Raw genomic sequence first — 72,089 nt, 5'->3', positions numbered from 1 at the left:
CCCCCGGGTGGTGGGGCCGGACTGTCGACCCAAAGGGCGGCAGCCGGCGGGACCCACCGGTCGGCGGGCCCCAACGGCCGGCAGAGAAACCGGCGAGCGCAGACGCTGACGACTGGGACCCGCGCCCAGCCGGATTACAATTGTACCCCCGGGAGGTAGGCCTATATAAACCCCCCGGGGCACCCATGCAAAGGGTTGGCTTCTTAGAGTTACACACACATCATATAGAGAGGGAAGTGAGAGCTAGCCTTGCTCTTCTTCTCCCTTGAACTCGACAGCTCTAGGAGCATTTGTAGCTACCCTTTCTGATCTAGTGATCATACGGAGACCCCGCAGAGCAGGACTAGGGGTGTTATCTCCACGGAGAGCCCCGAACCTGGGTAAGATTCGCCGGCGTGCATGTCTTCGCCTCATCCCGTTTCCAGGCACCGGCGACGTCTTACTGGCTCCCACCATGATAAGCCACCCGTTGGCATATGTCGCACCTACCATCCGACACACGGAGCCGGCCTCGGCCCTCCCTCGCCGCCCCGAGCAGCCGCAGGCGGCCGACAATGGCGCCGCCGGCCCCGGCCCTCCCTCGCCGCATCGAACAGCCGGAGGCGGCCGGCCCCGGCCCTCCCTTGCCGCCCCGAGCAGCCACAGGAGGCCCGCCATGGCGCCGCCGGCCCCGGCCCTCCCCTCGCCGCCCCGAGCAGTGGCAGGAGGCCCGCCATGGAACCGCCGGCCCCGGCCCTCCCTCGCCGTCCCGAGCATCCGCAGGTGGCCCGCCATGGCGCTGCTGGCCCCGGCCCTTCCCCAAAGCCCGAGCAGCAGCACGCGGCCGGCCATGGCACAGCCGGCCCCGGCCCTCCCCCTTCGCGCTGTGCAGCCTCACGCGGCGGGCCCTGCTCCCCGGCGCCGCCGGCCTCGACCCCTTCCCCCCTTTGCCCCGGCCATCGTCGCCCCGAGCAGCTGCACGCCGCCGTCCCCGTCCCTCGGCGCCGCAACCTTTTCCATCTCCCTCCAAGAATGCAATTGCCCCGACCACCGCACTTAATTTGTGGCTGTTAGTAATTGTTATTAATTGCTAGGTGTGTGTAACTGCAAAAATTTGATGCTCACTGCCTATTCGTGTAGTTGCATTGATGTTTCACGGGCTCCACATTTTGTTTCTAATTTTTCTACATTGTGCCACGAATTTATGTTTGAAAAGTGGGTCAGTTGTGCAAAACTACGGCTGTGATGGGTTTGCTAGCGCTGGTGCTTTAGTTTTTTTAATCATGAAAAAGCAATTTGCCGTCTGTGATGATTCCGGATGATGGCAAACATGGAGTTTGGCTGACAGCAGAGACGCTGTTCTTTGCCGTCTGTTATTTGTTTTACTAACGGCAAAATCTCTTTGCCGTCTGCCCGATAAAAAGCAGACGGCAAAGTACTATTTGCCGACTTTGGGTTTGCCGACTACGTTTGCCGTCAGCAGCTGACGGCAAAATCTTTGCCGTCTGTATTCCTGCCTTTGCCGTTTGTCCTTGCCTGACGGCAAACTTACTGATTCCTGTAGTGTGTGGCGAGTTTTTGCCAAGTCAGCTCCTTACAATCAGTCCCCACCTTTTAAGAAGGTGCTCAAATGGACCAAATCGGCTGATCAGTGTTTTCTGCAAATGAATTTACGCCACACACAGTGAATTTTGCAAAAAAACAAGCTAAGGGACCAGTTAGTTTTTTTTGAAAACGTTTCAACGTCGGAGACAATCGTCCCCACTGCTAGCACCTGTAACATGTTAACCATCTATGTTCCCCCTCTATCTTAATAGAGAAGATATGCAATGCTCTTGCATGTTCTTGAAAAAAAAATCTTGTTGTGATTATTTGGTATCACTGCTTTGGTAGTATATAGGAGATTTTTCTTGGGATATTCGTAACATCATGCCTCAATCGGTCAAAGGAAGGAGCATATGTACCAAACGCAAGCAGGTTATCCATGGATGCACCCAAGGCAAACTTTTTCGGCTCCATTTTTTTGTGGGTAATTTTTGCATGCATGATCAAATGAAAGTAGGATAAGCACGTAATCCCTCTGTTTTTATTTAATTCGCATTGGTCAAACTTTCTAAATTTTGATCAAGTTTACAGAAAAGAAAATTTACATCCACAATATCAAGTCAATACCATTTAGAATCATCATTCAATATATTTTCATACCATATATATTTTTTATTGTAAAAGTTTAGATTGTTTACAATTAACTTGGTCCAATTTTATAAAGTTCACTTAGCTCAAAGCTAATATGCGGAGTAAATAGAAATAGAGGGAGTAGAAAATATATTAGGTTGCTGCATTTCAATATTCAATACAAATTCAGAACAGTAGTGGTGGTAGTAGCTATTGGATGATCAACACAATACTGTGGCCCTCTTTTAATCTAGGCTTGGATACTACGGACGAACTATGAACTATAGGTTTATTGGAACTTCAGAGATTCAGCAACGCAAACTTGGATAGAAGCTCATTGACAATGATGTCTGACTCCATGTCTGCACATAAGAAATCGGCCAACTTCTCTTCACAGACCGATTTGAGCTTTTCGAGATCATATCTTTCCGTAGCTTCAGACTAGCCACAATGGGTAGTAACATAGAGTAATAACATGCATATGTTACTACTCTATGTTACTACCTCCACAATGGGTAGTAACATAGAGGTAGTAACATGCAAAGCTTCATTTATTAGGTTATAGACTCATATCGCATTGGGACATGTGATGTTACAGTAACTAGCTAAGTTACTACAACTACCTCTCTCCTCATTAACTCATTGCCACGTAAGCAAATTTGCTGAGTTGGACTCGATGTTACTGCTGAAGTTACTCCCACTGTGGCTAGTCTCAAGGAACTCCAGCAGTCGGGTTGCATATGTTTCAACGTCATCATCATCTGCTTCCATGAAGTCAGGTACTGCATCGGTGTAGATGAAGGTAAGTAAGCCCCTAAAGACGTCTGCTTTGATGCCACTTATCTTGACAACACTCGATTCATTCATGGCACTAGAGAGTTGTGCCCTGAATACGGTCGATCGGGCCACAAGCAGGCACCGATGCGCAGCAAATTCCTCGCCGCCAACCTCAAACGTAATGTCAGCACACTCCTAGCTCAGGAGGAGATTGGCAAGGTGGCTTTGCAAGTCAGGCGTTGGCAATTTTGTGAACGGACGGGCGTCGGAGCAGGCGCTCTGCCCCTTGGTGTTCGCGCCCGGCTTGCACACAACAAGGTCACACCGGAGGATGAAGCTGTCGTCCTTGAGATGTCTTGATCTTTCAAAATCTTCCATTTTCATGAATTCATACTGGCCATCAAGACGTTCATCCAAATAAACTGGTTGGCTTTGGCGGATGTGCTTTGGCACCCGCAACTTGGGCTGGTCAATGAAACTGAAAACATACTGAACGTTAACGCTTGGCTCGATATCGTCGTCAAGGGTAAGGACAAGCGATATATATTCTTCATCTTCAAAACCATTTGGGTGGTAGTGAATGGTCCAGCGACGGCCTCCAACAATAAAAGGATGAGACTCGATCCACTCGTCCTTGGGAGTTTTCTCCTTGGTGCGCGAGTAGCCTTGGACAACGAGCAAGTGGTACCCGCTGTCCGTGCCGGCGTCGACGACCGATTCAGTGGCGGCGCACAATTTGCCGTCGGCGATGAGAGATGCGCCATCGAAAGCCATGCCCGACATAGCTCGAATAGTAGAGCTGCGAGAAACATTAATAGGATATATGAGATGTGGTGCAACATTGGTTGACATCGTGTGGAAAGAACGATGAGCGAAATCTACATGTACTTACTGATCGAACGAGGGAGGATTTGTTGACCACTAGCACACGCGCAAGGCAAATTTTTGCCTAGGGCACTTGGCCCTCAATTTATTTCTGTCAAGCAAATTCACGGTGCAATCTCACGCCATACAGTGCATGTATATATAGACGCTCGGACAGGGCCGGCCCTGAAGTTTCGGAGGCCCTAGGGCGAACTCAATAAATGGGCCCAGTGGTCGAAGTGTTTTCGTTTTAGATTCCATACATTGATATAAAAAAATATTTTAAAGCCATAATAAGCAATGATAAAAAATTCAGGTGGATAATATTTGGTAACAATGTTGTACTTTTATGTTCTAGATCAAATATATATCAATAAGTTACATAGCACAATAAAAAACAAATGCCTTTAATAATCATGAGAAATGACTCCCTGCATTTTTTTATTCAAAAATCATCAATGATAGTGTCAAGATTAATGATAGTTAATTTATCTGCTCCTTTACTGTGTTTCTTCTCACAACTAGACAAGTATATTTCAGGCAACATGTTTGCCAAAAAAAGGATCGAGGGCGTTGCTGGAGACTGGATTAAATTAGCAGCAACAATCTCCAGCTATATATATATAAAGGCCAACAAATGTTGTTTTTACAGGAATAAAAAATACTCCAGTTTGAGTTTGAGGACTAAAATAATTCACACAAAAAATACCTCGGTTGGTCTGCCTTCCTTGCCCTACTGTGCTAGAAGCCGGCAGCCAGTGCGATGGAGTAACTCGGTGCTGATCTGCTCCATTCTCCAGCAAAAGCAAAGACAAAGTAATCACCATGGGGCCTTGCGGTTTTGATCACACATGCGTACGTATATAGTAGGTCGCTAGATTGGATCGAAGAAATTGAAGAGCCGACCAAACAAACCGCCACGGCGCCGCGCAATCAAGTCTTTTTTTAGGATCCGGCGCCGCGCAATCACGTGAGTTGCGTATTAGGCTTTTGGGCTTCTCCTAGACATATCATATACGGGCCTCGTCGGCCTTTTTGTTTCGCATCAATATTGGGCCTACGTTATATGGTTGTATCCTTTTATATGTGCTGGTGTCGGGGCCCCTAGTTTGGCTGGGCCCCGGGCCGTCGCCCCTGCTGCCCTGGCCCAGGGCCGGCCCTGCGCTCGGAGCCCTGGGTAGCAATCGTAGCCGGACACTTACCAAAATAGACTAGGACTCGATTACAAAACCAACACGGCCGGACTACTTCCTAATCTAGCATAACTTTTCTAATCTGATCATCTGGCAAAGACCGATCACGTCAAGACCTATATACAGACTCCTACACGTGCACCTAATCAGGCCATGATGCCATGATCAGCATGAGCTGACTTGACTCCCAAGAAAGAGAAACAGACCAAGGCTAAACTGATGAGAATTAAAATAAAACAACAGTTGGGTTAATTAACAACTTAACATAGGCATGGGGCATGTGAATTTGGAGAGCGGCACGTATAAATCTGACACCAAATAGTACATCCGAAGAAGATGAATGTACTCTGAAAGAAGTGCATTTTTTTAATGTACTCTGAACGGCACTCCTCCTGAGTCCTGACACCACATGAGGAACATAGTGGAGTGGCCAACACGGCCCGTGAACACATGACACTGATTACCTACTTAGAATGAGCTGAGTGTCTCGCTTTGTAGTTGGCTTCCATAGAGTATTGTAAATAATCACTAGTAGAAAAAGAGGCTTCCATACGCCCCCATTAGTCTCTAAAATAATCGAACCGCGACAAAAGGGGTCTTTAGTCGCGGTTCGGGAGGAGACCCGCGACCAACTATCTGGGCCCAGCGCGCTCGGTCGACAGCTGGCGGACGGGAGGGGCTTTAGTCCCGGTTGGCCTGGCCAACCGGGACTAAAGGTCCTCAGGCTGGCCCAAAGGCCTTTAGTCGTGGTTGGCCAGGCCAACCGGGACTAAAGGCCCATCCCTATATATAGGACTCAGCTCACTTCACTTAGCCACAATTCAGAAGGGGGTGGTGGGTTTGCTTTTGGTTCCTCCTATGCACACAAGGTGTTCGATGAAATGCCTGAGAGCATGAAACAAACATGATATGAAGTGTCCGAGCCACACTTGAGCTTTCTCATTTATTTTTCCTCCGCGATCGCGGTTAGCAACTTGAACCTTTCATGTGTCATTGATAAAATATGCATGTGTGTAGTTCATTGTTTAATTTGTATTATTTCTAGCTAGTTAGTTTAACAAATGCATGATGGTTAATTATATACTTTAGATAATAATAATGCGGATGAATCGACAATGGATGTACGGTCCCCGACTCTCCGGCGAGTTCACTACGGGTTTGAAAGATTTCCTCGCAGTGGCAAATGCGAACAAGCAGCAAGGTTTTATTATCTGTCCATGTGTTGTCTGTAAGAATCAGAAGGGTTACTCCTCCTCAAGAGACGTTCACATGCACCTGCTTCGGCACGGTTTCATGCGAAGCTATAATTGTTGGACCAAGCATGGAGAAAGAGGGGTTAGAATGGAAGAAGATGAAGAAGGGGATGATATCGATGACAACTATCATGATCATTTCGTTGATACTTTCATGGAGGATGATGCTGAAGGTGGGGAAGGGTTAGGTGAAGGTGAAGAAGAGGCACATGATGAGCCCGCTGATGATCTTGATCGGACCATTGCTGATGCACGGAGACGCTGCGAAACTGACAAGGAGAGGGAGAATTTGGATCGCATGTTAGAGGATCACAAAAAGTCGTTGTATCCAGAATGCGATAATAGTCTGAAAAAGCTGGGCTGCACACTGGATTTGCTAAAATGGAAGGCACAGGAAGGTGTAGCTGACTCATCATTTGAAAATTTGCTGAAAATGTTGAAGAATATGTTTCCGAAGAATAACGAGTTGCCCGCCAGTACGTATGAAGCAAAGAAGGTTGTCTGCCCTCTAGGTTTAGAGGTTCTGAAGATACATGCATGCATTAACGACTGCATCCTCTACCGCGGTGAATACGAGAATTTGAATGAATGCCCTGTATGCACTGCATTGCGTTATAAGATCAGAGGCGATGACCCTGGTGACGATGTTGAGGGCGAGAAACCCAGGAAGAGGGTTCCCGCCAAGGTGATGTGGTATGCTCCTATAATACCACGGTTGAAACGTCTGTTCAGGAACAAAAAGCATGCCAAGTCGTTGCGATGGCACAAAGAGGACCGTAAGTCCGACGGGGAGTTGAGACACACCGCTGATGGACCGCAATGGAGAAAGATCGACAGAGTGTTCAAAGATTTTGCAGCTGACGCAAGGAACATAAGATTTGGTCTAAGTACTGATGGCATGAATCCTTTTGGCGAGCAGAGCTCCAGCCATAGCACATGGCCCGTGACTCTATGCATCTACAACCTTCCTCCTTGGTTGTGCATGAAGCGGAAGTTCATTATGATGCCAGTGCTCATCCAAGGTCCAAAGCAACCCGGGAACGACATCGATGTGTACCTAAGGCCATTAGTTGATGAACTTTTACAGTTGTGGGGCAGACCTGGTGTACGTGTCTGGGATGAGCACAAAGAAGAGGAATTTGACCTACGAGCGTTGCTTTTTGTAACCATCAACGATTGGCCTGCTCTCAGTAACCTTTCGGGACAGACAAATAAGGGATACAATGCATGCACGCACTGCTTACATGAGACTGAAAGTGTACGTTTGGGTAATTGTAAGAAGAACGTGTACCTGGGTCATCGTCGATTTCTTCCCCGAAATCATAACGTAAGAAAGAAAGGCAAGCATTTCAACGGCAAGGCAGATCACCGGCCGAAGCCTGCGGAACGTACTGGTGCTGAGATATTTGATATGGTCAAGGATTTGAAAGTCATCTTTGGAAAGGGTCCTGGCGGACAATCAGTTCCGCGGGGAGTTGACGGGCACGCACCCATGTGGAAGAAGAAATCTATATTTTGGGAGCTAGAATATTGGAAAGTCCTAGATGTCCGCTCTGCAATCGACGTGATGCATGTTACGAAGAATATTTGCGTGAACCTGCTAAGCTTCTTGGGCGTGTATGGGAAGACAAATGATACAAAGGAAGCACGGCAGGACCAGCAACTTTTGAAAGACCCAGATGACCGGCATCCGGAATGGTTTCAAGGTCGTGCCAGCTACGCTCTTACCAAAGAAGAGAAGGTCATTTTTTTGAATGCCTGAGCAGTATGAAGGTCCCGTCTGGCTTCTCGTCGAATATAAAGGGAATAATAAACATGGCGGACAAAAAGTTCCTAAACCTGAAGTCTCACGATTGCCACGTGATTATGACGCAATTGCTTCCGATTGCTTTGAGGGGGCTCCTACCGGAAAATGTTCGAGTAGCCATTGTGAAGCTATGTGCATTCCTCAATGCAATCTCTCAGAAGGTAATCAATCCAGAAGATCTACCACGATTACAGAACGATGTGGTCCAATGCCTTGTCAGTTTCGAGTTGGTGTTCCCACCATCCTTCTTCGATATTATGACGCACCTCCTGCTCCACCTAGTCGAAGAGATTTCCATTCTCGGTCCTGTATTTCTACACAATATGTTCCCCTTTGAGAGGTTCATGGGAGTATTAAAGAAATATGTTCGTAACCGTGCTAGGCCAGAAGGAAGCATCGTCAAGGGCTATGGAAATGAGGAGGTAATTGAGTTCTGTATTGACTATGTTCCTGACCTTAAGCCGATTGGTATTCCTCAATCGCGGCACGAGGGGAGACTACGTGGAAAAGGCACGATCGGAAGGAAATCAACGATATGTATGGACGGTCAATCTATGACTGAAGCACACCACACAGTTCTGCAAAATTCCAGCTTGGTGGCTCCGTACTTCGAGCAACACAAGAATATTTTACGCTCGGACAACCCGGGGAAGCCTGAATCCTAGATTAGAAAGGCCCACATGGAGACTTTCGGCAGTTGGTTGCGAAAACATTTAATGAATGACAATGATGTTGGACATCAGCTGTACATGTTGGCCAAGACACCATCTTCGACTATAACGACTTTCCAAGGGTACGAGATAAATGGGAATACATTTTACACCATCGCCCAAGATAAAAAGAGCACCAACCAAAACAGTGGTGTCCGCTTTGATGCAGCAACCGAGAATGGGCAAAAGGTCACATATTATGGTTACATAGAGGAGATATGGGAACTTGACTATGGACCCTCCTTTAAGGTCCCTTTGTTCCGGTGCAAATGGTTCAAGCTAACAGGAGGTGGGGTAAAGGTGGACGAGCAATACAGAATGACAATGGTGGATTTCAACAATCTTGGTTACCTTGACGAACCATTCGTCCTTGCCAAAGATGTCGCTCAGGTTTTTTATTTGAAGGACATGAGTAGCAAACCGAGGAAACGGAAAGATAAGAAAACGATTAGTACATCATGCGATGATCCAAAGCGCCACATTGTTCTTTCAGGGAAAAGAAACATCGTGGGAGTGGAGGACAAGACAGACATGTCAGAAGATTATAATATGTTTGGCGAAATTCCGCCCTTCAAAGTGAACACTGACCCAAGCATTAAGTTAAATGATGAGGATGCTCCATGGATACGGCACAATCGTAAGCAAGCAGGGACACAAAGGAAGAATTGATGTGTAATAATTTATTGTACCAAACTTTGTTGAATGGATCATGTGAATTAAAACGTACGATGGCGAATCCGGATGATTTGTATTTGGTCGATGAACTGAATGATGTATCAAACCTTTTGTCAAACCTTCAAGGGATCAAGGATGTAGAACAAAACAATCGGTCTGAATTTTTAAAATGAATTAGTTTTATTTTTCTGGATTTTTTATATATTATTTGTATTTTTAAGATTTTAAAATGAATTAGTTTTATTTTTTTTGAATTTTTTGATATATTATTTGTATTTTTAAGATTTTAAAATGACTTAGTTTTATTTTTCTGAATTTTTTGATATATTATTTGTATTTTTAAGATTTTCAAATGAATTAGTTTTATTTTTTTGAATTTTTTGATATATTATTTGTATTTTAAGATTTTAAAATGAATTAGTTTTATTTTATTGAATTTTTTGATATATTATTTCTATTTTTAAGATTTTAAAATGAATTAGTTTTATTTTTCTGAATTTTTTGATATATTATTTGTATTTTTAAGATTTTAAAATGAATTAGTTTTATTTTTCTGAATTTTTTGATATATTATTTGTATTTTAAAATGAAAAAGGACCTTTAGTCGCGGTTCGTGACACGAACCGCGACTAAAGGCTCTTTCCGCGCGGGAACGAAAGCGGCGCGAATGAACCTTTAGTCGCGGTTGGGGACACCAACCGCGACTAAAGGGGTACCTTTAGTCGCGGTTGGTGTCCCCAACCGGGACTAAAGGGTACCTTTAGTCGCGGTTGGTGTCCCCAACCGGGACTAATGCTCTGTCTATATATACAGCACTTGGTAAATTTTCCCCCACCTCCCATTCTCCTCTCGACGCCGACGCCCTGCCCCGACGCCGACGCCCTGCCCCGACGCCGATCGACGCCGACGCCCTGCCCCGACGCCGACGCCCTGCCCCCAGTGAGCTCCGACGCCCTGCACTGCCGCCGCCGCCCCTGCCCTGCCCTGCGCGCCGCCACCACCGCTGCCCCTGCCCCTGCGCGCCGCCGCCGCCGCCGCCGCCCTTGCCCTGCACTGCCGCCGCCGCCCCTGCCCTGCCCTGCGCGCCGCCGCCACCGCTGCCCCTGCCCCTGCGCGCTGCCGCCGCCGCCACCGCTGCCCCTGCCCCTGCCCCTGCCGCCGCCGCCATGGGAAGAAGAAAAGGAAGAAGAAAAGGAAAAAGAAAAGGAAGAAGAAAAGGAAAAACAAAATAAGAAAAGGAAAAAGAAAAGGAAGAAGAAAAGGAAAAAGAAAATAAGAAAAGGAAAAACAAAATAAGAAAAGGAAAAAAGAAAATAAGAAAAGGAAAAAGAAAAGGAAGAAGAAAAGGAAAAAGAAAATAAGAAAAGGAAAAACAAAATAAGAAAAGGAAAAAGAAAAGGAAGAAGAAAAGGAAAAGGAAAATAAGAAAAGGAAAAAGAAAAGGAAGAAGAAAAGGAAAAACAAAATAAGAAATGGAAAAAGAAAAGGAAGAAGAAAAGGAAAAAGAAAAGGAAGAAGAAAAGGAAAAACAAAATAAGAAAAGGAAAAAGAAAAGGAAAAAGAAAAGGAAGAAGAAAAGGAAAAACAAAATAAGAAAAGGAAAAAGAAAAGGAAGAAGAAAAGGAAAAAGAAAAGGAAGAAGAAAAGGAAAAAGAAAAGGAAGAAGAAAAGGAAAAAGAAAAGGAAGAAGAAAAGGAAAAACAAAATAAGAAAAGGAAAAACAAAAGGAAAAACAAAATACTTGGCAGTGCTCAAACAAAAACTTCTATGCAAATTAGTGCTCAATAATCTTATTTTTTAATTCCTCCTCCTCTATGTCCCCTTAATCTTATTTTTTAATTCCTTTATACTTAATTAATTTTTACTACATGCAGGAGTGACATATGGCGGACGATAGAGCCGAGCCGCTTAGGGATCCGGAGGCTGAACGTTATTTAATGGGCATCATAAACAACGAGATTCCTTATGCGCCGGGCTCAGAATATGAGCAAGAAGAGGATGTAGTCTCTTCTTTTCTGAACCTTGACGGTGGAACAGACATTGTCGGTGATCAAGAAGGTGAAGGAACGGACATTGTCGACGGAGGTCAACCGTCAACAAACGACGATCTCGAATTGCAAGTAGCAACCACCTCCGGCGAGGTATATATATACATTGAGCCTCTCGTGATACAAACTTACTGAAATGTGAATACATATGTATTAACGCGCGCGACTCTCTTTCTTTTTTTAGCCCTCGGCCGGATCGAGTACGACAAAGCGTGGCAAATCCAAGGCGATGAAAACAGGAGAAACATATGCCATTGATTTTGTCAGTGAAACCGGCAAGCCCCTACAGCACACCTCAAAGTTTATCAACAAATGCGGAGTCGTTGTTAGAGACAACGTCCCGATCACCGTCCAGGAATGGAAGGAGCCAAAGAAGGCACGTCTTGGTTTCAGTTTTGTCGACAAGAGAACGAAAAAAGGATTGCTGAAGAAAGCTTATGGAACATTTCATTCTACCTCCGGAATACAACAAAGTCGATGAATTCGGTAACGAGGTTCCGGGTGGACGTGAGAGGAGGAGGCTAGTTAAAGAGTTCGCTCTTCAGAAGATGGGCGAAGCATTCCGGAACTTCAAGAAAAATTTAACCCGTGACTATGTCAACAAGGGCAAGACTCCGGATTTCAATGGACAACATGAGAAACTGAAAGATGATTGGCCAGAATTTGTGAGGCAAAAGAAATCGGAGCATTTCAAGGAAATATCGAAAAAATAAGGATAATGCGAGTAAGAAAAAGTTCCATCATATTATGGGGCCAGGAGGATACCGCCTTTCGGAGCCTAAGTGGCAGAAGATGGAGGAGGACCTGAGGGTGCGAGGAATCCCTCTAGGTACAGAGGGATGGGACCCAAGGGCCAAAAGCTGGTGGTACGGGCATGGGGGATCGCTAGACCCGGAGACAGGGGTGTGTGTTCACCGGAAGAAAAAGTTTGCTCCCACCCAAGCCCTTATTGACGCAAGGACCCAAGCTCAAGAGGGCTTGATCAAGTTCAACAGAGAGAAAGACGCACTGACAACAGCCCTCGGGAATGATGAACACGGAGGACGTGTATGAGGCAAAGGCAGAATTCCGTGGAAAGTAGGGTTTTCCCAGGACAATGACCCGTACTGTTACAGAAGCCGTAAGAGAAAGACGGACCGGGATGCAGATCTTTTGGCGAAGTTTGCATCGGAACTCCATGAGTTGAAGCAGACCGTGCATGAACTAGTAAAAGAAAAATCGGCTGCAGGGCTGCATGAAGATCATGAAGCGGATCGCGGAAGCCAGCAGCGGAGAAGCAGCGTGGCTTCCACGGATGCCCCGCCTAGTGCTAATGCACCGATGATCGAGATTCGTGCACCGGAGCCTCACTACCCCGTGGATGATGTAAAGGAGATGAAAGAATGTGATCTGCATTATCCCGTGGGGAACGTTTCCACGAAGGTAGCTACCGGCAGTGCTTTACCCTGTACACCTGGAGCACTCCACCACAACAACCCCATTGCATATGGCTATGCTCGTGTCACGGTGGAAGACATAGTCCAAGAGTTTGAGGACCTGGAGATTGACAAAGCTACACCCGAAGGGGAGAGAAGACTTGGAGATGTCAAGCGCCAGATCATTCTATGGAAAAAGAAGTACATAGTGTTTTCAGGCGAGGCGCCAAGGCTAACAAGTCCACCCCCCTCCGATGGTGGTGGTGGTGGTCGTGGTGGTTCACCTACACCTCCTTCACGCCATTCGACGCCGTCCCCCGATCCACAACCTCCGGCGGGTAAGCAGCCGCCGCCCCCCAATCCTCCTCCGGCGGGTACGACGCCCCCAATCCACCTCCGGCGAAGAAGCAGAAGCGGGCGGACAGCAAGGAAACCCGCTCCTGGACTATTAACCCGGACCCTTATGTACCTAAGACCACAAGGGTACCGGAGCCATCACTGAAGCCTCTCCTCCCAAGGCCTTGGGAACTTAGTGAAGCTGAAACCAAATTGGCCGCGTCTGCTCATTATGAGAAATGGAAGGCGGATACGAAGGCGAAAAAAGAGCCTGAGCCCAAGCAAGTATTCAGTGAGAAGCAAAAGAAGTGGGCTAAGGATTTTTTGACGACACCGTCCCAAGCCGAGCTGAATATGCCTGACGACTATGGACATGAACTTCGTAGGCAAGCAAAATTGAAGGAGGAGAAAGAAGAAAGTAAAAAAAGCGGGAAACAAGTTGACCAGCTCGGGATGCAGAATAAACAATCGATCCCCCCGCTCATAGTGAAAGCCGGTCCGGAAGAGGACCCCGAGATCATAGCAGCTGCGGCAGCACTTGGATTGACTGTAGCGAGTGCCATGAAACAAGCGTCCGAGATGGGTTTGACTCTTCGTGCCTTCTTAGGCCTTGAGGATGCGCCAGTATGTGAGATAGCATTACAATATGTGCGGAATGGGCCTCTCGTCGAGCCTGCGCGGCAAAAGAGTCTACCACCACAAATGCGAAATCTGCTACGTTGGTACAAGCAATTCATAACATGGGCCGACAAAGAATATGTTTATGCGGATGTTACAGAGGAGCATCACACCAAACGGTACTCTGTACAAGTTCATATGAGTGAATTGTTCTAGCTGTTCAATCTGCGCGAGCTCGACAAATCTATGCTGAGTTGCTACGTTCTGTAAGTGATTTATTTCTACCTCATCTCGTTCTTCATTGCCTGCACTATATATATTGTCCTAACTATATTGTTGCGTACGCTATTATGCAGATTGAAGATTTGGGAATGCAAAATAAGAAACATCCATGATGTTGGGTTCATTGACCCACATATCGTTAATGGACATGTGTTACAAAATCACCCCGAAGACGTGGAGAAAGACATGTACAAGTTTCTTAGAAAGCATCAACTCAAAAGTCATATTCTATTTCCTTACCATTTTGGGTGAGTGTTTCTCTCTTGGGCCCATTCTCTTATGTTTACTCCATGCATGGTATGTCTAATCGATGAGTTATGCATGACTGTGCATGTAACGTGTCCGCAGGTTCCACTGGATTCTGCTAAATATTGAACTTCACACCTCCAGAGTTCTAATCATGGACTCTATGGATTCGGATCCAAAGCGTTGGGCCGACATGAGAAAAATGCTGCAAAAGTAATTATTTACAATCATTTGAGCTCTATATCGATCGGTCTCTTTCGTTCATTTCCTAATATCAAGTAACTAATAACTCCCTTGTTCATTTAATTTTCTTTGCCCTGTAGGGTTTGGAGACGGTTCTCAGAAGAAATTGTCGGTGAATTCAAACATGAGCTAGATTTTAGAAGGTTAGTTAATGTGGATAAGCAGCCACCGGGGACCAATCTATGTGGATACTATGTTTGTGAGAACATCCGGAGACACACCTCTGAGCGGAAGGCATCGGATAGCGTGCGGAAGGCGACGGATAACTAGCGGAGGAGGCTTAGTCCAGAAGCTCGCTTCCGACCAATTCAAGATGAATTAGCAGGATTTTTCATGAGGGAAGTCATCAATCCTAAAGGAGAACACTATACCGAGGACGAAGAAATTTATATGCATACCCGAGATTGAAACTTGTTCGAAGTTGTATATGGTCATCCATCCTAATTGTGTATGGAAACTTGTTCGAAGTTGTATATGGTCACCCGAGATTGAATATATATTATATATTCCTCTTGAATTCTTCTTGTTTGAAATTTCATATGCATGTATATAGTAGCGTAGAATATGTGTACTGAAACTTCATCAAAATTGAAATAAAACACAAAATAAAATATAAAAGAAATAAAACACTACAAATTAAAAAGAAACCAGGTTTAGGGGGGCTAAAACCCTAAACCTGCGGAGGAGGCCTTTAGTCCCGGTTAGCCACGAGAACCGGGACTAAAGGTCCTCCGCCCCGACGGACTCCTGGCGCCCACGTGGACGGGCCTTTAGTCGCGGTTCGTAAGAGGTGCGACTAAAGGGGGGGGGCTTTAGTCGTGCATATTTAGTCCCGGTTGCACAGCCGGGATTAATGGCCTTTGCGAACCGGGACTAAAGGCCTATTCTCTACCAGTGAATACATCACATTGAGTATCACATAACCACCACCGATGGCTTTCAAATAGCTATTAGACGACGGTGGATACAATATTATCACCCTCTTATATAGGTTTGGAACTTGGAGATAAGCTCCTTGAGAACAGAGGGGCTGCAGGTCCTGATTATTTTCTCCAATCCACCAGCCGTGAAAACTGTGTGCAAACTTGTGTGAGTTTCGATGAAGTCCCAGCAGGCTGCCTTCAACCAGGGGCAGCTTCTCCGCTCAGCCACGACAATAATGTCTACCACCGTGTCTGCGCGGATCATATCACCCAACTTCTCTTCGCAGATCGACTTCAACCATTGGAGATCATATCTTTCTGCAGCTTCAAGGAGCTGCAGTAGCCAGTCTTCTTCCGTTTCATCCTCTTTTGTATCATTTGTCTTATCGGCAATCTCAAATTTGGGCATTTCTTCAGTGTAGATGAAAGTTAGCAAGCCCTGAAGACGTTCGCTTTCATGTCATCTATCTTGATGACAGTTGGCGTCGTAGCGCCCTCATTCATGGCGCCAACGAGCTGTGCCTTGAAGACGGTGGATCGGGCTGCAAGCACGGACCGGTGCGCAACAAACTTGTCGCCGCCAACCTCAAACGTAATATCAGCACCCTCCTTGCCCAGGAGGAGATTGCCATGGGCTTCACCACCAAGCTTCCCCTTAACGGTCCTCAATTTCTTAGCACACACACCATTAGCACCTGAGCTTGCCTGTCCAGCTACCACTGTGCGGCTCCTTTTTTGCCGCCCAGAAGAATTATCAACCAAACGCTTGATTTTCTGAAGCAATTCATCTATCCATCCAGGGTAAAGGTTAAGAATACGAAGGCACTCATTTATTAGACAAAACATGTCATAATCAACTTTTTCTCGTGCATCATCTGCTGCAGCATCTGCAGCCTCTATCTTCTACACCACATCAACTGGCAACCGCTTGATGGAGGGATGCCATTCTTTCACCGCGATAGGGGTCAGAATCTTCGCCATAACTTCTGCATAGAGCTTGTCATCCTCGATAATTCGACCGATGTCAGGAACCAGTTTGTCGCATACCTCACGCACCGTGTTGGTAGCATGCATTAATATCGCATCGCATCGGTCCAATGAACCAACATAGGCTATAAAGTTTTTATCAATTGCTTCTGCAGAGATGTTGATTCCAAATCTCTTCATGCGGTCTTTAAACCCTTGGCATAACGGGAGAAGGTACTCGCAAGTGCTGTTGTTTTTTTCTTTGCGCACAAAATACGGCATCATATTCCTCAACCCCCACATCAGTTCGTGGATAACGTCCTTTTCGTCGTAGCAATCGACTCCCAGATTGGACTTGATGATGGCGCCCCTGATATTTTCATCCTCAACAACCACACTAGTGCAGAACCGGGCTTTAGCGCCGGTTCGTAAGGGCCTTTAGTGCCGGTTCTGCAACCGGCACTAAAGAGTGAAGACTAAAGGTCCCCCCCTTAGTACCGGTTCATCACGAACCGGCGCTAAAGTGCCACGTACGAGCCAGGCCCGGGTGCGTGCAGGACATTAGTACCGGTTGGTAACACCAACCGGTACTAAATGTTTGGGGGTGTTTTGGTATTATTTTTTATTTTTCCTTGAAATTTGTGTTTTCAATTTAATTTAGTGATTATTTTAGTTGTTAAATCATTAGGTGAAGGTACCGCAGATTAGTTTCGACTGGATGCATGTGGATCCTAGCTAAGTGATCAAGTATATGACATATCCATATTATACTTGATCACCTATAATTAAGTGATCAAATATAATATGGATATGGCATATACTTGATCACTTAGCTAGGATCCATCCAGCTGAAACTAATCTGCGGTTTCTTTTATAAATGATATAATAACTCATCATCATCATCATATTAATATAAAAACTCTTGCATCATATCATCAACAACAGTAAATTAGCTAGCTAAAAATCATCGTAGTCGTCAATACCGCTATCTAATCAGCACCAACACTAGCTTAAAGAAAAAACATTCACTTGTACCAGAAGCAAAGATATCATCGAGTTCAACATGGTCGTCATATTATAAGCATTCATAACACCACAAAAGCAAATCACCCTTTGAAATTAAGTTCAGGACGAAGAACACGAACATGAGAGGATAAAAGTACTAAGAGCATGAACTAGCTAAATCACTCCTGCTGCTCTCTCTCAGGTAAAATAGCATAGAACATGTATAGCTCTCCGGATTCATCATACTGGAGCATGCAGATGAACCTGTCTCCTAATCATGGGCTGCGCTTCTCATTGCTGCCCCCTAGTACTTCTCTGCTGGGATCGTTAACAATTTTGCTCCAATCTTTCACTATTAAGCATTCGTCGCTGTTAGAAATCCTGAATGCACTCATGTGCAATGTACGATATCTTGGCCGTAAGCTAACCATTGACATGTGACCTTTAGTCTCGATCCACTGAGGCACAACTGTCATCGGGAGTCCCTGTTGAAGAACATCGTATAGTAATTAATATACTTAGCAATGAAAGTTTAGCAAAAAAATAATGTATGCAAAAGATGCACTGAGGACAAATAGTAAAAATCTTACCATCTTTCGTAAATAGATGTGACCGTAGTTCAATACGATCACTATTGGTCGCACGTTTTGAGTACTAACATTTCTAAGTGCAGGAAGAAAATTTGTCTTAACAGTATGAAGATCCTCAAGCCATGAAACATAATGACTTATCTCCTCGCAGTTTAGTTCAGCTCCGGGACAGTAGTAGGTCATGTCTACCAAGCGCCGGACATGTTTGCTTGAATGGAAATAAGTTGTCAATAGAAATTAGTTATCAATTATTTTTGAATAAACAATATCAAATACATAAATATGGTTGAGAAACTCACAAAATGGTAGAACTGGAGGCGTCTGTACATCGACCCAGATGTCTCTATTACCTTCAATATCATCTTCCGGACGAATATCAAAGGTGATAACCATATCAGGCTCAAATGCATAAGCCTTGCATAGTGCTTGTCAAGTTTTGCATTCAAAAGAGGTGTACGTGTCTGCATTGTATAATTTGACGTTGAAAGTATAACCATGCTCGGTCTTCAGATAAACTCTCTTTACCTCCATAGTTTTCATAGCACTGAATCCTATCTTATCCAAGACAAAAATTCTTGCATGGCAGGGGATGCGCTAATAGAATAGTGAAAATTTAAAATTATAAGTTGAAGCAAATGAAGCATATATAAGTCATGCTTAATTACGAAAAAAGACTTGTCGTTGTGACTTACTGTATGCACTTCAAAGGTCTCATCCAGCTTGATGCTGAAGCGCCAATCATCAACAAGGAAATTTCTGTCGCACAGGCCGCGCTGGTCTTCACAGTATTCACACTTAATGAAATCTTTTTCGTCGTCAGACGACATTTCCTATGTTCATATAGGTGAAACATTAAACACTTACTAGTTCTATTAATTCAACTACTTCTATTAGTTCAACTAGTTCTTTTAATTCAACTAATTCAACTAAGCATTTAATAAAATTAAACTTGTTCTATTAATTTTCTTACTAAAATAAAATAGCTAGTTCTATATAGTAATATTTTAATTAGATCATCAAATCTTAGATATCTAAATTTTCTTACTAAAAATAAACTAGTTCTATTAATTCAACTAATTCAACTAAGAATTTACTAAAAATAAACTAGTTCTATTAATTTTCTTACTAAAATATATAAAGTAGCTATATATATAGTAATATTTTAATTAGATCATCAAATCTCATATACCTAAATTTTCTTACTAAAAATAAACTAGCTCTACTAATTCAACTAGTTCAACTAAGCATTTACTAAAAATAAACTAGTTATATTAATTCAACTAGTTCAAATAATCTCATATACCTAAATTTTCTTACTAAAAAAAAACTTGCTCTATTAATTTTCATACTAAAAATAAACTAGTTATATTAATTCAACTAGTTCAAATCTCATATATATACCTAATTAATATCTAGCTAATTCATCTAAAATTGACATTAATATTTAACATCTTTTCCATATAATTCATGTAACATTAACATTCTAACATTCTTATCTACGTAATTTATCTAACATTAATCTAAACAACAGAAAACAGAAAATAAGTAAAAACAATATGTGTGTGTGTGTGTGTACGAGCGGGGGACGGCGGCATACGGGCGTCGGCGCGAGACGGCGATGCGACGGGGACGGCGCGACGACGAGCGGCGGGCCGGGGGCGACGGCACGATCGAGATGGCGACGTAGTACGGGGCGGCGGCGACGGGCGGCGGCGGCGACGGCGGTGACGGCGACGAGGGCGGCGGGGCCTGCGAGGGCGGCGGGGCCTGCGAGGGCGGCTCGCGATGGGCGACGGCGCGGCAGCGATGTCGCGCGAAGTAGTTGGAGAAGAAGTGGTGGTCGATGAAACTGAATTTTTCGTAAGTGCCATATATATAGGAGGGGCCTTAAGTACCGGTTGGAGTCACCAACCGGCACTAAAGGCCAATTTTCGCCAGGCCAAGGGGCGGGAAACTGCCCCTTTAGTACCGGTTCGTGGCTCCAACCGGTACTAAAGGCCCGCCCTTTAGTACCAGTTGGAGCCACGACCCGGTACTAAAGGGGTGCGCTGGCGCAGGAGCGGTGCGGGCAAGTTTAATCCCACCTCGCTAGCCGAGGGACGCCCGCACCAGTTTAAAAGCCCCGGCGCGGCTGCTGTCTCGAACTCCTCTCTATAGCAGGCTTCTGGGCCTAACTTCGGCGTGCTGCCCTGTGAGCCTGCGGGCCTTTCTGGGCCTGTATTTGCAAACCCTAGGTCTGGCAGGCCCACTGGGCAGCGCCCCAACAATTTTTTATATAATTTTCTTCTATTTATTTCTGAGTAGTTTTTTTTGCTGTATTTAGTTTCTTTGTGAATATAAAAAAAATTATATAGTTTTTTCTTTTCTGCATTATTTATTTTCTGCTATTTATTTTTGAGTAATTTTTTATATAGTTTTTGTCTTTTCTGTTTTATTTCTTTTCTGTTTTATTATGATGCATACTGAACGCAACAATAGGCTGGAGTTCAAATAAGTTTAAAAAACATTGAAGTGCCCGTGTAACAGATGAGTTCTCATCCGAAACTCTGATACTCCGAAAGAGATTGTCCAGTTTGTACACGAGGTGCGTCCAGTTTTCGCCGTGACCCTCTCTACTCTTTTGTACATGCTATGCGGGTGAAATGATGATATCATACAAAGTTCCAACATTTTCAGAGTTCATTTTTTAGTGATTTTCAATTTCACCGTCATTTAGCTCTCTAAACAAATCAGTAAATGACTGAAAAACAGCAAATGATGTCAGAACGTGTTGGAAATTGATGATGTCGCTTTGAATGATGCATACTGAACGCAAAAATAGGCTGGAGTTCAAATAAGTTTAAAAAACATTGAAGTGCCCGTGTAACAGATGAGTTCTCGTCCGAAACCCTGATACTCCGAAAGAGATTGTCCAGTTTGTACACAAGGTGCGTCCAGTTTTCGCCGTGACCCTCTTTACTCTTTTGCACATGCTATGCGGGTGAAATGATGCTACCATGCCAAGTTCCAACATTTTCAGAGTTCATTTTGTAGTGATTTTCAATTTCACCGTCATTTAGCTCTCTAAACAAATCGGTAAATGACTGAAAAACAGCAAATGATGTCAGAACGTATTGGAAATTGATGACGTCGCTTTGAATGATGCATACTGAACGCAAAAATAGGCTGGAGTTCAAATAAGTTTAAAAACATTGAAGTGCCCGTGTAACAGATGAGTTCTCGTCCGAAACCCTGATACTCCGAAAGAGATTGTCCAGTTTGTACACGAGGTGCGTCCAGTTTTCGCCGTGACCCTCTCTACTCTTTTGCACATGCTATGCGGGTGAAATGATGATACCATGCCAAGTTCCAACATTTTCAGAGTTCATTTTGTAGTGATTTTCAATTTCACCGTCATTTAGCTCTCTAAACAAATCGGTAAATGACTGAAAAACAGCAAATGATGTCAGAACGTGTTGGAAATTGATGATGTCGCTTTGAATGATGCATACTGAACGCAAAAATAGGCTGGAGTTCAAATAAGTTTAAAAAACATTGAAGTGCCCGTGTAACAGATGAGTTCTCGTCCGAAACCCTGATACTCCGAAAGAGATTGTCCAGTTTGTACACGAGGTGCGTCCAGTTTTCGCCGTGACCCTCTCTACTCTTTTGCACATGCTATGTGGGTGAAATGATGATACCATGCCAAGTTCCAACATTTTCAGAGTTCATTTTGTAGTGATTTTCAATTTCACCGTCATTTAGCTCTCTAAACAAATCGGTAAATGACTGAAAAACAGCAAATGATGTCAGAACGTATTGGAAATTGATGACGTCGCTTTGAATGATGCATACTGAACACAAAAATAGGCTGGAGTTCAAATAAGTTTAAAAAACATTGAAGTGCCCGTGTAACAGATGAGTTCTCGTCAGAAACATTGATACTCCGAAAGAGATTGTCCAGTTTGTACAAGAGGTGCGTCCAGTTTGTACACGAGATGATTATCATAAAAAATACATTGATTATCAATGATCTTTTTGTGTACAATCTGAATTGTCAATATGAGTCCTCAACGGTTTAGAAATCGGTGAAGACTCATATTGCGACCACAAATTCTACACATAGAGTTCAATGAAGACCAAGTGCTTGTGATAGTTTGAGAAGTAACATATTTAAGGTGGTAAAAATCTTGCTAGGGGAGCGAGGTGGGACTAAAAACAGCCTGCCACAACCTCTTTACTACCGGTTCGTGCCACGAACCGGTACTAAAGGTGCTGGCCGGGCCCCATTCTCTTTAGTACCGGTTCGTGGCATGAACCGGTACTAAAGGTTCGTCCGAAACCGGCCCTGATACTTCGAAAGAGATTGTCCAGTTTTTACACGAAGTGCGTCCAGTTTTTGCCGTATTGTCCAGTTTGTACACGAAGTGCATCCAGTTTTTGCCGTAACACAAGAAGTCCGGAGTTGTAATAAGTTATTAAAAATAAAAAAGAGGCGCAATGCTCGTTAATTAGCTTCAATCCTTTCGGAATAGTGTAGACTGCACTGCACATAGCTCCATGCAGTCTACCATAGTCCTCAAGGCTTGAAGCTAAGCAACGTGAAGGTGAGCATTGCGCCTCTTCTTCATCATCTCTGCACTCACGGCTTATAAACCGCTCCTAGTGCCTCTCTCTTCACCAGGTAGGACTAAAAATAGCTTAGTAAGAAACTCTAGTACCGGTTCGTGCCACGAACCGGTACTAAAGGTGCTCGTGGGGGCCACAGCCTCATTAGTACCGGTTCGTGGCACGAACCGTTGCTAAAGGTTCACCACGAACCGGTACTAAAGAGCTCCTCCCGCCTAGTCGTTGGAACCGGCACTAATGGACATATTAGTGCCGGCTCAAAATCAAATCGGCACTAATGTGCTTCACATTTGACCCTTTTTCTACTAGTGCCAGCTATGGTATGTGTTTGCAGTGCCTCCTAATTGAATAAGCGAGCCTCTCCCCAAGACCATTGATACCCATCACAGCAGGCTTGTCATCAACCTTGATGTACTCGAGGAATAAGATAATTTCCGTGGCAACGTTATCCATGATAAACCACGTCCACAGCTTCTGTGGCCCGGAACATATCCTACCATTAACAATGAATAAAGCAAAACCTGTGGGAGTGTCCAGTAGCGCCACCGCAGCTTGATCCAGTGTCATCTCTGGCCCTCTTTTCTTTGAGTAGTTCCTCCGGCGGCGCCGGGCGTCTTAGGCGTGGAAGATGAACACGGATAGGCGCTGATCTGGATCTGAATCACTGGTGTCCGGCTGCGCGATCAAGGCAGAAGGGCGTGCTCACCCTTGCCCAGTCGCCGTCGCGGTCTTACCCGTCTCCTTGGACGTACGGGACGATTAGGGTTTGTGGCGGCCGGATGCCTGGATGCAGTCCGTCAGTAGTGGTTGTGCAATGTTTTTAATATTTTAGTTAATTTCGGTAAAGCTATTCAGCGAATGTTCTTTGGGGTGGCATTTGTGAACGTTTTTCACGGCATTTATGTTTTACGGGAACATGGCAATTCCTTCGCGCGAATATGACAAATTTCATATCAAAATCCCTTTGGTTGCAAAATTTGTCATGTGTTTTTGAAGAAATTGTCATGTGTGTTTGAAGAAGTTGCCATAAAAATGTTCACAAATGCCATGCCCCCAGGGAATGTTCGTTGGCTATCATGGTCCAATTAATTAAGGATGTAACACTCATTACCGTTTATAAGCATGTCATTTGTCAAATTTCAAAAAAAAAGGATGGACACAACTATACTTATTATATTTTCCATTCAAAGTTAAATAAATGAAGGATCTATTTAAAGGAGAAATTTATATTTGTCAAAATGTTCTGTACATTTGTATATAACCTACACAAAATATGGAAAGTTGCCATTATTATCTTATATTTGTTGGATTTAATTGTAAGTTATAAGTATACACTTAATGGTTAATAAATTAAGGATGTATTTAAATGAGGGATTTATATTTGTACTTTGAAGGCGATAAAAGGAAAGGCTAGATACATTTCGAAAACAAAGGCAAGGATGAAAATTATCATCATCCCATGAATATTTGTTCTTTGGTTCATTCGTTTCTTCGCACTACTTTTGACTCTCATCATCATTAGTTAGCCACTGTTAGATGCGGATAACTCTTGTTCTAACTTCAGGAAACTACTTCATAATGTAAGACATTTCTGAAAGCTATGTTTAACTTTTAAAAACGTCTTACATTATGGGACGAAGGGAGTACATCACAAGAGACTCATCACCGTTTCTTAGAGCAGCTATAGCAGACTCCTATCCTTTAATTTCAAGATGTATCCGTTATCCCTAAAAAGCCTATGTTAAAAAAAATCATCTAGCAGATCAACTAAAACTTAATTCTCCAATTAAATTGCCAATTCATTCAAGCGTTTTCTCAAACAATTGAAAAGGTCATCACATATCAAAACAAACATAAACAATTCAAATGCATCACATCATTATTAAACTCTATCAAATGGGCCCGTCGCCGCCATCGCCGGTGCGCGTAAAGGAGGAGCCGCCGTCCCCGCCGCGACACTGTGTGAAGTGCGAGATGGCGTGACAGCACTGGCGGGTCAAGGACAAGCCGGCGTCGCACCCGCCGCAACGCAACCGCGACATCCTATTGCGCGCTGTGGAGGGTCGCCTTGGCCACTGCTGACGGAGCCCTGGCAGTGGCCTTGCGGGTCAAGGACAAGCAACCGCGACAAGGCAGTCGCGGCCCTCCGGCATCGTTTCCACCACTGGAGGAACGACGACAATGACGGCACAGACAGTAACGTGGCAGGGCAGGGCGGCCACGCCTACAAGGTGGTCGTCCATTATGTGGTTTAGGTTTTCTCTAGTTTTTAAGTTAAACAGTCTAAATATCGACCTTTTTATATAAATTATGACCAAATTTGAATGGAATCCGCCGTGTTTGCATGAATTTCATCCGTTTAGTTCAATCAGTTCTTGAAATGTATGCGGGCAGTGTCGGATGGCCGCCTCCGGCAAACGTGTCCACGGACTGGTCTCTATCCATGAACAGATGCCGAAGCAATCTGCGGGTCATCGTTGGAGAAGCCCTAAAGGCGCACATAGTGTCTCAGAAGTAGCTTAAGGCAGGAAATAAGTGCCAGCGAGCTAGGCTGTAGTTAAGAATATATTTTTGTCGTCAATTCTGAATTACTGATGATGCTCTTTGTAAAATTAATAGCCATTATATACTGATGTAAACCAGCATGCGAGCTGTATATTGGTTCCTCCGCATTAGCCACCTAACTGTCCGCAGATGTTACGTTATTGAGCATGTGTGCCATGTACAGTGTACATGGATTGCATGGTCATGTACTGCTAGAATGAAGCTAATTGAGTTTAGTCATGGCTATTTTCATGAAAAAAAAATCCAAACCAAAAACAGTGTATGTACATAGGATGTCGACAATCATCTGGAATAAAATGTGTGGACGGTGTGCTTTGGTAGTCCACAAGATTTGTTCAGGATGTTCGTATCTTCATGCAGCCTGAGTCGGATCGGAGACGGGAGCATATGCTAGCGAATTTGGACGGGTCGGTAGCAGGTCATTCATGGATGCACCCAACACAATAAATTTCAGCTTCACATGTCAACCCGAAGCCATGCGTGATCAAATGAAAGCAAGATAAGCACATAGAAAATATATTAGCTTGCTGCATTTCAATATTCAGACAAATTTAGAACAGTAGCAGGAGTAGACAAATTTAGAACACAATACTATGCATGGCCATCTTTTACATCAGTGAATATTAACCTAATTAGAAGAGAAATATATATACGAATTACAAAGAATGCTTTTAGAGCTTCAGAGTTTCAGCAAACCAAACTTGGAGAGCAGCCGCTTGAGAAGGGAGGGACTACGGGTCCCGGTTATCTGCCCCAGGCCACCAGCCGCGAAAGTTGCGTGTAAACTTGGGTCGGCTTTGATGAACTCCAAGCAGGCCTCCTTTAACCCGAAGCACCGTCTCCGCTCAGCCACGGCAAAGATGTCTGCCACAGTTTCTGCGCATATGAAACTGGCTAACTTCTCTTCACAGATCGATTTGAGCCTCTGGAGATCATATCTTTCCGCAGCTTCAAGGAACTGCAGCAGCCGAGGTGCATATATAATTTCATGGCCATCGTATGCTTCCATGTCAACAAATTCAGGCACTGCATCAGTGTAGATGAAAGTCAGCAAGCTCCCGAAGACTTTTGCTTTCATGTCGGTTATCTTGACGACACTCGATTCATTCATGGCACCATAGAGCTGTGCCTTGAAGATGGAGGATCGGGCTGCAAGCACGCACCGGTGCGCAGCGAACTTCTCGCCGCCAACCTCAAACGTAATGTCAGCACCCTCCTTGCTCAGGAGGAGATCGGCAAAATGGCTCTGCAAGTCGGACGGTGGTGACAGTTCATTGAACGGAAGAGCGCTGGTGCCGACGCCCTGCTCCTTGGTATTCCCATCCGACTTGAGCACAACAAGGTCACACCGGAGGACGAAGCGGTCGTGCTTGAGATGCTTTGATCTTTCAAAAACCTCCCTTTTCATGAATCTAAACCGACCATGATGGCCATGAACATCATGGCGTTCAGAGAAGAAGACAGGTTCGCTTTGGCGGATGTGCTTTGACACCCGCAACTCAGGCTGGTCGATGAAACTGAAGACATACTGAACCTTCACGCTGTGATTGATATCGTCGTCAAGGACAAGGAAAACCGATATAAATTCTTCATCTTCCGAGTTATCGCCATTAGGGCTGTAGTCGATGGTCCAGCGACGGCCGCCAACAATGAATGGACGAGACTCGATCCACTCGCCGTTGGGAGTCGTCTCTTTGGTGCGCGAGTAGCCTTCAACGATGAGCAGGTGGTACCCGCTGTCGGCGCCAGAGTCGACGGCCGACTTGGTGGAGGCGCACAACATGCCATCGGCGACGAGAGATGCGCCAGCGAAAGCCATGCCGGACAAATTAAGCTCGAATAGTAGACGCCCGCGACAAAGTTTGGCCCTCTATTTCTTTCGTTTCTATCAAGTTCAGACTCACGGTAGAATTTCACCCCATAGTGCAGGTATATATATACACGCACGGACCCTGTTTTTTTTTATAAAGGACATTTGATTGAAAAGATATATCGAGGTGATACAATCGCATCGAAAGAAAGTCCGGCCTCTGCATAGCTAGATGCACACAGCCAAAAAAATCCAAAGTACCCTAAAAGCAAAAAATAATTTGATACAATGCCAATAAAAAAACATGTCCAGCCTAAGGAGTGGCAGATCCTATCCGTAGGTCACACCGTCATCCATGGAGGTAGAAAACCTCCCTGGCCGTATGCTCCAGCCGTGTAGACGTCATCATAAAAAGGTCTCTGTCCTCCAGCCTCTGCAGGATAGACCAAGTACGGAGCCATCGTGTACACACATGAATAACCTGCATAGGAGATGAGACACATTTGTTATTAAAAATCACATCATTCCTGGTAAGCCACAGTGCCCAGCATAAGGCCGCCGCTCCCACAAGAATATGTGCAGAAAATTGTTTATCAATACCCCGCAACCAGTTGCCGAACATGTTCCGTGCACTACGTGGTGGGTATAGATTCGAAGCTACTTGAACTATGGCCCAAACTGCCCGAGCGAACTTGCACTCAAAAAATAAGTGTTTATAGACTCATCATGTTGGCAAAAGACACATGTCTTGGAACCATGCCAGTTTCGTCGTGCCAGATTGTCTCTAGTTAGGATGACTCCTCTGTTAAGAAACTAGAGGAAAATCTTCACTCTTAGAGGGATTTTGAGCTTCCACAATTTCCTGTTATCAACTGGAACATCACAATGAACCATTGCATCATACATGGATTTTACTGAAAATTTGTCATTATGATGCAAGTTCCATCGAAAAATGTCCGGCTCACCTGGTTAGGAGCCGAGCCGGACAACTAAGTACGTAACCAAAACAGACTAGGACCCTTTTTTTTGCGATCAAAACAGACTAGGACCCGATCATAACAAACCAATACGGACTAACTTGGATAGTACTAGTATACTACGAATAACCAACTACCTAATCTACTAGTAGCGTAGTCTAGACCAGTCCGTACAACACCGATCACGTTTAGACCTATACAGACTCCTACACGTGCTCCTGAACAGTACACATACCCGATTAGGCAAGAGGACCTTGAAGATATATATGATCATTTTTCGTAGTTATCTTCTTTTTTAGGAAAGGAGGTTGAAATCCCTAGCTCTGCATCACTGTGATGCATACTATTATAGCGTGATGATTTCTATGTAAAAAGGATACTCCGAGTAGATGATGAGGATGCTTGATGTATGACACTTAGTTGATCATATATAGGAGTATACTATACTTACACAGTTACACTTCCGTATCGAATAATGTTGTGGAAAATTCTAGCTATACGAAACTGATTTATATGTCCCGAACAAAGATAAGATATAGTAGTAAGTCAGATCTGAACTGTTGCAGGCGACGAGGGGGGTGACCTTTCCCACGTTGATCAGCGGGTAGGAGACCGCTTCTGGGCGTTATGCGACGACGCCGGCGATGCGGAAGACGAGGACGGGGATTCCGGCAGCGAAGAGTCACCGTCGAGTTCGTCGACGCCATCCGATGCGATTTGCGAGGCGTTTCGAGTGGGCTACTCTGAGAAGGATGTGGCGAGGCTCGTCGACTTGGCGATCCCCCTAGATGATCCGGCCCGGCAGGGACTTGAGGACGACGCCGTTGAGGTTGTCCGCCGGGTTGTCCACCGGCGTACATCGGCGACAGCGATCCGGCCATGGCGAGGACCTCTTCCAAAGGTATGTCTCCCTAAACCCACTTTGTCTGATTTCTTCGAGGCCGGGGCGTGGAAAGTTGTCCAGAGAAAGAAGAAATCGAGGCCGGCGGCCACGGCGGCAGCGCCGGCACCGGTGACCGGCGGATAGGCTGAGATCCGAGCCGATTTGAACTGTTGCGAGTAAAATGCTGAGAATCACACAATGTAAGCGAGCGGATTTGTGGCACGCAAGCGGAGGGGCACCGATTCCCAAGCACGTCCTTTCATTTTTGTCCTCTGGTTCTCAAACCTTTATATCCTTTGAACGAACAATCCAAATTAAGTTATGTTTTCATACTCATGTTTCTTATGACGAGGGGTTTTAAATAAGATCCATTTTGAATACGTTTTAACAAACTGAGAAAATAAATGCAATTTATTATGAGGAACCGGTATAATCATGATTTTTGTGCTTATAAATGACAAAAAAATGCCTTTAAGATTTATATATGAAACTTGGTAAGAGTGAGAGAGAGAATCACAAGTTTCAAATAAAAAGTCGTAAGTTTCAATGACTGAAACTTAAAACTTAATGTGCCCTTGTGCGGGATTCAACTATTTTAGGAATTGTGAGGCAATCAAGTAGCCTGGTACGTCCGTGCCCGAGCACCTGCGTGCCCATGCGAATTTTCGACAAATCTGATGACATCCATCATTTTTGGGGTCAAAGTAAATACCACTCGTATATTTGAAAGGAAGTGTCTCAGTTTCACTTAGTGTTATCCGGGTCCTCAGAGCGAGTGGTTCGGATATTTTGGATGCTACATACGCTTCCTGGCCTTGTTTGATTCCTACGAATAACTTACGGCTGGAACCTCCAAGCGGTTGAAGTTAGATTTCAAATTATTTTTCAAATACGCACATTCATCTTTTGAACTATACACTCCAACTTCTCGGAGCGTAAAGATCTATCCTATTAGAGTTTTACTATGGTGGAGATTGCAATTGGGCACAAGAAGGGATTCTTCGCCAATCAACCAATTTCTTATTTCCTTTGGAGGGTGTGTGCCTCAGTAGACCTCAGGGACGAAGCTAGAAAAAATGGGCACTGGTGTCAACCGCTGCCCACGCTAAGGCTCTAGCAGAAATTATAGTGATGCAACAACATAGATAATGGCCGAGAGCGATATAAAGAGCAACAATATGCAACGAGCTGGTGATATTATTATTACATAAAAAAATCATACCGAGTAGCGAGTATTGGCTGAACGAAGTCATAAAGTAACACTTCTTTACATATTCCAGAAATAATAGGCAAAAAGATGACTTTGGAACGTTTCACTTGTAACTTTCTGGAAAGGATGAGCAAAAAACATATTATATTCACAACAATAGTACGAAACAATTAAAGCAGAAATAAGTATCGTTAAGGAAAAAATAAAGTGATCTGAGACTCACATTTTATAACTTCCCTTCTCGATCTTTCATCTTCTTAAATAGATCAATCACATCATCATTCGTTATTGTAGAAAATATGTCTTTCTCCACATAGCAAATCAGGCAATCACTCATGAAATCATCACCCATTTTGTTCCGCAAAACACTCTTGACGATATTCATTGCTGAAAAGCATCTCTCCACTGATGTTGTGGCAACTGGCAAAATTAGCACCACAACTTTTAACAGCTACATTGTGAAAGCTATTAACTTCACCCTCATGAGTATCTAGTCTTTGTTTCTTATTCCAACAAGAGAAGCCTTTAACAACAAATGCATCATTACCACCTTGGCCGTCGATGCAATTTCTAAATAGATAGCAACACACGCAAAATGCCTTATGCACCTTATCACTATACTCTAGCCAATGGTAGTCTTTAAACCATTTTGGATTATATCTCTGTTCAGCTCCTGCGATGGTTTTCTGAGGATATTTAAAGCCTTCTTGTGGTCTGTAAGGTCCTCTATTTAAATATATTCTTCTAATCTCATCTTGCTTCTTAGGATTCTTTGTGTACTGCCCTATTCTTTTTCGATCAGCTGGATCATGAGGAAGTGCATCTAAGTTAATTTCTGCCAGAGGCGGAGGAGTAGTACCAATATTTGAAGCAAGATCTTGTCTTGGCCTAACAAGCCTTGAAGTCCCTGCCACATTACTATCTAGTGCTGGTCGTTTCCCTTTCAACAAAAAATTTATCCATATCCTCCTGGTTCTGGGCAAATCAAAGAAAAGAAATTTCTTAGCCAATAGCCATCATGAAATCAAAGCACATGTAGAATTGTAGACAATCTAGAGATCGAGAGAGAGGGGGCAGATTAATTACCTGGGATGGGAAGAGCCAACACTTGCAAATTAAAGATTATGCACCGGTGGACGGTCGGCCGATGTCAACATTCACCTGATGAAACGGCGTCGAGTTCGCCGTCGTTCGTCGCCGATTCCCTGCGGCGGCTGCAGAATTAGGGATCGAGATGAGGAGGCGAAGAGACGAGGACGTGTGTCTGTTCGCGTATAGGTAGAGGCGTACAGCAGATCGATTAATTGATACATAGAGACGTGCGTACGCATTGGGCCTGGCCTTGTGTCATTGTTTGCTGCCGCAGGATGTTGCTTTTTTAGAACTTAATGGATCTTATGGGCTAAGGCTTTAGGGATTAGCTACTCTGCTGCTGGGCTGGGGTCAATGGAATTTTTGGGCTGAGGTCAAACGCATTTTTGTTAATACGTATTAGCTGAAAGGCCAAAAGGCACTGGTGTCAATTGACCTCAATTGACACCAGTGGCTACATGGGAGCTCCGTCCCTGGTAGACCTTGGTGGTCGGCCATGGTATGATAGGTGGGCCTAGACCATGGTGTACAAGAGCATTGTGGTTGTGTGGCCAAGGCATAATTGGTCCGAGGACTTTGTGCCAACAATCTGAACTTTGAAATAAATGCGCATGTTTGCGACCTCTACCCTATATCTTTACTTTGTGCAACTTTGCTTCCCGCTTGCTTTCCTACACTGGCATATGTAGGGGAAACATGGCTTAAGAAATAAAAATGGCTTTGGTGACCTTCTCCTTTGGTGAGATCATGGAAATGGAGGTGACAATACATGATGTCTACGATTTGGTGGTGCTTCCCAAGTACCTAGTCCTGAGCACGATGGTGAAAGCCCTAGGTTTGACCTAGTTGGTTATATACCTGGCAATGGTGGTTTACCTTCTTGAAGGCATTGCATGGAGTTTGCTTGGACTTGATCTTCAGGGTGAAAACCCACGATCTACCTTCTGTTGTTAGATCTGGTGACGGCAGCGTTTATGGTTCGTTCCCTTTCTAGAGGCGTTTCTATTAAAGAAACCTTTATCATAGTCCTTGTGTACTCATGAGATAGTTGGTGCTGATGGTTGCTGTTGTATTTTGTTGATCGTTGGTTTGATCACTTTTGATTTTTTCCCTCCACCTAGGCATAGCTTCGGTCCTATATGACTTTGCTCATTGCAGGCGTGAACTTTTGTGTGCGTGTGTTGGCTTTGTGCATTCTAGCTGTGTAGAGGCCTAGTGTGTTCATTTTGTTTGTATCCCCTTGATGCTACATTATGAATCAATAAAAGTGCCATTTATCGAAAAAAGAAATAAAACCGGCTAAGTAAAATTGATAATAGTCTATTCACCCCACCCATCTAGACTCTTTTTTCGGAACCCTCCCATCTAGACTCATATATGCACCTACATCAGACCCCACACAAAACATCGAGGCCATCTTGGAGAAAGGATAGGCGCCCGAAGTTCTTCAGCCAATGAGTTCCCCTCCAAGATAACATCCTTAAAGGTTAGCACTGCATTGCCATGTAGGTTAACATGGTGCGGCAGCAGGAATCGCAAGGGGTGGGAGCACGATAATCATGGGATGACTGACTGTTGTGCCAGTGGGGAATAGTTGACTCTTAGATAGAGGCAAGTTTCTCCTGTTGTATGAGGCGGAAGAACAAGGGACGGGGAAGATAATGCTGACATGTGCCGTTCACATCCAATTCACGTAGTATACACATAAGCTATTCCACCTCAGTATGGGGTAAAACTGGATCAAAATATAGAAAGATAATGCTTATACCATTTTATTCTATACATTTCTTTGGATTCAAATGCGGGATGGATGTGGTGTGTAGATGTGGATTCGAATACGGGATCATGTCGGGTTCAGACTTGGTATGGTAATACATTGGACTCGACTCGGAAACATGCATATACAAGGAAAATATACATGCTCGGAACTAAAATTATACACAACCAATGAAAAAATATTGATCTTCTTTACTATTAAAGGAAAATCGAACGTCGTGATGGTTCGACCTCGTTCGATCTCCCCTCCCCTCGTATGATCCCGCAACAAAAAACCCGCAGCAAATAGACCACGTTCGTGGACAGCGAGAAAAAAAATTGAAACAACAAAAGCCAAAGAACCCACACGGCGCACGTTCTCCGCCTCCTCCCCGACCTGCCTGTCCCCGTCCTCAGATCTCAACCCTGAACACTAACCACCCCAGCGCATCCTTCTCCACGCCCCCCGGACGAGGCCCTCTACCGCGGCCACCCGATGCCTCCCTCTCCGGCGGACGGTCTCCTCCCCGGCGACCACACGGGCGCTTCCCTCTACTCCCATCAATTTTGTGTCACCCCGCCATGGAGCTTTCACCATGCCCATGAGCGGCCATGGTATGTCTATTGGCCAATGCGACGGTGGGGAGGGTTTCGTGGTGGTTCAAGCCACGTCGGTGGATGCGGCGAAGGAGGTCTAGGAGGAGGGGAAGAGGTGCGTGAGCTACAATGGTGGAGGGGCGACGGAGACCAGGGAGGATGAGGAGGAGAGGTACGCGAGCTACAACGGTGAAGGCGGGGGAGAGGCATGCTCTTGTGTCTCGGCAGTGTGTGTTGGGTGCTCGCCGAAATTCCCCACTCGTGGAAGCAGACGAAGGACGGCACCATGAACCTATCATGACTGCTCTGAATACTGGGTTAAGAAGATTTCCAACACCAAATCAGGTATCATCTTGCCTCTTCATATCTAATTTTGAAAACAATAGGGGATGTCTGCGTCCTAATCATCTGTTTGGTTGACTTCCTGTTAGGAGCGTTAAACTAATTCATCTGGTGTTGGTCAGTTTAGGATATTTATTATTTCCTTGCTGTTTGACGTGATGCGTGTACCAAAACGAAGCTAGGAAGGCAAACCAGCTGGCGATGGTTGTAGAGAACAAGAGGATGGATCCTCGTGTTGATAGCAGATGTGTATCTAAGGAGGAGTGATTGGAATACATGACCAAGAAATTGGGAGGCTGCTTGATTTGAGTGGCCTGGATATGTCAAATACTTACTTGCTTGATACTGGGTTAGATAGCAGAGGAAGAATAGAAAGGAACATCTTTCTACTGCGCAATTGATTTCCCTTAATGACATGCTTTCACTTGAGAAGACAATGCATATGATTTATTAGCTGAGGGTTGGACATGGATAGAAACCATATGTGAATTCAGATTAGTTCTTAGCCAAACAATATTATGGTCGTATTTTGGTATCTGCTGTATCTGGAAAGCAAGTGTGACTGTTTCCTTCCATCTTGACATGATTTGTGGGTGTTTCTTTTTTGTTTTATATCTATAAATCCTTAATTACATTGCCGTCACAGTATTATAAAGTTAGTACATGCATGTGCCTTATATATTTCTTGACATGGCAGTGTGATTGCACAGTTGTGTAACTTGTGTTGGGTCGTATTGAAATAGCGTCGATACAGTTGATTCGGATCTGTCATAATTCGTCATATTGAAAACTCAGCAGCATCCCTCGTGTAGTTCCAAAATAGTCGATAGGCCTAATTCTATACTCAATAGTTTTTGTGTGGGAATAATGGGTCATGTACTGGACCTGGTTGTTATACTCATGTAGGAGTATATACGTCTATCAAATATGATCTCAGCTTGTAGTGAGTTGAAAAGGTCGCATTGTTTCTCTCGCAAATTGGTAAACTAATATATGCCCGAGTGGTAAACGCAAATAGTGTCATGAATCCAGAGCTTTTATGCGTGGAATATAAATCTTTAAGCTTATAATCCAGTGTTTCTACGTGTTTTGAAAATTAGAAGTTCATAAAAATACCATGTTCGGAATCTTTGCCTAGATCGGCTGTGACAGCATTTCAGCAATGGACCTTTCTTGTATTTCAGTTTCCTCATACTGCTATCATAATATAGTAATATGATCTTATTTGAAACTGTCAAGAATGTGAGAGGTGAGTGGGAGAAAAAAACTATCATTTGTGATAGTTGTTGGATTGAACAACCATTTCACCATGGGTATGCTTCCGATTTGCACTATTTTTTTATTAATCCTTTTCTCTTTCTTTTATGAAAATTTGCAAATTAGTAAAGAAAATGCGCTTCTTATATTACTTTATTTTCTCCTGTAGGTAAATGCTCCTTAGCCAATTATAGGTATACAATCTGAATCTTTTAGTCACAATCTGTATGATGCCTTATACACATGTATGTTCTATACTGTTGTAGCTGAATTTTCTGATGATACACTGAACTCTATGCTGGGGGCAAGGAAGCTAGGGACAAAAAAAGGGAAGCTACTGTACTAGAGGACCATACAAATGTGATATTTGACGAAACTCTCAAATCTGAGCCATGCAACTTTAGTGCAATGGCCAGAAGACATAAGGTGAGAAAGCAATTCGCACATCTGAAGGTGAGGAAATCTCACATTACTTATCAATTTATGGAAGGGGCATCCATATGCATCCAAATGTTTTTTCTCAGTATTGGAGTAATAAGGGTGATGTAGTCTTATAGTTTCAATGAAGTAATGTTATATTGCCTATTAGTTGATCTGTCGTTTTGTACGTAATACTTCATTATGATTCAATTTCGCTATATACTGTATTTTCTTGGTGTTATATATGTTAGTAGAGAAGTGTGATCATTATATAGTCTACTGGTTTCAAATATAATCAGTTTTGCCTTGCTAGATTTGGGTTTTGATAGCTGGAAAGTTCCCACGTGAGTTCAAGTCCCATGAGGGTTAAATTCAGTTCACATATTTTCATCTCCATAATTTCCTTCTGACAAGTGGCACAATTTTTGTGTAATAAGGGTGCACATTTTATAGCGTTGTCTTGGTAATTTCTTACATATGGTAGACCACAATTTTCTGTGATGGTTGTGTTGTAACAAATCTGGGTTATCCAGAAATAATGTTAAATCAGGTGACAATGAAAGCTAACTCTGGTCTGACATCTTGAGTAGAAATTTTACTACACTGTTAGGCACCGATTGTCGTTTCCATGTAGTGTCTACTGAACCAGGTCGTGTAGGCAGTAGGCCTATATGAGTCAATGACAAGGTGTTTATTCCGTTTGTACTTTATACATATATTTTGTAATTAGTTTCCTCCCAATTTTCTCGATCTAAATTCACCTGTAAAATAATGAGAAGCCATGTTGAATGCTATGTTGACTTGCTGCAAATAGAAAAGGAAACGACAACTATTGCTAAATCTACAGAAACAGAATCTAGAAAAAAATTATTAACTCTCCGGTCTCCACTGAGTCGTTTCTTTTAATTGTTAACCTCACTATTATTTATCCATTTGGCCAGTCATTGTCATGCGATCGGATTAGAGCCAAAAAAAAATAATATTTCCAAGGTCTGATCTTCTAGCACACAACCACTTTTAAAGGGACTTTAGCTTAAGCTGGTTGGTTTCTTGTATGAACATTAAGATTTTACAACATTAGATTCAATTCTGTGACGGAGCTTCCCCTATAGAAGATGCTTAAGCAGTTCATTTTGTTCATTTCTTCGTCCTCTCATGTAAGTACCATTTGTATACAATATCCTATTCCACTATGAATACTGGCTACTACGATTTGTATTTTGAATGTATTTTTGTATCCACTATGTTCTAAGTGCATCTTTCATCGTTTATGAATAAGAAGTTTAATATGACATCATATTTCGTGGTATATTAGAACATTGCATTCGTAATTCATACATTCAATAAGCCATCATCTCTAATGATTACTAAGGATTATTAATGTATTTGCTAACCGTTTTAAAATGGGCCCAAGTGATAGTAAGGTGAGATCCCCAACTTTGAAAGTTCTCGTTTTATCTTGTAAGGATAGGGTGGTCAAGGAGACACAAGGACTATGAAGGAGAAAATAAACGTGATATAATAACTATTCGTTGTTTGACACACCTTTTTGAATTACATCTTTTTTTCTCAATATATATTTTTTCGTTATTCCGTGGCAACGCACGGGCATTCGACTAGTACTTATACATTTCAAATACACATAAAGCTCTATAAGGTACATAAAATCCAAATAAATCATTAACAAGCTTATGTCTCATATCATATGAAAGTATAACATTTATGTATTGCTAGTTAGTACTTAAACTGTACCAATAAACCGGATACCCATATTTAAAAGGATGGATTGTCTGGCTAGAGAAAATAAATTATCCTACATTGTCTATTAGTAATATCATATCCTATATTGCATCCTGGTAATCATAATCGGATTAGATTTAGATGTCAAAATCTCTTACCGTATCCAATACCACCGGAATTAGAAACCATTTCAGACAGAAAGTCTCATAATCACTTTCAACCTTACACACTAGTTTTCCCAGGCAAGTTCGTTGTCACACGACTCTCAATTGGCCATCAAAGTGGTGGTTACATGATACTCAATGTGGTGTTTTCTTTTACATTTAGGACAGTCAAACTGAACCCCTTCCTAGCCCTCTCGTACATTCACTAGTAGAAAACATGGCTTTGGTTGAGGCCTGGGCAAGGGCATCAATCCCGGTTGACTCACGAACCGGGACCAAAGGGGGCATTAGTCTCGGTTCGTGAGGACAGGGCGCCGGCCGGGCCTCGTGGGCCATTGGTCTCGCTTCGTCTGACCCATTTGATCCCTGTTCCAGACACGAACCGGGACCAATGGGCCTCGCTCCTGGCCCACAACCTCTAGTCCCGGTTGGTGGCTGGAACCGGGACCAAATGTTGTCCTTTAGTCCCGGTTTTAGCCACAAACCGGGACTAAAAAGAGGCCTATATATACCCCCGCCCCTGCCCGCGAGCAGAGCCATCGCTCTGCTGTTTTGGCCGGCCGTGGGAGAGCTTTGTGGTGCTCTAACTCACCTCCTATACACATGAGGTGTTCGATGAAATACCCGAGCCAGACTTAAGTTTTCTCCTCTCGAAGCTCCTTGTCCAAACTCCATTTTCCTCAAGATTTATCTAGATTTGGCGTTCCGTCCTGTCCCATCCCCGTCCTCACCGCCGTCGATCGCCCGTGCCGATCTTGTCGCCGGCACCACCGTGGTGAGCCTCTTGTTCTTATCTTCTTTCAAAAGAAAAAAAATTCTTACTTGTATGATTTAGATAGATACTTGTATAATTTTCTTACTTTTATTATTTTTTGTTATTATATAGTGCAATGGTTTTGGTATCCGCCTCCATCGGCCCTCGTCTTGTCTATGATTTGGATGTGGTATATATTATCTTTTATAACTATTTGGTTCATTTAGTGTTTATGACAATTATGCCGACCAACGTGACATAGATGTTTTTTTCTAGAAGGTATGTGAACCGAAAATTCCAACCGATCCTATTGTCGAGAGGTTAAATTTAGTTGAAAAAGAAAACAATTACTGATGATCTTCCATGTAAAGAATTTAAGACATCATAACCCTATGCTCACACATTCAAAAGTGTTCATGAAATTTTAAAAGAGTTGACACATTACTTAAGGCAGGAGATGAGTCCCAGAGAGCTAGGCTGTTGCTGTAAAAGAACTTCTCTTTTTGTCGCCAATCCTAAATTACTGATGATCTTCCATGTAAAGGTAATAGCCATTGTATATTCATGTATGAACTGAGCTGTATATTCATGTACGGCATATCTCTATCCCGTGTCTGCCTTGTGACCCATCAGCTCTAAATGTGACCAGCCCTGTTTTTTCAAAGGTGGTGGGTTGATGCTAGTAGTCATTGCCTCGATCTTGTACCCTATCTATCTCTGCTTGACCATGATTAATTCGATGGTCGAAAAAGGAGCTTTCTTTTGGGCTGTTGAGGGCACATGATCTGGCACTCAAATCTTTCATTGCTTCAGACAGTCTTTACATCTAAATCACGAAGGTCATCTAGGTAGGAGAATTAAAAACTTGCATGTCCCCCAAACATTTGCCACTACTTAAAACTTCTGCACCTGTTTAAAGAAGGCTACTCCCACTGTTCATTTTTGTAAGTTGTTGAAGACAGTTAAAATTAAACTGTATTAGATGCTATCTTAAATGTTTTAGCTTACAAAAGTGAACGGAGAAAGTAACATACTTTGCTTGCTAATCTCCGTACAGGTGTACCGGTGCAAGTAGAGCAGCCAGTTGATCCATCCATGGCGCTGCGCGGGTGCATTCATGGCGCTCGCTCTCTTGACAGGCAGATCGAACGCCATTAATCCCACCTTAATTGCCACCAGCATCTACTGACTACTGCTCCTGGAGAAGACGGATGGAAGCAAGTGTTTTGCTTGGCGGGCATGCCCAGGCGCGTCCGGGACTCCCCGTATCCGCCCCATATATGGCCTCACATAAAGAGTGCCGGTCAGTCCGGGCGTTTAGGCCGGATATGGGTAGTACGGTTAGGTGGCCTTTTTTGATCCGGACAGTGACCGGGCAGCCCGTCCAGACGTTTAGGGCAAGTATGAAGGGTCCAATTATAGATTTTCTTAGTAAAGAATACATCCTAATTTATAGTGCCTAAAAAACCAGCTGATGAACCAGTAGAGGGGCAGTAAGTCCGTAAAAATCTGAACCGGAAGTCACGCCGGTTTGGTTTCAAAAATTATATGGAGAAAGAACAAGAACAATTCTATCAATTATATAAGAAGGAGACTATGACAAATTAAATAGCAAGTAACAGTTTGTGCACTGGCTAGCCTCTCCATGTCAATGTTGTGCGGTCTTTGGTTCGAATACCGTCGGCTTCACTTGTCAAGTAAACAGAGATAACAGCCCGGGACGGAAATGTATGTGAATGTACCGCAAACGCAAGTTATTGTACTATTTTGTGATATTTTTCAACTTTATTTATGAATTTGTACCCGCCGTACAAATTCATGTACTAAAAATGTAATTTTTTGATTAGTATGAATTGCTTACCATATATGTCACGTGGTTACTAAAAATGTAATTAACTCTATTTGAAACTACTTAGAGAGATGGATGACAAAAATGATTCCAATGTGGATCTTAAGCTCATGGAGATATTTAGTAACTTCATTGATCTGTTCCACCCTGACCTGTTTGCTGCAGCCATCGTGGCTGGCCGCAGGCAGGTCGCAGCGCACAGACAGACACATTTCTTGTCACCCAGCCCGGCTGGGGCTGCTCCCCACCGAGATCCATATGGGGCTCGCCATAGTGGTCGTCGGCCTCCTCCCCACTGCCTCAGCCATCCAGCGTGCTCGTGCACAAGGCCACCGTTGCATGTCCTAGTGCTCTCCCCTGCATAGCCGGCAAGAGAGAAGAGGTGGTGCTCGACCTCGACGCCGGTGAGGTCCATCCGCCGCTCCAAGCCAGCGATGAGAGCCCATGGGCGCAGTTGTGCAGTGCCGCCATCCCCAGTTGCCCCCTCCCAGTGCACACAACGTGTTTGATATAATGTGTAAGAGAGAGGGAGAGAGGAGAATGAAGAAGACTTGGTCAACGCATGCATGTGGTGAATTTTTTGCCTAAGTCAACTCCTTACAATCATGCCCTGCCTGTCGGGAAGGTGCTTAAACGGGCCAAATCGGCTCATCAGTGTTTTCTGCAAATGAATTTATGCAGTACAAAGTGAATTTTGCAAAAACTAGGGACCAATTAGTTTTCTACAAATGTTTCATCGTCGGAGACAATTATCCCCACTGCCAGCACCTTGTAGTCTATGTTTCCCCTCTATCATAATAGAAAAGACATGCAATGCTATTGCATGTTCTTCCAAAAAATAGAAAATCTTGTTGTGATTGTTTGGTATCAGTGTTTTGGTTGTCTATACGAGATTTGTCTTGGGATATTTGTAACATCATGCATTCTCAATCGGTCAGAGGAAGAAGCAGGTCAAGCACCACATTTTCCGGCACCCCACTAGCCAAACCCTGAGCCCCTCAATGCCAACCAACAACCAGACCAAAGCACCTTGGCTAATGAAGACCACCGCCAGCCTGCCAGCATGACGCTGATCTCGGCGACCCCCTGGTCTGGGGATGGCCTCATATGCCAAGAAGACTGCCGTCTAAAAGAGGCCAAGGGCACGTTGAATTAAATCTCCGGCGACAAGAAGGGCCTTGAGCAGCCATGGTGTTGACCTACACCTACCGGCACCAACGAAAGAGACTCCTATGATGGGTGGTTGGAGTAGCCTAGAACCCTGCATCACGTGGTTGGAGTAGCCTAGAACCCTGCATCACCATCGGTCAACAAGGGGACGTTCAAGGAGAACTACCACTGCCATGAAAGGAAGCAGACGGCCACGGCCCCTTGGCCTGACCGCTCCCTCTCTCACCAGCCCCCACCCCACCCCTCATCTGGGAGGGCGAGGGCACCCGGGCAGCACACCCCCAGCCCAAGGCCAGGCGAGGTGGCCACTAGCACCCCAAGCCGTGACCATGTGATAACCCACAAGTAAAGGGGATCACAACAGTTTTCGAGGGTAGAGTATTCAACCCAAATTTATTGATTCGACACAAGGGGAAGCCAAAGAATATTCTCGAGTATTAGCAGCTGAGTTGTCAATTCAACCACACCTGAAAGACTTAATATCTGCAGCAAAGTATTTACAAAGTAGTATGGAAGTAACGGTAACGGTGGCAAAAGTAACAGTAGCATTATTGTAGCAATTGTAACAGTGGCAATGGCAAAGTAACGAAGCAAAGATCAATATGTGAAAAGCTCGTGGGCAATGGATCAATGATGGATAATTATGTCGGATGGCATTCATCATGCAGTTATAACATAGGGTGACACATAACTAGCTCCAGTTCATCAATATAATATAGGCATGTATTCCGAATATAGTCATACGTGCTTATGGAAAAAAAATTGCATGACATCTTTTGTCCTACCCTCCCGTGGCAGCGTGGTCCTATTGGAAACTAAGGGATATTAAGGCCTCCTTTTAATAGAGTATCGGACCAAAGCATTAGCACTTAGTGATTACATGAACTCCTCAAACTACGGTCATCACCGGGAGTGGTCCCGACTATTGTCACTCCGGGGTTGCCGGATCACAACACGTAGTAGGTGACTATTGACTTGCAAGATAGGATCAAGAACACAAATATATTCATGAAAACATAATAGGTTCAGATCTGAAATCATGGCACTCGGGCCCTAGTGACAAGCATTAGGCATAGCAAAGTCATAGCAACATCAATCTTAGAACATAGTGGATACTAGGGATCAAACCCTAACAAAACTACTTCGATTACATGGTAAATCTCATCCAACCCATCATGGTCCGGCAAGCCTACGATGTAATTACTCACGCAAGGCGGTGAGCATCATGAAATTGGTGATGGAGGATGGTTGATCATGACGATGGCGATGATTTTCCCTCTCCAGAGCCCAAAACGGACTACAGATCTGCCCTCACGAGGAAGAACAGGGCTTGGCGGCGGCTCCGTATCGTAAAACACAATGAATCCTTCTCTCTGATTTTTTTTCTCCCCGAAAGATAATATATGGAGTTGGAGTTGAGGTCGGTGGAGGTGCAGGGAGCCCACAAGGTCGGGTGGCGTGCCCCAGGGGGGTGGGTGCGCCCCCACCCTTGTGGCCAGGGTGTGGGCCCCTTTCACTTGATTCTTTCGCCAATATTTTTTTATTAATTCCAAAACTTATCTCCGTGAAGTTTCAGGTCATTCCGAGAACTTTTTATTCTGCACAAAAATAACACCATGGCAATTCTGCTGAAAACAGCGTCAGTCCGGGTTAGTTTCATTCAAATCATGCAAGTTAGAGTTCAAAACAAGGGCAAAAGAGTTAGGAAAAGTAGATAGGACGGAGATGTATCAACTCCCCCAAGCTTAACCCATTGCTTGTCCTCAAGCAATTCAGTTGACAAATTGAAAGTGATAAAAAACTTTTACAAACTCTATTTGATCTTGTTGTTGCAAATATGTAAAGCCATCATTCAAGTTTTCAGCAAAGATTATGAACTAACCATATTCACAATAACATTTAGGTCTTACGTTTACTCATATCAATGGCATAATCAACTAGCGAGCAATAATAATAAATCTCGGATGACAACACTTTCTCAAAACAATCATGATATGATATAACAAGGTGGTTTCTCTCTAGGCTTTTCTCAGACCGCAAAACATAAATGCAGAGCACCCTTGAAGATCAAGGACTGACTAGACATTGTAATTCATGGTAAAAGAGATCCAGTCACAGTCATACTCAATAGAAATTAATAACAATGCATACAAATGACAGTGGTGCTCTTCAACTGGTGCTTTGTATATGAGGATGATGACTCAAGAATAAAAGTAAATAGATAGACCCTTCGCAGAGGGAAGCAGGGATTTGTAGAGTTACCAGAGCTCGAGTTTTGAAATAGAGATAAATAATATTTTGAGCGGCATGCTTTCATTGTCAACATAACAACTAAGAGATCTCGGTATGTTCCATGCTACATACATTATAAGCGGTTCCCAAACAGAATGGTAAAGTTTATACTCCCCCACCACCAACAAGCACACTCCACAGCTGGTCCGAAACAACGGGTACCGTCCAACTAACAACAATCCCGGGGGAGTTTTGTTTGCAATTATTTTGACTTGATTTGAGCATGGGACTGTGTGACGCCCCCGATTCAATCGTACACTAATCATGCACGCAAATGTGTCATACAAGCATCATAATACAAGCCAGGGGCCTCGAGGGCTCGAATACAAGTGCTCGATCATAGACGAGTCAGCGGAAGCAACAATATCTGAGTACAGACATAAGTTAAACAAGTTTGCCTTAAGAAGGCTAGCACAAACTGGGATACAGATCGAAAGAGGCACAGGCCTCCTGCCTGGGATCCTCCTAACTACTCCTGGTCGTCGTCAGCGGGCTGCACGTAGTAGTAGGCACCTCAGGTGTAGTAGGAGTCGCCGTCGACGATGGCGTCTGGCTCCTGGGCTCCGGCATCTGGTTGCGACAACCAGGTAGAAGGGGAAAGGGGGGGAAAAGAGGGATAAAGCAACCGTGAGTACTCATCCAAAGTACTCGCAAGCAAGGAGCTACACTACATATGCATGGGTACATGTGTAAAGGGCCATATCGGTGGACTGAACTGCAGAATGCCAGAATAAGAGGGGGATAGCTAATCCTCCCGAAGACTACGCTTCAGGCCACCTCCATCTTGCAGCATGTAGAAGAGAGTAGATGGTAAGTTCACCAAGTAGCATCACATAGCATAATCCTACCCGGCGATCCACTCCTCGTCGCCCTGTTAGAGAGCGATCACCGGGTTATATCTGGCACTTGAAAGGGTGTATTTTATTAAGTATCCGGTTCTAGTTGTCATAAGGTCAAGGTACAACTCCGGGTCGTCCTTTTACCGAGGGACACGTCTATTCGAATAGATAAACTTCCCTGCAGGGGTGCACCACATAACCCAACACGCTCGATCCCATTTGGCCGGACACACTTTTCTGGGTCATGCCCGGCCGCGGAAGATCAACACGTCGTAGCCCCACCTAGGCACAACAGAGAGGTCAGCACGCCGGTCTAAATCCTATGGCGCAGGGGTCTGGGCCCATCGCCCATTGCACACCTGCACGTTGCGAACGCGGCCGGAAGCAGACCTAGCCTAGCAGGCGTTCCAGTCCAATCCGGCGCGCGCCGCTCAGTCGCTGACGTCACAAAAGCTTTGGCTGATACCACGACGCCGAGTGCCCATAACTGTTCCCGCGTAGTTGGTTAGTGCGTATAGACCAAATGGGCAGAATCAGATCAAATACCAAGATCTCGTTAAGCATGTTAATTGATGTAACCGCGGACACCGACCAGGGCCAGGCCCACCTCTCACCTAGGCGGTCTCAACCTGCCCTGTCGCTCCGCCACAAAGATCCACCCAGAGGGCCGTCGGGACAAAGGTCCTTTCAGCCCCCAATCCGTGAATCACTCGCGGGTACTCCTCGAGCCGACCCGACTTTAGTCACCACATGTATCATGTATAAAGTATATAAGTATATACCCGTGATCACCTCCCAAGTGATCACGTCCCGATAGTATAGCACAGCAGACGGACAAGAATGTAGGGCCACTGATGGAAAACTAGCATCCTATACTAAGCATGTAGGATTGCAGGTAAAGGTAACAACAGTTGTGGCAAAGACAGGCTATGCAGCAGAATAGGATTAACGGAAAGCAGTAACATGCTACACTACTCTAATGCAAGAGTATACAAAAGAATAGGCGATATCTGGTGATCAAGGGGGGGGGGCTTGCCTGATTGCTCTGGCAAGAAGGAGGGGTCGTCAACAGCGTAGTCGGTCGGGGCACCAGTAGCGGCGTCGGTCTCGTAGTCTACCGGAGAAGAGGAGGAAGAAACAATAAATATAATGCAAACATAAGCATGACGATGGAAGACATGTCAATGCGCGGTGCTAGGTGTGCCCTAACACGGTAGGAGGTGGTACTGGGAAAGGGGGGAAACATCCGGGAAAGTATTCCCGGTGTTTCGCGTTTTCGGACAGATGAACCGGAGGGGGAAAGTTGCGTGTTTGCTATGCTAGGGATGTGTGGCGGGCGAACGGGCTGCGTATCCGGATTCGTCTCGTCGTTCTGAGAAACTTTCATGTACAAAGTTTTTCCATACGAGCTACAGTTAATTTATATTAATTTTAAAAGATTTAAAGCATTTTTAGGATTTATTTAATTATTTTAAAACAACATTATCCAGAACAGTGCATGCTGACGTCAGCAGTCAACAGAGGAGTTGACTGGTCAACTGACGTGTGGGTCCCGTTCGTCATTGACTGTTTAGTTAATTAGGATTTAGCTAACCTAATTACGGTTTAATTAAACTAACTAATTAATTAGGTTAACTAAACCGGATTAATTAAGTTAATTAACTTAGTTAATTAATTAATTATATTTATTATTATTATTTATCTTTTTTTCTTTAAAAAGGGGGCGTGGGGCCCCCGTGTCATAAGCCCGGGGGGGCATATCGGGGCAGGCACGGGCATACGGGTGCGGGTGCTTGGGCGTGGCCGAACCCAACCGGGCGCCGGACAGGGGAGGGCGCCGGCCGCGACGAAGGTAGCAGGGCCCGCGGGTGGCTGGGCGCCGGCGGGCGAGGCCAAGCGGGGGAGGAGCGGCGCGGGGCAGCAGTGGCGGGGGCGGTCGGCGCGGCGGCGACGGTTGGCTGCAGCGGGCGGTGCCAGCAAAGGCAGGCGCGAGAGGGGGGCGGCGCCTGCGGGCGCGCGCGGAGAAGGTCGGAGCGGGGCGGGCGAGCGGCCATGAGTGTGGCGGACGTGGCGGCCTGGCTACCGGCGACAACGGGCGCGGCCACACGCGGGAGAGCACACGCGGGCGTCGCCAGGCGAGCAGGAGGTAGCGGCGGGCGCGGCTCGCGCGGTGGGACGCGGACGCGGGCAAGGACGAGGCAGGGCGCCGGCAGGGACGAGCGAGGGAGGCTGGCCGAACCACGAGTGGGCGCGGTGAGCGCACGTGCGCATGGCGGAGGAGCCTGGAGCGGGGTGAGCAGCGGCAGTGGGATGCGCGGGCGAGCGGAGGTCGCCGGGGCGATGCATGCGCGGGCGCGCACGGGCCGCGGCGAGCGCGTGGGAGACAGGGGAGAGAGTGGAGGGGCGCGGGGCGTGCTCACGGGGCCGGTAGGGGAGTGGCAGCGGGGCGCGAGGTGGAGGTCGGGGACGTCGCGCGTAGAGGAAGCAGGCCGGCGATGGCGTCCGGTGAGGTCGTGCTCCGGGCGGCGACGAACGGCGTCAGGCGAAGAGATCGGGTCGATCCAGATCTGGATCACGAAAGGGGAGGGGAACGAGTGACGTGTGGGAGTGGGGGAAGTGTGCGGTCGTGGGGGGTTAGGGTTTGGCTGCGGGTAGGGTTATCCAGCCGGGGGTGGGCCAGCTGGGCCGCGTGGGTGGCCAGTTGGGCCGGTTGGCCCAGTTGGCCGAGGGGGTCCTTATCTTTTTATTTTTATTTTGTTTTGTCTTTCTCTTTTCTTATTTTTATTTGCTATTTTTGCTTTCTTTTAGTTTCCTTTTATTTTAGTTTTAGTAAATTACCAAAGTGGCACCTAAATAGATTTTACAAATTATGCCACTGCCACAATAGTTTAATACTTATAACAATTTAGTTTTGAAATTGTTTATTATTTTAAAAGCATTTAAATAATTATATTTGCTATTGTTTTATTCATTTTAGATAATTTAAATATTTTATAAAAGTGTGGTTTCTCCACCAATATTATCCATGATTTATTTGTCACATTGAGAACATTTTAGTTTTGACTTTTGAAAACTTTAATTGTTTGACTTGATTTTGAATTTAAATTTTGAATCGGTTTTTGAACTAACCCGAGATTAACTACAGTGACAGAGGTGATGTGGCATCATTAACGGGGGATTACTGTAGCCTAATTATCCGGGCGTCACAATTCTCCTCCACTACAAGAAATCTCGTCCCGAGATTTAAGAGGTAGTGAAAGGGGGAAAGGTTTTGGTTACGAAAAATCTAACGGATCTTCTTGGTCCTTGTTGCCCTTCTCGAAGAGGTTGATCCATTACGTTGATGTCTTCATTTCTCCTCTTCAGGTCATCATGGTGAAGTCGTCTTTTTCTTCGGGAACTCCAACGTACTTACGAAAGAATAAAGGGTGGGTATTACAGAAGAACGAACCTCTGCAAGGTTGACTATTTGGTCGATAACAACGGGGATGGTGGCGGAAAGTAACTCTCATATGAAACTTAAGACAATATCCAGAGCAAAGTAAGTAGGTACCATGAGAAGTTTCGAGCGGGTAGGCAATCGTTCGATGCCTAATCAAAAGGTGAAAGCGTTTCAGGGCAATGAGAATAGGTATTGCGCCTCATACCAGAATAGATCACTAGACAGGTGGTCCGTGAATTACATACAAAGTCAAGCGCGAGGAACAACCTTGGGAACAGGCGGTGTACAGGAGAGTCAGGTTTCGGTCCTGTGGAACTGTGGGTTATGGGCCCACCATGTGGGATAGAAGTAGGAGGAGTGGTGACATCTTGCATGGTCATGATAGCAAGGCATGTCAGAGGGTAGCCTGTCGATTATGTCGGCAACAACGTCGGTACCAAGGGCGAGGGACGAAGAGAACCATTTTCCTGCTTGTTGAACGAGGCGAACCATTAGGCAAAGTTCTCGTCCATCGGTGGCTACCGGATTGTCATCAACAATAGTAACAGGGTCTTGCTGACAGAATTGTACACCGAGGTGTTTACATAAGCAGGAGAATATTTCTGCTTAGATCATATAGATCACAAGAAAGGTTAAACCAAACAATGGAAAGGAAAATGTGATTATCAGATTTAAACAAAACAATGGAAAGGAAAATGTGTTTAAACACATATTTCAAGGGTATATCCTTCCCAAGGGCAAGTAGAGCATGACATCCATGACAGGATATAACGTAGAAAACCCTTTAGGAAAGGGGAGAGAAACTTCATGACATTACCCATACAACTGTGATTGGATAACTGAGCAAGAAACATTTAGCATTGGGCTTCAAATGTTCTTATTGAAGATCGGAGTACCACAGACAGGCTTCGAGATAGCATTGACAGGGTCTTCAAGCAAAGGTCAGACCTTGGATACACAAAGGATCCATCAGGAACAACTTATAGAATAAGTCTTACAATTTCCTCATGGAAGAAAGGATAGCCTTGGTAAAAAGGAAACTATAACAATAGGGCCTCCGGCCAGGTGGGCTAGGTATGACACCACCTTACCGGGTCATATAAAGACCATTGTTCTAACTCATGGAAATATATTCCAACCATCATATCTGACTGAGATTCAGATCTGGTTGGTGTCAGGATAACTCAGACTCAGGAGGCCCGAGGAGAAAAGGTGCGACACAAATTGTCAAGATGACTGTGTAAGATTCTCGGGAATTGGTCTATGGAAGCGAGTTCCGAAACAAGAGTTCATCATTAAATCAAGGAGAGGTGAGGAGGTGGCTGATTGACTCAGCGACAATTCATTGAGATTTTCAAAAGATGGATTTCCACACTTATGTGAACAAGGAGACAACACTTGTCAGATCAAATGATATAATGAGGTATGCTGGAGGAAAACATACACAGTTAACATTAGTTGAAAGGTGCACCCGAAATGTGGGCTTAGGTAGCATGATCAATGTTAGAATGGTTATCCGATAACCAATGGTCTAAGAATGAAATATCGACCATTAACTTCAAAGCAATATGGTTGCTAGAAGTTTTGAATTCACACATCATAGTTAAATGGCAGGTATCCCGGTTAGAAACAACACGGGGACCAAGATATGAACTGAGATGGCGAGAAGTATTACTATACCAAGAATTCTTAAGAGGTGGAGTAATCCTCACAACATTCTTGATATAGAAGACCGTAATACTACAAGGCAAAGACGAACAAAGGTTGGATAGCAATGAACTCAAGGTATAACACCAAACACGAACAGTTTGTATTGAACTGAAGGCAATAAAGTGGTCGATGATAACACAAATCATCGAGGGCAAGGATGGAATTTCTCATCATGAATTCAATTGATATCCTGGAAGAGCTCAGAATGATGATGATGATCACGACACATTTGTCGAGAGATTTCATGAAGATGTAATCGATCGGCGATGACATCAAGTGAATGGAATTATGAAGCAAAAGGTTATTGGAACCATGGGTACGACACAAACTCAAAATCAAGCTTGTTGTTCAAGGTGAAATGATATGACGAGAAAGATCGACGTAAGCTTAGTTCATCATCGAAAGTTGTGCTTCGGGATTAAGGACCAGGTCGCACAGTTAAAATCGGCACGATAATGATATAGCCGAGCAGGCTAGGAATGACGTGATTGAGTTCAAACTCGTAGGTAGTGAAGGTTACCAAGAGTTGTTTATTCGCGGTGCGGACTCGAGTCAGTTACCGGTGTCTTTGAGTGTTTAATAACTCAGAGCCCGTGAAAAATTGGAATCAATGAGAATGTAGCACTTGATGAAGAACTCATAAGAAGTTATGCAGTTTCGTGATAATCTTGAGGCACCAGGGGGTAATACTCGACGACAAATCAAAGTAGAGGTTGGACTGGGGTATTACTTTGCAGAAGACAAGTGCTTAAACTTGCACGAGAAATGGTATTTAAAGGAGAACATGGTCGGAAACCACGATCATAAATGATCGAACCACGGATACAAGATGAACTTATAACAAGGGGGTAATTATTTTTACGAGCAGCTTCCATGATAAGTTATACATCGTGTCCATGGGCATGAACGCAAGGTTCAAGGTCGACTCCCACTTCTTCAATGTATAACCTTCCATTCACTTCTCGCTTTGATAAAGGCATTAGTGTTGAAAGTTTTACCTGGTGAAATACCAGATGAGTATGACTCGTGAAAACTTCCGAGTTCACACATATTAAGGAAGGCATAGGTTCAACCCGTCAGGGTATCGTGGAAACATATACCACAAGCTTCAATAGTAAATACCACCAGCTCGAAAATAGAGCATGGTTGAGAAAACAGAGGATACAATTTACCCAAGGCTTTATATATCCGTGGAAAGACTCACAAGGTTATTTGAATATGAAGGACACTGTCGGATAATAATCCAACAAGAGGTCCGGTGGTCTACAACGGAGCTGATGTGAGTATCGGTACTCTATCAAAGGAAGAAGGAATACAAGTGCATCGGATTATAGAAACAACTGACTAACTCAAAGCTTAAATGCAAAGGAATTATGAATTCCAAGACAAGGGATCAGAAGCAATGCTCTGATTAGGGATGGATAAGTTGAATAGACTTAGGGATACAACCGATCAAGGCATTGATTGGTCAAGAACCAGCTCATATCCAAATGACGTCCGAGCCGGAAGGATGAATTCTAGGATCTGATTGAGGATTGCGAGCATTCACAACAAATTGAATCAACAGACTCAAAATGATAATGATAAGGGATGCCAATAAGATTACGAGACTTATGGGATTAAACATAATGCAAGCAAGTAAGAATTTCAAGAGCAATAGGCTACTCAGGATTTTCGGAAGTTCAAATAGTATTTTGAAGACTTTTGTGAAATACATGAATAACTGGGAAAGAGCGGATACTCGATAAGTGCGAGGAATTATCCGTAAGGGTATTCATGAGGCAAGAACTGTAAAGCAGTAAGCTCAAAGGATTCTTGGAACAACGGAGAGCGGTTCGGGGCATCTTGTATTAACAAGATTAACTTGGAATAAAATTAAGAACGACGGGTGTAAGTATTTATCCATAGAGATAAATCAGTGGTAGGGAATTGCAAAAGCAACGAGCACAAAGTCTCGAGAACATCGGAGAGTATCTTCGAAATCCTTCGGTGCACCAAGCAATCATCTGGAGTGAGGGGCTCTCCGGGAGGAAGTAGTTACGAGAACCTAGAGTCAGAGTTAGTAAAATCATTTCACCCGAATAGAAGAGAGGTCAGAGTCCCAGAGTATAGGTCGAGGAATAAAAGATACTAATACCACCCAATGGCGACGTGGGCCCGTAAGGCACACAACCATGTTAGTAAAAGTTTTGTAATGTCTAGACTCGACCTCGGCCAAGGAGTGTGGAAGGGGGGTTCCTACAGGCAGTCGGCTTTGATACCAACTTGTGACGCCCCCGATTCAATCGTACACTAATCATGCACGCAAATGTGTACGATCAAGATCAGGGACTCATGGGAAGATATCACAACACAACTCTACAACATAAATAAGTCATATAAGCATCATAATACAAGCCAGGGGCCTCGAGGGCTCGAATACAAGTGCTCGATCATAGACGAGTCAGGGGAAGCAACAATATCTGAGTACAGACATAAGTTAAACAAGTTTGCCTTAAGAAGGCTAGCACAAACTGGGATACAGATCGAAAGAGGCGCAGGCCTCCTGCCTGGGATCCTCCTAACTACTCCTGGTCGTCGTCAGCGGGCTGCACGTAGTAGTAGGCACCTCCGGTGTAGTAGGAGTCGCCGTCGACGGTGGCGTCTGGCTCCTGGGCTCCGGCATTTGGTTGCGACAACCAGGTAGAAGGGAAAGGGGGGGGGGGAAGAGGGAGAAAGCAACCGTGAGTACTCATCCAAAGTACTCGCAAGCAAGGAGCTACACTACATATGCATGGGTGCATGTGTAAAGGGCCATATCGGTGGACTGAACTGCAGAGTGCCAGAATAAGAGGGGGATAGCTAATCCTGCCGAAGACTACGCTTCAGGCCACCTCCATCTTGCAGCATGTAGAAGAGAGTAGATGGTAAGTTCACCAAGTAGCATCGCATAGCATAATCCTACCCCGCGATCCACTCCTCGTCGCCCTGTTAGAGAGCGATCACCGGGTTATATCGGGCACTTGAAAGGGTGTATTTTATTAAGTATCCGGTTCTAGTTGTCATAAGGTCAAGGTACAACTCCGGGTCGTCCTTTTACCGAGGGACACGGCTACTCGAATAGATAAACTTCCCTGCAGGGGTGCACCACATAACCCAACACGCTCGATCCCATTTGGCCGGACACACTTTTCTGGGTCATGCCCGGCCGCGGAAGATCAACACGTCGCAGCCCCACCTAGGCACAACAGAGAGGTCAGCACGCCGGTCTAAATCCTATGGCGCAGGGGTCTGGGCCCATCGCCCATTGCACACCTGCACATTGCGAACGCGGCCGGAAGCAGACCTAGCCTAGCAGGCGTTCCGGTCCAATCCGGCGCGCGCCGCTCAGTCGCTGACGTCACGAAAGCTTTGGCTGATACCACGACGCCGAGTGCCCATAACTGTTCCCGCGTAGTTGGTTAGTGCGTATAGACCAAATGGCCAGACTCAGATCAAATACCAAGATCTCGTTAAGCGTGTTAATTGATGTAACTGCAGACATCGACCAGGGCCAGGCCCACCTCTCACCTAGGCGGTCTCAACCTGCCATGTCGCTCCGCCACAAAGATCCACCCAGAGGGCCGTCAGGACAAAGGTCCTTTCAGCCCCCAATCCGTGAATCACTCGCGGGTACTCCTCGAGCCGACCCGACTTTAGTCACCACATTTATCATGTATAAAGTATATAAGTATATACCCGTGATCACCTCCCAAGTGATCACGGCCCGATAGTATAGCACAGTAGACGGACAAGAATGTAGGGCCACTGATGGAAAACTAGCATCCTATACTAAGCATGTAGGATTGCAGGTAAAGGTAACAACAGTAGTGGCAAAGACAGGCTATGCAGCAGAATAGGATTAACGGAAAGCAGTAACATGCTACACTACTCTAATGCAAGAGTATAGAGAAGAATAGGCGATATCTGGTGATCAAGGGGGGGGGCTTGCCTGATTGCTCTGGCAAGAAGGAGGGGTCGTCAACAGCGTAGTCGGTCGGGGCACCAGCAGCGGCGTCGGTCTCGTAGTCTACCGGAGAAGAGGGGGAAGAAACAATAAATATAATGCAAACATAAGCATGACGATGGAAGACATGTCAATGCGCGGTGCTAGGTGTGCCCTAACACGGTAGGAGGTGGTACTGGGAAAGGGGGGAAACATCCGGGAAAGTATTCCCGGTGTTTCGCTTTTTCGGACAGATGAACCGGAGGGGGAAAGTTGCGTGTTTGCTATGCTAGGGATGTGTGGCGGGCGAACGGGCTGCATATCTGGATTCGTCTTGTCGTTCTGAGCAACTTTCATGTACAAAGTTTTTCCATCCGAGCTATAGTTTAATTTATATTAATTTTAAAAGATTTAAAGCATTTTTAGGATTTATTTAATTATTTTAAAACAACATTATCCAGAACAGTGCATGCTGACGTCAGCATGACGTCAGCAGTCAACAGAGGAGTTGACTGGTCAACTGACGTGTGGGTCCCGTTCGTCATTGACTGTTTAGTTAATTAGGATTTAGCTAACCTAATTACGGTTTAATTAAACTAACTAATTAATTAGGTTAACTAAAGAGGATTAATTAAGTTAATTAACTTAGTTAATTAATTAATTAAATTTATTATTATTATTTATCTTTTTTTCATTAGAAAAGGGGGCGTGGGGCCCCCGTGTCATAGGCCCAGGGGGCATATCGGGGCAGGCACGGGCATACGGGTGCGGGTGCCTGGGCGTGGCCGAACCCAACCGGGCGCCGGACAGGGGAGGGCGCCGGCCGCGGCGAAGTTAGCAGGGCCCGCGGGTGGCTGGGCGCCGGCGGCCGGCGGGCGAGGCCAAGCGGGGGAGGAGCGGCGCGGGGCAGCAGTGGCGGGGGCGGTCGGCGCGGCGGCGGCGGTTGGCTGCAGCGGGCGGCGCCAGCAAAGGCAGGCGCGAGAGGGGGGGCGGCGCCTACGGGCGCGCGCGGGGAAGGTCGGAGCGGGGCGGGCGAGCGGCCATGAGTGTGGCGGACGCGGCGGCCTAGCTGCCGGCGACAACGGGCGCGGCCACACGCGGGAGAGCACACGCGGGCGTCGCCAGGCGAGCAGGAGGTACCGGCGGGCGCGGCTCGCGCGGTGGGACGCGGACGCGGGCAAGGACGAGGCAGGGTGCCGGCAGGGACGAGCGAGGGAGGCTGGCCGAACCACAAGTGGGCGTGGTGAGCGCGCGTGCGCACGGCGGAGGAGCCTGGAACGGGGTGAGCAGCGGCAGTGGGATGCGCGGGCGAGCGGAGGTCGCCGGGGCGATGCATGCGCGGGCGCGCACGGGCCGCGGCGAGCGCGTGGGAGACAGGGGAGTGAGTGGAGGGGCGTGCTCACGGGGCCGGTAGGGGAGTGGTAGCGGGGCGCGAGGTGGAGGTCGGGGACGTCGCGCGTAGAGGAAGCAGGCCGGTGATGGCGTCCGGCGAGGTCGTGCTCCAGGCGGCGACGAACGGCGTCGGGCGACGAGATCGGGTCAATCCCGATCTGGATCACGAGAGGGGAGGGGAACGAGCGACGTGGGGGAGTGGGGGAAGTGTGCGGTCGTGGGGGGTTAGGGTTTGGCTGCGGGTAGGGTTATCCAGCCGGGGGTGGGCCAGCTGGGCCGCGTGGGTGGCCAGTTGGGCCTGTTGGCCCAGTTGGCCGAGGGGGTCCTTATCTTTTTATTTTTATTTTGTTTTGTTTTGTCTTTCTCCTTTCTTATTTTTATTTTCTATTTTTGCTTTCTTTTAGTTTCCTTTTATTTTAGTTTTAGTAAATTACCAAAGTGGCACCTAAATAGATTTTACAAATTATGCCACTGCCACAATAGTTTAATACTAATAACAATTTAGTTTGAAATTGTTTATTATTTTAAAAGCATTTAAATAATTATATTTGCTATTGTTTTATTCATTTTGGATAATTTAAACATTTTATATAAGTGTGGTTTCTCCACCAATATTATCCATGATTTATTTGTCACATTGAGAACATTTTAGTTTTGACTTTTGAAAACTTTAATTGTTTGACTTTATTTTGAATTTAAATTTTGAATCGGTTTTTGAACTAACCCGAGATTAACTACAGTGACAGAGGTGATGTGGCATCATTAACGGGGGATTACTATAGCCTAATTATCCGGGCGTCACAGACTGGGCATCCCGGTTACCAGCCATTGTCTCATGAATGATGAGCGGAGTCCACTCATCATGAGAATAACCCACCTAACATGGAAGATATTGACAGCCCTAGTTGGTACATGAGCGATTCGAGCATACAAAACAGATTATCATTTGAAGGTTTAGAGTTTGGCACTTGCAAATTTACTTCGAATGGCATGTAAATACCGCGTATATATAGGAAGGTATGGGGACTCATATGGAACAACTTTGGGTTTATGGAAGTGGATGCACAAGAAGTATTCCCGCTTAGTACAAGTGATGGTTAGAAAGAGACTGGGAAGCGACCAACTAGAGAGCGACAACAGTCATAGACATGCATTGAGATTAACCAACATTGGGTGCAAGCATGAGTAGGATATAAATCACCATGAACATGAATATCGTGGAGGCTCTGTTGATTTTGTTTCAACTACATGCGTGAACATGTGCCAAGTCAAGCCACTCGAATCATTCAAAGGGGCATACCATCCTATCATACTACATCACAACCATTTTAATTTTTATGTTGACACGCAAGATAAACCATTATGAACTCCTAGCTAATTAAGCATGGCATGAGTAACTGTAATCTCTAATTTTCATTGCAAACATGTTTCATTCATAATAGGCTGAATCAGGAATGATGAACTAATCATATTTACAAAAACAAGATAGGTCGAGTTCATACCAGATTTTCCTCATCTCAATCATTTCATCATATATCGTCATTATTGCCTTTCACTAGCATGACCGAATGGTGTGAATAATAATAATAGTGCACGTGCATTGGACTAAGCTGGAATCTGCAAACATTTATTCAAAGGAGAAGACAAGGTAATATGGGCTCTTTGTTAGATCAACAATAATGCACATGTGAGCCACTTAACAATTTCATCGTGGTCTTCTCCTCTCGACCCCTAAAGAAAAGAAAAGAATTTCAAAGAAACACACTAAAATGTTTTTGGAGTTCTTGTTTTTATGAAGAAAGAAGAACAAAGACGAGAAAAACTATTTACACGGGAAAGCTCCCAACAAGCAAAAGAAGAATGAGAAATCTTTTTGGGTTTTCTTTTAACATTACTACTAAACATGCATAGAAAGTAAACTAACTACAACTAATTTTTTTGGTTTTTTCTTAAGGGTTTTCAAACACACAAGAAGAAAGCAAGAAAAATAAATAAGCTAACATGGATAATGCAATGAAAAAGTATGAACACCGACAACTGAAATGAATGTGTGGAGATGAATATAATGTTGGTGGGAAATACGTACTCCCCCAAGCTTAGGCTTTTGGCCTAAGTTGGTCTACGCCCATGGATCAAAGTAGCCCTCTCCGGTGTACTGAGGAGGATCCTAGGGGTTCCACTTGTTTGCGAGCTCCTGTGGCTCCCACTGATAAATCGACTCCTGGTATGGATCACATGATGGCTCTGGCTCAGGAGGTGAGGATCGTGTCCGCTCTCAGTATGCATGAATGTCTACGGGCAAAACGAAGTACCTGCCTGAATGAATATCGAACAAAATAGGTGCAGGCAAGGTAATAATCCGAAAGGCGACCTCGCTAAATACCAAGTAATAAATAAGTCTCTTTTTCCTCATCATGGCCAATAAACTTATGTGCTACCATGCTGTCATAATCTAAATATATAGTGGGTAGTAGTTTCTCCTCTTTTTCATAGTGCCTAATGGGTACCTCAAAGTGTTTAGCAAGGTGAGAGGCGAAGATACCTCAGAAAATAGGACCCTTTGTACGGTTTAAACTCAACCATTTAGAGACCATAGCGCCCAAACTGTAAGTTCTATCTCTATGTAAAGCGTGGCGCAAAATAGCAAGGTCAGGGGCACTAAGGCCTCCACTCTCTCCACGGCCAATTAAACATCTCCCGGCGAATAATGAGTAATAGCGTAAAACAGGGAAATGTATACTAGCCACACTTGTTCCCGACACTCCTCTGTTTTCCCCTACGATAATTTCATGAATAAAACCTTCCACATCACTAGGGTGCGGTTCCTCGACGCTACCCTCATAAGGTAATTTACAAACCTCACAAAAGTCATAGAGCGCCATTTCTTTGTACTCATCATATAAGTGAAAATCTACCATGGGTGGCGATCTCCTAGCGCGAAAATGTAAAATTTGCACAAAAGTATTAGTGAGTAGGAGATACTGATCACACTGGTCGAGGAGGAAGTCGGTGATGCCTGCATTCTCAGCCAAATAATAGAAATCATCGTAAATTCCGGTCACCTGCTAGAATGCATCACATGGCCATTCACATGGTCGAATCTCCGCGACGCGAGGAAGATTATACTTGGGCTTCTCCTTCTCCTTGTTTTCCTTTTCCTTCGAACCCTGGCTCGAGGAGCCTCTCAACAATCTCCTCATCATTTTCTTCATGTGAAAATTCTGAAATTTTTAGTGACTCAAAATAAAAGTGAACCAAACTCAACAATATTGATAGCAACTACTCCTACAAGTGCCTAGAGGCTACATCATTCATCAGAACTACTTTGGACCATATAAATTTGACATGCAAGCTCAAGAACAAGGTCATCACAGTAGCAAAAATTTGCAATGAATAAAGCACTAGAACAAAAAGTAATTGGACCATTGGAGGAGTCACATACCGAAGAACAATCCTCCAAAGCAATTTTATGAATGGAGCTTTGAGCAAGGAAATTGAAAATGGCAGCAACATGAGCAAGAACATGAGTTTGAGCTATGGAGTGATTTTTTCTATAGGAAGGAGTGGATGGGTGCTGGAATAAGTGGATGGGGGCCACGTGGGCCCCACAAGGACAGGGGGCGCCCAGGGGGGTGGGCGCGCCCTCCACCCTTGTGGCCAGCTGGTGAGGCCTGGTGTGTTCTTAGTGCCAGAAATTCTAAAATATTATATACAAATCATACTAAATTTTCAGGGCATTTGGAGAACTTTTATTTTCGGGACATTTTCTATTGCACGTATAATTCAGAGAACAGACAAAGAATACTATTTTTGCTGTATTTAATCTAAATAACAGAAAGAAAAAGATGGGTACTGAGAGTTGTGCCTTCTAAATTCACCCATCTCATGCTCATCAAAAGGAATCCATTAACAAGGTTGCTCAAGTCTTATTAATAAACTTCTTCTGAATGACATGAAACCAGAGAATTTTGGAATAACACTAGGTTACCTCAACGGGGATATGTGAAAGGATCGATATAGTTGACTAGAGGGGGGGGTGAATAGGCAACTAACAATTTTTAGCTTTTCTTCACCAATTTAAACTTTGCATCAAAGTAGGTTGTCTAGATATGCAACTAGGTGGGCAACCTATATGATGCAACAACAACTAGCACACACGCAAGGAAGGGAAACAACACAATATAAGCGCGCACAAGTAAAGGTAAGAGATAACCAAGAGTGGAGCCGGTGGGGACGAGGATGTGTTACCGAAGTTCCTTCCTTTTGAGGGGAAGTACGTCTCCGTTAGTGCGGTGTGGAGGCACAATGCTCCCCAAGAAGCCACTAGGGCCACCGTATTCTCCTCACGCCCTCACACAATGCGAGATGTCGTGATTCCACTATTGGTGCCCTTGAAGGCGGCGATCGAACCTTTACAAACAAGGTTGGGGCAATCTCCACAACTTAATTGGAGGCTCCCAACGACACCACGAAGCTTCACCACAATGGACTATGGCTCCGCGGTGACCTCAACCGTCTAGGGTGCTCAAACACCCAAGAGTAACAAGATCCGCTAGGGATTAGTGGGGGGAATCAAATTTCTCTTGGTGGAAGTGTAGATCGGGGCCTTCTCAACCAATCCCGAGCAAATCAACATGTTTGATTGGCTAGGGAGAGAGATCGGGTGAAAATGGAGCTTGGAGCAACAATGGAGCTTTTGGGGGAAGAGGTGAGTCAACTTTGGGGAAGAAGACCTCCTTATATAGTGGGGGGAACAATCCAACCGTTACCCCCCACACCAGCCCCGCAGAGAGCGGTACTACCGCTTGGCCAGCGGTACAACTGCTTGGCCAGCGGTACTACCGCTCCCCCTCGCGGTACTGCCGCTGGGCCCAGAGCGGTACTACCGCGGTGGTCAGGGCGGTACTACCGCATACGAGTGGTACTACGGCCCCCACTGCCGAGGCTAGTACCGTAAAACCCGACACGAAAAAAGACCCCTCGAATCGAGGCGGTACTAGCACGAGATCGCAGCGGTACTACGGCTGGGGGCTACCAGCGGTACTACTGCTCTGGAGCGGTACTACCGCTCCGGCCCACGGTACTACCGCTGGGAACAGAGAGGGCACACTGAGAAGGGGAACGATCCCATCATTGAAATGGAAAGGCTCGGAGGGGGGCAAAGGAAGTGTACGTGATGATTCCGCCCTAGCCTTTCCAAAGCGGACCCCCTCTTGATAGTACGGTGATCCCTATGAAACTAGTCCGCCAAACTAATTCGAAAGGACTACACCGTCTTCGCTTCAAGCTCCGAGGGGAGGGAATCGTCTCGTGCCAAAAGGATGAATCTCTGAAAACACTCAATGCACACGATTAGTCCGCAAAAGCATTGTCATCAATCACCAAAACATCTAAGGGATACAAATGCCCTTACAATCTCCCCCTTTTTGGTGGATTGATGACAATACGGGATTTGCACAAACGGGAACAGACAAAGGACATAAGCAGACCCCAAATCTCTAAAATATAGACGGGCTCCCCCTAGATGTGTGCCATCAAGACAAGTGCTTTGGACTGCACGGCACACATACTAGGATCAACACTCCCCCTGTATTTTAGAGACCAACAACCTAAGCGTGATACATGAGAGTAGGAGATATGACATAGCAAGCATGCTACTCATGAGATACTAAATGACAAGAGACATAGATAAAGATATGATAAGGATAAGGTAGCATATGTCTCACACCATATGACTGGAACTTAGGTCTCATGGAACACAAAACCAAACAAAGCACAAGGTAGCAAACACAACAAAAGCACAAAGACAAAGACACACTCGCAACACAACGACGCAAATCCCTAAACTCTCTCCCCCTTTGGCATCGAGACACCAAAAGGGGCAAAGAGTGCTCCTACGGCTCCAGGTGAGAGCATGCTGAGGATCTCGAACATCAGTACTCCGCGTGATCGTCTGCACCGCCGTCCTCGGTCGGAAACTGCTCAGCATCTGAATCGGTCCACGGACAGTGCTGCTGAATCCACTCCTCCTCCTCAGTGAGGTGACCCTCAGAGCCGCTGGTGACTGTCGCACCTAACTGACGCATAAGCTCCTTGTGGCGTCCCCTGGCATTCTTCTCAGCCACATGTGTCATGTACTGACCGTGAGACTCCATGCAGAACAACTTCTTCATCTTGAGCTTGAGCTTCTTTGCCCAAGAGGGCTCTGCCTCAGAAGGCACATAGTCAGGGTCAACACCAGTATCAGCCTCGCCCTCGGTCTCCATGGCAGCAACAGAGGAAGGAGCCCCAAATTTAGGAACGGAGGTGCCCCAATTGTCCTTCTTCCTCAGACGCTTGGTCTCATGAGAAACCAACTCTCCAGTTTCCAGCAATTCCTCGGGATAGGTATTTCTCCAGGCCTTCTCAATGAGCAATATGATGAACGGAGCATAAATCGGGCACTTGCGCTCAGAAATAGTAGACAGAAGTTCACACCACATAACATGAGAGATGTCCAGGGACTCGCCAGTGTTTGCTTCCTTCTCACGCTGGCAGAAGAGAAGCATGTCCACGAGATAGGAGTGAACCATGTCCAGATTCCCGATACGAGGGAAGAGAGTCTCGCGGAAGATACGGTGAAGGATGTCCAGAAAGGCAGACAGCTCATAGGTTTCCTTCTTGGTCTCAGGGTTGCTCTTCAGAGTACAGTAGGGCCAGAGGGCTTGCTTGTGAGTGGAGGTAACATTGTGGTGAGGACGGAACCCGACTGGAGTCTCGAGCCCTTGATCTTCCACCTCAAGCAACTCCATGAAGGCCTTCCACTTGACATCTAGCAACTTCCCATTAGTCATCCAAGTCAGAGTCCTGTCTGCATCAGTTCCTAGGTGGACAGTGGCATAGAACTGAGCCACCAAATCTGCATCAAAGTCCTTGTTGAACTGCATGATCCTGAGAATGTTCAACTGAGAGCACATCTGAAGGGCATCACCAAAGTACTCCGGGTCCTTCTCCATAGCATCCATGTTGATGGAATGAACATTGACAAAGAGGTTCTTCTTAGCCTTTATCACGTCAAAGTAGGTGGCATACTGAAACCGGTTCCAGAACGGGCGATTGACAAGGTTGGATTCTTGGTCTTCCTCATATGGGTTGCGGCGACGCCTGTCCCAGAATTCCTTGGCTAGTCATCTCAGTCACCTTCTTGCCACTTGGCTTCGGCCGTTGGCAGTCTTCTTCTTGAGAGGAGGATTAGCACTTGAGGAAGCACCCACTGGCGGCGGTGGAGCACTGGAGGAACCACCTGCAGGCTCAGATGAGCGGTACCGCTTTGACGTTGAACGCCCGGGGTTGACACGGCGGACTTGCTGCTTAGGATGTTCATCACCTGGAACCAAACACACGGACACACGAAACAATCAGAAGGAACGATCAAAACCAAATAAACACAACAAATATGGATCAACATGTGGTAGGAAACGATGGAACTGGGCATCCGGCGGTAGTACCGTGCCTGCACAGCGGCAGTACCGCACCAGCGGTAGTACCGTGCCTCCACAGCGGCAGTACCGCTCCAGCGGTAGTACCGCGCCAGATGGGCGGTAGTACCGCCCGAGACGGGGCACGGAGGATCCCTACTACCGTGGTCAGATCCGGCACTACCGGGGATGCCAAATTCAAAAATAAACCTACCAAACATCAATCCAAAGAGTCTAGTTGCCTTCTCCAACCTACTCAAGCCTAGATTTGGCAAAAAATCTAGAGATGCAACCACTATTGCCCCTAAAACGCGAGATCTAAAAACTAGACAAGAAGAGAAGAGGAACAGGGGCAATACCGGCATCCATGGCAAGAGGACGAGGTGGGGATCGACTCCACCGAAGGAAATGGAGAGGAACGGTCCGGAGACGGAGGGCCGCCGGAGCCCTCCCGCGGCGAGATGGCGCTGGAGAGAGAGAGGGGAAGAGAAACGAGGGGACGAAGCAAATGGGTATGGGGGGAGGAAACCACCCCTGCCCACGACTTAACCCCCTGGCCCCGCCCCTCAGCGGTAGTACCTGGTGATGGGTGGTAGTACCGCTTAGCCACATAAGCGGTAGTACCGCTCCAGCGGTAGTACCGCGCCTTCACAGCGGTAGTACCGCCCAGTGCAACTCAAAACTAGACTCAACACCTATGGCACAAAAAGAAAAGAAGGGAAACGACGGCAACAAGAGAAAACCAACACAAAGCAACAAGAGCACCAGCAAGAGAACAAGAACCACACACCTCTACACAAGACGGCGGTGGCCGAGGCCACCTATGTTTGAGTCAATTGGTATGGCACCGCGAAGAATTATCCTTGGGCCCATGACCAAAACTCGTCTTTGAAGCACAAGTACCATCAAAAATGGCTAATGTGAAAGAGTGAGATTAGTTTATGCATTATGGGGGGAGGAAGAGTTCATTGAGAGAACAACACTCCCCCTAAGTCCATGCCTACACCTAGACAAGAATGCATGATGAATGTGAGGGGTGTGCAAAGGTTCAAACCACATTGCTCAAATCAATGATATTTAGCTCATGCCTTAACTCACGAAATCTTGCTTCATTCAATGGCTTCGTGAAAATATCTGCAAGGTTATCATGAGTGTTGACATAGTTGAGCTCGATCTCCCCTCGCCTAATATGATCCCGGAGGAAGTGATACCGAATCTCAATATGCTTCGTCTTGAAGTGTTGCACCGGGTTGAGAGAAATCTTGATGGCACTTTCATTGTCACACCAAAGAGGCACTTTGTCACAAATGACACCGTAATCCTTTAAAATTTGCCTCATCCATAAGAGTTGTGCACAACAACTCCCGGCTGCCACACACTCCACTTCGGTGGACGAGAGAGACACACAACTTTGCTTTTTAGAAGACCAACTTACCAAAGAGCAACCAAGAAATTGGCACCCTCCGGAAGTGGACTTCCTATCCACTTTGTCTCCCGCCCAATCGGAGTCCGAATAACCTACAAGCTTGAAGTTTGCTCCTCTTGGGTACCATAAGCCAAAGTTTGGGGTATGAGCCAAATATCGAAAGATTCGCTTGACCGCCACAAAGTGGCTTTCCTTAGGTGCGGCTTGAAACCGTGCACAAATTCCCACACTCAACATGATATCCGGTCTAGATGCACAAAGGTAAAGCAAGGATCCAATCATGGAGCGATATACCTTTTGATCCACCGCTTTACCATTGGGATCAATGTCAAGTTGGCACTTGGTGGGCATTGGAGTGGAAGCCGGCTTGACATCACTTAGCTTGAATCTCTTTAGCATGTCTTGAGTGTATTTGGCTTGGTTGATGAAGGTTCCTTCTCTTCATTGTTTGATTTCGAATCCGAGAAAGAACTTCAACTCTCCCATCATAGACATCTTGAACTTTGAGGTCATGAGAGCGGCCAATTCTTCATTGAAGGCTTTGTTAGGGGAACCAAAAATAATATCATCAACATATAGTTGGCACACAAACAACTCCCCTTTGACCTTCTTAGTAAAAAGAGTGGGGTCGATTTTCCCGATTTTGAATCCACGATCTTGTAACAACTCCGTAAGATGCTCATACCATGCACGTGGGGCTTGTTTAAGGCCATAGAGCGCCTTGTGGAGTTGATACACATGATCGGGGAAATAGGGATCTTCGAACCCGGGAGGTTGTTTGACATACACCAACTCATTTATGGGACCATTAAGAAAAGCACTCTTCACATCTATTTGTTGCAATGTGAAATTATGATGAGAAGCATAAGCAATCAACAAACGAATAGATTCAAGGTGACCGACGGGGGCAAAGGTTTCACCGTAGTCGATACCCTCGACTTGGGAGTGGCCTTGTGCCACCAAACGAGCCTTGTTGCGAACAATGATCCCATGAGCATCTTGCTTGTTCTTGAATATCCACTTGGTTCCAATGACATTATGGTTCCCGGTTGGCCTTGGCACTAATTTCCACACTTGGTTATGTTCGAAGTTGTTGAGTTCTTCATGCATGGCATTGAGCCAATCCGGGTCCTCGAGCGCTTCATAAACCTTTTGGGGTTCGACACAAGAAACAAACGCATGATGTTCACAATAGTTTGCTAATTGTCTACGAGTGCTTACCCCCTTTCTTAGGCTTCCAACCACATTCTCCATGAGATGACCTTTGGTGGTGAGCTTGGAAGCGATCTTAGCCGCACGACGCTCCAATTCCTCCTCGGAAGTGAAACGAGGAGGGGTTACTTGATCATCTTGAGCGTCGTCTTGAGCTTGTTCTTGATCTTGAACTTGCTCGAGGGGGAGAACTTGACCTTGGGCATCATTTGGTGGATCACCACCATCTTGAGGTTGATCTTGCCCTTGATCTTGTTCATGAGGTTGAGGGCCTTCACTTTGTTCTTCGGAAGCGTGTGGGTCTTGGGTTGGTGATGGCTCCACTTGAGTGGAGCATTGTCCTTCTCCTTCGGCCACAAGGGGTTCCTCAATGGGTAGGATATAACCAACACCCATTCTTCTTATGGCTTGGGGAGGAATTTCATCACCTACATCACAAGTACCACTTTGCTCCACTTGGGAGCCGTTATTCTCATCAAACTCCACGTTACACATCTCCTCAATAAGTCCCGTGGACTTATTGAGAACACGGTAAGCATGGGAGTTTGTAGCATAACCAACAAATATGCCCTCATGAGCTCTAGTCTCAAATTTAGACAAACGAACACCTTTCTTGAGAATGAAACACTTACACCTGAACACCTGAAAGTACTTGAGGTTGGGCTTGTTACCGGTGAGTATCTCATATGGAGTCTTGTTCAAGCCTTTGCGGAGATAGAGCCGATTTGAAGCATGACACGCGGTGTTGATGGCTTCGGCCCAAAAGTTGTATGGAGACTTGAAATCCGCCATCATGGTCCTTGCCGCATCCATCAACGTCCGGTTCTTCCTCTCCGCAACACCATTTTGTTGAGGGGTGTAAGGTGCGGAATATTGATGCTTGATCCCCTCATTACTAAGAAACTCATCCAAGGTGTAGTTCTTGAACTCGGTGCCGTTGTCACTTCTTATTGTCAAGATCTTTGCATTGTGTTGACGTTGGGCTTCATTTGCAAAGTCAATGACGGTTTGTTGGGTCTCACTCTTCCTCTCGAAGAAATACACCCAAGTGTATTTTGAATAGTCATCCACAATTACCAAGCAATACTTTCTACCCCCAAGACTATCAAAGGATGGAGGCCCAAAGAGATCCAAATGAAGGAGCTCCAAAGGCCTCTTCGAGTAAATGAGAGTCGTGGGAGGGTGAGCCTTCTCATGAAGCTTTCCTTCGATACAAGCATTGCAAGTACGATCTTTAGCAAAACTAACGTTCGTTAGTCCACGGACATGGTCCCCCTTGAGAACACTTTGCAAAGATCTCATATTTACATGGGCTAAACGGCGATGCCAAAGCCATCCCACGTCAACTTTAGCCATTAGGCATGTCGCGGTCTTAGTGGGTTGCTCCGAAAAGTTAATCACATAGAGACCGTTCTCGACATGCCCAACAAAGGCTACTTTAAGAGTCTTGCTCCACAAGAGGGCCACGGTATCAATATCAAAGAAAGTGGCAAAGCCCATGGTAGCAAGTTGACGAACGGAAAGTAAATTGTATGCAAGGGACTCAACTAGCATGACCTTCTCGATCGTGAGATCATGAGAAATGACAACTTTGCCGAGTCCCAATACCTTAGAAGACGAGGCATCACCCCACTCGACATTGGTGGGCGTAGATGGAATCTTGTGCACGTCCACCACCAAGTCCTTGCTTCCGGTCATATGATTTGTAGCTCCACTATCGAGCAACCATGATCCCCCACCGGAAGCAAACACCTACAAGAGATCAATGCTTGGTTTTAGGTACCCATTTTGTAATGGGTCCTTTGATGTTAGTAACAAGGATCTTAGGAGCCCAAATGGACCATTCAATATACTCATAAAGAGAACCAACAAATTTGGCATAAACATGCCCATCACTTGCACGGCATCTATACTACTATTAAAAGAGCAAACATAATTTCTTCTAACGCCACACAACAAACTATACACTGGATAATCAGGACCCTCGGATTACGTTAACTTAAACATATCCTACTGTCCATATTCTATATCTATATCTATATCTATACTACTATTAATCTATACTACTATTAAAAGAGCAAACATAATTTCTCCTAACGCCACACAACAAACTGTACACAGGATAATCAGGACCCTCGGATTACGTTAACTTAAACATATCCTACTGTCCATATTGCATCAATGATGTATCAATCAGATCAACGTCTGGGATCAATCGTCTGCCAACCGCCCTAGCGCTCCGCGTCCCTGATGCCCGCGGCCCCGCCCGAAACATGTGGATCAATTCCATCCGCATCGGGACCTCCCCACCCGTCAAACAAAAAAAAAGTTCCTCCCCGATCCTTCTTTCGCTGGGCGCAACAATCATGGCGACAGATCCGCGGCTGCTCCACCTCAGGTTCCCCCCATCCTTCTTTCTCTCGGGCGACAGATCCGTTCATGGCGGCGGATCCGCAGCGTCCACGGCCGCTCCACCTCGGGCAGTGCGGATCACGGCCGGCGACCCGATGGAGGCGTAGCGGCTACCGGCGCAGTCTGACACTCTGCCATGCGCTCCCTCCATGTCTCCTCCTGCGCCTCCGGTGGCCAGACGCCTCTTCCACTCCGGCCGAGGTAAGCCCGTACCTCTGCCCGTGTGCCACGCCCATGGAGCCACGGTGAATAATATGCTGGCCATGTCAAGTTCTAGGAATACCGTCTCTGCATACGAATCTTTTTTGCAGTCGTGGTTCCTTGCTGTTCTTGGCTGATTCAGATTTCCTTTTTCTTTCTGATTCACAGATGTTTGAAGAAGGGGCTAGAGACAAACTGTCCAATTTGTTGTGACTTCCTATTCACATCAAGCAAGGAAGTTAGAGCTGTTCTTTCTGGTCACTCCATGCATTCAACTTGCTTGCAGGTATTAGCAAGTAAAATAATAATTTGTTTTTTCTGATAATATATATCTGGCTACTGGCTGTAAAAAATGATTCTGACAAATGTAAATCCCAGGCATACACTTGCAGTCACTACACTTGTACTATCTACGGCAAATCCTTCGGGGATATGGCGGTAAGCTGCATTAGTTTTTACGGCATTGCAAATCTTTGCATTTATGGTACTGAAGTTAATCTTCATCTTGAGTCCCATGATTTGTTTTCCATATCTTAGTGAAAACTATTATTTCTCCTATTTTTCTCTTCATCTAGAGGGCATTTCACTAGCTGATAAGTGATGTTTCATAAAGCATGAAACTGACACATTTTTGGTACTTTGATACCGGAAGCCTGTACCTCCACCAATCAAATGTTTTATTTCTGCAGTTGTATTGTATGATAATTCTCCACGGACAATACAATTCTGATTCCTGACGCCTGAGTGAGATTTTACTTGTGGTCTTGTTATTTAAACTCATTCCTAAGATGCAACATGAAGACTGTTTTGGTATTTGGGGAATACACGATTGGACATTTTGCTCGAGTCATATAATCATATTGAGTGACTGAATGTAATGCACATAAACTTCAGTGGTATATTGAAAATGGTTTCGAAACAGATAAATGTTGGATCAGCTGACCCTGTCATTATCTCATTCCACCCCAACACCACGGTATAGCTTTTCTTCTTTGATCATCGCTGATATGCCAAACTGCAGGGGCACCCTCATCATTGGTGGATTTTATATTTCTCAGGTCAAACGGTCTGCAGCCACACCTGGTCACCATCGAGTTTCAGGTAACCACGACAAGTCAACGATCTTCCATTGCCTTCCGCTCAATTTTGTTTGGATGGTGCGTGATTCCTTTCATCGAGTCTTCAATAAACCAAAGAGTTACCAGAGTAGTTAATTAGGAGCCTAATCATGTGTAAACTATTGTGCATCAAGTCTTCAATAAAAACAGAGCAGTTTCTACATGCAAGACGTATCAAATAGTATGCTAATACTTGAATACCATGTGACTAGATCGATTTCCAAGCAGACTCGATCGAATCTAATCGTATATGCTGTGTTTGTTGCGTCGAGTAGTGACGGAGAGCAAGCGAGGCGAGAGAGCGAGTCACATCGCGCTTTTACCTGTTATTATATAACGCACATTGATTAGTTCGGTTGTATCTGGGCATGCTTTTAGACTTAAAGTCGATCTTGATTTCCTCTTGCCACCTGTATGAGGGCATCCATTCGAAACACATATCTAATCTTCTACGTGTGGGATCCTTTTTCTGTTCTTAATTTGTTGTTGGGGCGAGCTTGTTACTCTCTACATGGATTTCAAGCTGGATGAGAGCTACACGCCGAGCAAGATCTCCATCTGGACTGGCGACGGCTTCCACAATCTCAAGGTAATTCCTCTTTTGAGAAGATAGCACCGAGGTGCCCACTAAGAGCACACACGTATCTCTGAATTATAAGTTATGATCTGTGCTCTATGGTGAGAGCACATAGCAACTGTTTTTCGAGTGAGCTGTAGTTTAATCAAATGCATTTGGTATTAATTCATGTTGTCTTCTTAGTACTGTAAAGTGCAACATGATCACGTCATGTATCTCTACTAATTGTTGTACGCTAACTAAGTTGAATATAGTGCATTGTTCTGTGGGTACGGAACCTTATGAATTGATGCATTGAAATTAATTGTAAGAACACTTCTTGACGTGAAAACGAGAACTACCAGCATCTTATGGCTATTCATCAAATAATAGTACAACAGCCAATGTGTATGTGGTGGTCTAAACCAAATGTTAGGCACAAAATGAGGATTATGTGCACAGTTGGTCCCTCAACTAACACGAGGGAGATTATCTAGGATGTTGCTGAGGATGGCATCAATGTGGCTCGGCTAATATGTCACATGGAGACCATGCATCACACCAGAAAGTTATTGAGTTGGTGAAAGAGTTGAGACCATGCTTGTAGACTCTTATGGAGGAGTCAATTATATGTCTGGCATGCCCATGCAAGCACATGATTTTGCTCTATCAATAAATATTGTAATTAAACCTTTTTATGCCACCCTTCTTTCATCATATTCCAACTTATTTGCTCTGATATAAGCTAGATTTAACATCTTCAGGCCCAGAAATTAGGATTCAAGATTTGCCTCATTGAAAACCGGTCAGGAGTTCATGTTCACAATCAAGCAGTGACCCCTTCTACTACTTGAGGGATTCAGCAAAGGTACTTCTACTTTTCTGTCCTAACAAGAAATTAGTGAAAAAAGATACCTCTCATTCAGGTATTTTCTATAAATGCACATTTATTTATAACAATAGCACCAGGATGAATGTTTGTTACTCATGATATTTTTAATTCAGTTAACCTCTTGAATAAAGATTATTGAAATTTGACTTCTAAAGTTGTGCCACTGCTTGTGCTGAACCAGACCATCAACGGTACAGTCAAAGTTGAACATGAAAACAAGGCGCTCTGCCAGTGTGCGTGCATGATCCAATAGCATGTGTTTAATAGTAGCCACTATGATGTGAAATACTAGCAGCTTCCTCCATTTATGCCAGTATTTGATATACTTACCAAAGTTTAAGGGCGCCAATCTTAAGAAGACATCCCGGTTTGTGCGAAAATTTCTTACGCATATTAGACAAAAGATGTATCTAATTTTCCTTAGGTTGCATTGCAACACATCAGTTTCTGCTCTTGGTTCTTTTACCATAAAATTTGTAAGGACCCTTATGTTTGATTTATTGTATAAATCATTTGAGACATGCCCTGCATGCATGATTACTCACTATATTTATGTTCATCTGATATTATGTTCATGAATCATTTACATCATTTACGAGTTGATGTTAAAAATGCATATTGTTGTACATCAATTTTCTTTTCTTTTTTATGCCTTGTTCTATTTTCCAGAATTTATAGAGTTCAAATTTAAACTTTATACTCACATGAATTTTATGTGTATTGGCGGAGACGTGCGTTGCACGTGCATGCTTACTATAACACATAAGAAGGATTAAAGTCGCCGGCTTTGTTGGATGGGGTGGTACTGCCCTTCTTGACACCGTCACCCTTCGCATTGTTCTTCTTCTCCTTGGAAGCACCCTCTCCCTCCTTCACAAAAGTTTGCTTGAGAGGAGGAGGTCGTTTGGTCTTGTCATTCTTCTTCTTGTTCTTGGGCTTGGGTGCGAACCCAATTCCCTCCTTGGCCACAACTTCCTTTTGGTTTCTCAAAAGGTCGTTGAGGTTCTTCTCACCTTGTATGTATGACACAAGGCCTTTCTCAAGTTGCTCCTTCAACTTAGCATTCTCCTCAACAAGATGCACATGCTCACAACAAGGGTTAGTAGCATTTGCATTATCAATTAACACCATATAAGGAAAGGTGGCTTTCTCCTTAGTTAGCTTTACTTGGAGTTGATCATGAGACTCCTTGAGGCTAGCATGAACGCCCTTCAAGACTTTGTGAGCCTTGTCGAGAATGTCAAACTCCTCTTTAAGTCTAGCAAGATCAACCCCAAGTTTTGCCTTCCCGAAGTTTAGCACACGAGACCCAACAAGAGCATGATCAAGATCTTTCTTTAACTTAGCATGATCATCGTTGTATGACTCCTCAAGAGGCAAACGAAGACCACGCTCTTCGTCAAGAGCATTGGAAAGATCCGAAATCTCATCGGCATAGTCACGACTATGCCCCTCCATCTTAGAGATGGTATCTTCGTGAGCCTCGATCATGTCATTGGCTTCACCAAGTTGTTCCAAGAGAGCAACGAAGTGCTTCTTGGATTTACCCTTGAGTTTACCCATAAAGGTCTCAAATTCATTTTCCTCCACATTTGTCCGCTCATGTTCATCAATGCTATCCGTCGAAGAAGGATGATTAATGATGGTAGTTTTGATGTTGGAGGTTACCTTATTGGTGTTGGGGAACGTAGTAATTTCAAAAAAATTTCCTACGCACACGCAAGATCATGGTGATGCATAGCAACGAGAGGGGAGAGTGTTGTCCACGTACCCTCGTAGACCGACAACGGAAGCGTTATCACAACACGGTTGATGTAGTCGTACGTCTTCACGATCCGACCGATCATGTACCGAACGCACGGCACCTCCGAAGTTCTA

General features: G+C 45.1%; 2 protein-coding genes, 1 long non-coding RNA gene and 2 pseudogenes across 12 annotated transcripts; 1 reads left to right on the top strand and 4 right to left on the bottom strand.

Annotated features, from left to right (window-relative positions):
* Nucleotides 1–2,793: 2,793 nt before the first annotated feature.
* On the bottom strand, nt 2,794–3,783 carry LOC123142874 (BTB/POZ and MATH domain-containing protein 2-like; annotated as a pseudogene).
* An 11,813-nt stretch (nt 3,784–15,596) lies between these two features.
* Nucleotides 15,597–16,711, bottom strand: LOC123142423 (BTB/POZ and MATH domain-containing protein 2-like; annotated as a pseudogene).
* A 9,136-nt stretch (nt 16,712–25,847) lies between these two features.
* LOC123141048 (BTB/POZ and MATH domain-containing protein 2-like) lies at nt 25,848–27,168 on the bottom strand. The gene has a single exon (XM_044560291.1). It carries the CDS (start codon nt 27,095–27,097, stop codon nt 25,958–25,960), a length of 1,140 nt encoding a protein of 379 aa, XP_044416226.1. The 5' UTR covers nt 27,098–27,168; the 3' UTR covers nt 25,848–25,957.
* Nucleotides 27,169–27,294: 126 nt separating this feature from the next.
* Nucleotides 27,295–31,436, bottom strand: LOC123141047 (uncharacterized). Of its 2 annotated transcripts, XR_006470137.1 has the most exons (5): nt 31,245–31,436; nt 31,018–31,133; nt 30,382–30,578; nt 30,171–30,275; nt 27,295–27,569 (listed from the first exon to the last, which is right to left on the bottom strand). It is a non-coding gene; the product is annotated as an uncharacterized lncRNA (long non-coding RNA). The 2 variants fall into 2 exon arrangements; XR_006470136.1 differs by having other exon boundaries at nt 30,382–31,133.
* Nucleotides 31,437–67,314: 35,878 nt separating this feature from the next.
* On the top strand, nt 67,315–70,793 carry LOC123143477 (uncharacterized). 9 transcript variants are annotated; one of them, XR_006470871.1, is made up of 8 exons: nt 67,322–67,645; nt 67,814–67,931; nt 68,024–68,083; nt 68,335–68,621; nt 68,704–68,746; nt 69,260–69,352; nt 70,084–70,187; nt 70,393–70,793. XR_006470871.1 is itself a non-coding variant. In XM_044562405.1 (7 exons), exons 1-6 carry the CDS (start codon nt 67,581–67,583, stop codon nt 70,171–70,173), a joined length of 552 nt encoding a protein of 183 aa, XP_044418340.1. In that variant the 5' UTR covers nt 67,324–67,580; the 3' UTR covers nt 70,174–70,187; nt 70,393–70,793. The 9 variants fall into 9 exon arrangements, 1 of the variants encoding a protein (XP_044418340.1); XR_006470865.1 differs by having other exon boundaries at nt 67,315–67,645; nt 68,568–68,621; nt 68,704–69,352; XR_006470870.1 differs by having other exon boundaries at nt 67,320–67,645; nt 68,335–68,746.
* The last annotated feature ends 1,296 nt before the right edge of the window (nt 70,794–72,089 follow it).

Source organism: Triticum aestivum, chromosome 6D (genome assembly GCF_018294505.1).
Source record: "Triticum aestivum cultivar Chinese Spring chromosome 6D, IWGSC CS RefSeq v2.1, whole genome shotgun sequence".
Classification (NCBI taxonomy): Eukaryota; Viridiplantae; Streptophyta; class Magnoliopsida; order Poales; family Poaceae; genus Triticum; species Triticum aestivum.
Note: the sequence above shows the minus strand (reverse complement) of the source record. Positions and strands in the feature narration are given on the sequence as shown.

Coding starts and splice junctions, on each gene's coding strand:
- LOC123143477 (XM_044562405.1), top strand. CDS start 67,581: ATGCGCTCCCTCCATGTCTCCTCCTGCGCCTCCGGTGGCCAGACGCCT. Junction 67,646..67,813: donor CCTCTTCCACTCCGGCCGAG/GTAAGCCCGTAC, acceptor TCTGATTCACAG/ATGTTTGAAGAAGGGGCTAG. Junction 69,353..70,083: donor ACGGCTTCCACAATCTCAAG/GTAATTCCTCTT, acceptor TAACATCTTCAG/GCCCAGAAATTAGGATTCAA.
- LOC123141048 (XM_044560291.1), bottom strand. CDS start 27,097: ATGGCTTTCGCTGGCGCATCTCTCGTCGCCGATGGCATGTTGTGCGCC.